We start from the raw sequence: 72,089 nt of genomic DNA, 5'->3' as shown, positions 1-72,089 counted from the left end.
ATTTTGATCCCAATACACATATTTATAGCCTGTGATCAAGGCATCCCTTAAGCTTTTTTTTTGTTAAGCTAAATAGATAGACTCAAGGAACCCAATCTCTAAGCCATGTTTTCCAATCCTTTAATCATTCCTGTGGCTCTTCTCTGAATCCTCTCCAATTTATCAACATCCGTCCAGTATCGCTACACCAGAACTAGATACGGTGTTCCAGTGGTGGTTACACACTGCCAAATACAGAGGTAAAATAACCTCTCTACTCCTACTCAAGATTCCCCTGTTTATACATCCAAGGTTCCCATTAGCCCTTTTGGCCACAATGTCGCATTGGGAGCTCATGTGCTGCTGATTATCCAGCTGATGATTCTCCAAGTCTCTTTAGAGACATTACTTCCCAGATAGAGTCCTTCATCCTGTAAAGAAGGCCTACATTCTTTGATCCTGGATGTATAACTTTACATTTAGCTGTATTAAAACACATTGTTTTCTTGCACTCAGTTTACTATGTAATCCAGATTACAAGTCAATGATACAAAGCATTTTTCATTATTTACTAATCCCCCAATCTGTGGGTCATCCGCAGACTTTCACTGATGTTTTTATGTTTTCTTTCAAGTACACTTCTTTCAAGTACATTTTATCAAAAAAATTAAAGGGAGGTAAAGTCTCAAACACCCAAATGGTCCAATGGATCCTTATTTTAGTAATAAAGGGGTAACCACAAAAACAGTGTCCAAGCTAATTAAAAAAGGGAATCAACATAAATGTCCAGAGGTCACTCTAAAGCAAAAAATTGCATTGGTAAAAGCACTGCCACTAAAAGAATTAAATACTGTGGGTCAAGAAAAGCACATCTGGTTTACTAACAAAAGTGCAATGATAGTATTTAAAAAAAAGTGTAAAATACACAGCCATTAAGTTAAAAAAAAAAAAAAAGTAATTCAGGGACATTTAGACCATGAATCGGTTCAGCATGCCGAGCTCCATTCAATTTATCAGGTTTTAAGGCAATACAAAAATTCCTCACGGCCCGTGTATATTTATGCTAACAGTAATTTTTGTGTAAAAAATACAGTTTTAAATATATAATTGGTATAAAAATGGGTAAAAAGCAGCAAATAAAAAATATTGCATATTCAAAAAAATAAAAATTAATTTACCAATGGGTAACAAAAAACCCTAAACAGTTAAAGGTGTGACATGTAAAAGCACACAGTAAAGGAATGGGTATAAAAGCCATCTAAAATAATCAGGTAAATACAATAGCCCAACAGCATAACGTAACAGTTATAACCAAAACTAAAAAAAAAAAAGTCTATGCTAACACATCTGAGCCAACAAATGGCACTACAAACCGCCCTACAAATGGCACTACAAACCACCACAAAAAAACCCCCCACCACAAAAGTTCCTTTAATGTAGCCCATCAGTTTATGCATAAAATAGTAAAAAAAAAAAAAAAAAAAAACACTTGAAAAAGGCTGAAACAAGTAGCAAAATAAAAGTATCTAAAAATGTTAAAACATGGGTGCAAAATTGTTAAAAATTGTTAAAAAAAAAAAAAAATGTTAAAACATGGGTGTGCGGTGTGCTCAGGACAAGGCTTGTCCGCCGCACTAGCTACCCAGAATGAACCAACAAAGGCCTGGGCCGTGGCACAAGGTTCAAATTAATTTTATTAATAAATTGCCAAACAAAAATTAAAAATCCAATATTTATTGGTAATAATTCATTTTCAGGATGGGTAAAGGCATTTCCTACTAAAAATAATAGTACCAGGGTAATGTTAATAAAATTGTATGTAAATATGGCACCCCCAAAATAATAAATTCTAACAATAAAAAAGCCTTTGTAAAAAATTTTTTTACAACAATAATACAAGCCTTAAATATTAAACAAAAGCTCGGTATACCATACCCACCTCAGGCCAAGTAGAGTGCATGAATCACACTATTAAGGAAGCGCTCCAAAAAATAGTAAATCACACAAAAAAACCCTGGCCAAATAAACTGCCTCTAATTTTGGCTGCCATCTGCAGCAGTAATAAACTAAAAACAAAAATTCAACCCTTTCAGATTCTGTTTAAACATCCAATGTGCCTAATAATTAATCCTAGTTACCTAATACAAAATCATAAAAAGCAGCTCTAATATAACCCATCATAATTATTTTCATTAGCTCTAACAATTACAAAAAAATAAAACCACCATCCAGTATAAAATTAATCAGGCCATCAAACACAAATAACAAAATTTAAAAACAAAGGGCCACAAAAACAGCCCTATAAAAAACAAAAAAACAAATCATATACCTTAAAATAAAAAAAAATAAACTCAAATAAATACATATTTCACAAATTAAATTATTTACATAAATAATAATGTTTAAATTCTTGCAAAAAAATAAATAAATCCCAACACCCAAACACAAAGCACTGCTTAACCATCACAATTTTAATCCACAAAAAATAAAACTCCAATGTAAGGTATGGCTTTACCTGCTTCTAAAAACTTTTAGTAAAAATGCAGCCCTCCTTATAAAACCTAAAAGTAATTAAAAATAAGTTCAGTTCCTTTTCATAATTGAAAAATAGTCTCATTCAAAAGCAAGCAAATAATACTATAAATTTAATACAAATAATTCTAAAAAACGTAAAAGCAACATAAAATATGTGGCGGTGGCTAACCACCATCTCCTAGCTGCTATATAAACAACAAATAAAAAAAAACCAAAAACTGCCTTGGCCATAAAATGTAGTAAAATGCAACTTCTTAGTTTAGCATCACTTAAACATAAAATGTTTTGGGTAATATCTAAAAATGTTCAAGTATTAATGCATCTTTTAAAACAACAAAAAAAGGTCCTTGTTCAATACCTACAAATATAAATAAATTCAATATATTTCCAGCATAATTAAGCCTAATTTGTTATTAGGTAAAATTATTGTTAAAATTGCTCACCAACAATCTATAAAAACAAAAATATAAAAAATAAGCTCACTCCCAAATTTTATCATAAAATCCTTTTGGCTACCCCAGGTTATAAAGCAATATATTACTATAAAACAACTAAATAAAATATAACCCACTCAAGTATTGTTCTTAAGGGGTCAAGAGGGACATGTAGTAGTAGGATTTTATGTTTGTATTTTGTATAATAAAAATTTATTTTGTATAATTTAAAATAAATAAGATAATAATGTCGCATGTATTAAATGTATTGATGTATGATTTGACCATATCCTGCCAGCCACCCTTTTTGAGTAGCAGAAAGGAATGGCCTAATGTGCCATTGGTAGAGATGCATCAGCCACAATTTCTTTGCGTCTGGACTGATTACAAGGCAGTAACAGACCTTTGAGGGTCACCACTTTGTTGTAGGTTTAGCATTTTAAAATAAGTAAAAGAATGCCGTGATTGTTTTTCTTCTGCATTGCAATTTGATGTTCCTGTTCAAAATGTTCTGTGTAAATTAATTCTGCTTTGTGTGTAAATAAAAAATAAATAATTGTAAAGGCCATCACTGAACCAGATGTTCTAAACTCCCCCCAAAACAAACACAAGGGCGCCAAAAGGCTGCAACATGCCCCTATTAACATATATTAAAAAAAAGCAAATTATCAATAAAAACAAAATAACTATAATCAAAACCAGCATAAAATAACTCCCTAAAAAACTTAATTTAAAAAAAAAATTAAAAAAAACAAGCACTCATCAAACAACAACTAATTACAGCATGATGGTGAAAAACTCATTGGTCCCAATAAAAAAAAATCACTTTATAAACAAAATGCCTTGCCATTAAACTTTAGGTTCGTCCTGCCAAAACTTTCCCAAAGCATTGTGTCGCGACCAACAAAACCCGGCTCCTACCTACCCATAATCAACCTAGCTAGCCACTAAATTAATCCAAAGTCTAAACTATAACATCAACCAACAAAACTCTCTCTCTCTCTCTCTATATGATTAAATGCATATGCTAATTATTATATCTTCAATAAACGTGGCGTATTGCCTTTTCTGCTAAAAAAAAATCCCATATGCTTCTTATAAACATAACATCGGTATCTCATGCTATAAGGCAATACCTAAGTGTTTGCTCTATAACTGTAAAAGGTTTGTTCTGAAATTTTGTAACTCACCAAACAGGAACAAATCTTCACCTAATGCAATCTACTGGATTCCTACAGAAGGAATTATCTCCTGCCCATCAGGAAGGACTACTGAATCCAAATGGGTCATTGTGGAACAAAGACTTTGTTGAGTGCTCCCCTACCCATCCATGAAGAGGTTATATGCAGAAGCACTTGTCCCATTTGCTTGGACTTCAGGAAGGGTGGGTGGGGAAGAATCCCTGACCAGAAGGACCTGGAGTCTGTTTATGCTGTTTGGACTCTAAGGGGCAAAGCTTTCTAAACATAAGCAAGAGATCCCAAAGCTGCTTGGCTTGGGTTAGCTCCAAAGGACATAGAAGCTTGCTTATGATAGATGCTTCTATTACCTTTTGAATTTAAGCTTGCATCTCATTTGCGTGTATATGCTTACCTGCTTTAACCTTATAAATAATGCTCTCATTTCTTTTTCCTAGTTAATAAACCTTTAGTTAGGGCTTGTCTACACTAGTGGTTCACAACCAAGGGTATGCGTACCCCTGGGGGTATGCAGAGGTCTTCCGGGGGTACATCAGCTCATCTAGAACAGTGTTTCTCAACTGGGGGATCATGGGATGGGATTAGTGGGGCTGCAAGTGCAGGGTTGGCATTAGGGGGTGGCAAGAAGAGCAATTCCCCGGGGCCCCAAGCCACAGGGAGCGCCACAAAGCTAAGTTACATACTTCAATATTTATTTTCTATGGCTATTTCATTTGCTGTAATGGAATAATTTTAGAAGGAAAACACGTTCTCAAAAGCCTTACTTTGTCTCAGTACAGATTCCCTTTATTTTTTTTTGTAACAATGCTGACTAATGTAGATGTATTTGGAATGAGTTTTCCATACATGTTCAGCATGGCCAAAAATAAATATCTGAATAATCCACACCCCTGAGCGACGCAAGTCACACTGATCTAAGTGCTGGTGTAGACAGAGCTTCTCTTGTGGAGGTGGAGTAATTAAGTTGATGGGAGAGCTCGCTCCTGTCGGCTTAGAGTGTTTTCACCAGACGTGCTACAGTGGCACAGCTGCATTGGTAAAACTGCATCGCTGTAGCACGTCTAGTATGGACTACCCCTTAGTTTGTTATAGAACTGATTACAAGCATTGTCTTTGAGGTGAGCTCTACAGTGCAAATTGACCTGAGGAAAGTAACTGGTCCTTTGGGACTGGGAGTAACCTGAATATTTTCTGATCTTTGGTGTAAAGTGACCATCTGTCACAGAGTCAAGCTTGCCTGTGTGGCAAGATAGATTGGAATGGCCAAGAGGACTGTCTGTAACTCCATGTTAAGGCTGCACGGTGCCTGCCCAGTGTTTGCACTTGTTACTTGGTTGGTGAAATCTAAGTATAGAACTCACAGCCAGTTTGGGGTTTGTGTTCTGCTTCTTAACAGTCTGCCCTGAGGTTGATATTCTTGCTCTTGAGCCACTCCAGACAGTGTGACATACATAGACCCTATGATCAAGGCATACAGGCCCCTCTAAGTACATCAAATCTAACAAGTAAATGAGATTTTAGAAATAAATTGCAGTGAAGTCATAGAACACACAAATTGCCATACTGCATCAGATCATAGGTCTGTCTACTCAAGTATCCTCTCTCCAACTGTGGCCAGTACTAAATGCTTCTCAGGAAACTGCATAAAGCCCACAAATGTTCTTCATCATGTATTCCACTTCTGGACACCTGCAGTTATCATCAGCCCCTCCATAATAACAATTACCATTACATAATTAAATCAGCATCCTTGGGCAAGCCTTTTGGTAGCACTGCCTCTATTCTCCCATTTTTTCTGGAGAAATAAGGATGAACTCTCTTGTCCACTATGTGATGTTGCCATCTGGAGAGATCATGTTGCATTACTTTGTTCAAAACAATATTTATTTTCTATGGCTATTTAATTGCTGTAATGAAACTATTTTAGAAGGAAAACGCTTCCTAAAAGCCTTACTTTGTCTCAGTACAGATTCCATTTATTATTTTTGTAACAATGCTGACTAATGTAAATATATCTGGAATGTTTTCCATGCATGTTCAGCATTGCCAAAAATAAATATTTTTAGGTACAGCCACATTTTCAAAAATGTGTCTTTTTAAGGGTTGCATCTGTGCTAAGCCCCAACAAGCTGAACAATTTATTTCTAGAAGAAAGCACCTTAACTTAAACCTTATTTCTGTAATCTTTCAGAACATCTGAGATTTTCCCTCCTCTGCATCTTTCTCAGTTATCAGTGTCACCCAAATAAGAGATGACACCATTTAACTCTCTAAGACATTTGGGTTGCAATCTTTTCCCTTTGAAAAAAAGTGGTAAAACTATCAGTGACTTCAGGAGGCCAAAATGTGACTCCTCATCCATCACTACTACTTCTTATGCTATCTCTTCATATCTGAACAACTGTTTGTGTATTTTCAGAGGTGATCCTTTTTAAAAATCTGGCTCTTGGAGCAGGTTTAGTTTTGTATCCTTAGTAAATTAATCTTGTGGTTTTGTAACTAATGGCATACTGGGCCACCTAAAACCTGTAGTCCATAGTAACTTTGTAGGACCAAACAAATTCTACTACACATGCACACCATGTGCAGTCTATTCACTGAACTCCAAAGGTGGAAATTATTCTCTTCTCTTGTATTTCTTCTAACTGTGTTTCTATGGGGTCCTGCAAATTGTAAGGTTAAAGGATAAGCCTTTAGAAATTGCACTTTCAACCATGTGCAGCTTTGCCATTACCCCCTTATTAACTACATGTCTGTATTAAATTTACATTTCACTTTTTAATTTCCCTTCTGGAATCACAGTGTTCCAATGTGAGCTCATTCAGCCAATTTCCTCCAGTCAAAGGTAAGAGACATGGTGAGAAATTACCTTTGTAATGTACAGTGACCTGCAGGCATTCTAATACTTGTCTTTCTCCCTAACTATAGTTTTTCAAAGCTGCATCAATTTCTCTTGATTTATGATTAATCAACATTTATTTGCATATTTCTGGTGTCCACGTATCTATTTCCATTCTCATTTTCACATCATTTCTATTTAACCCAATATGGAGTATTTGAGTCCTGTTTGCACATTGCATATAGTTCTATTAAATAAGTAATATAGAAAAGTCACTTTATTCTAAGATGAGCTCCTCAAAATGTAGAGCTAGTGAGGGAGTTCATGATTGTAGGTATTATGGATTTCCTTTTCTGGGTGTGCAACAGGCCCTGACAGTCTGTCCCCATTTCCAACAGGTCAGAGTTTCTGTTCTGCAGCTTATTGAATAAATCCTGCTCTGACCATTGCAATGTCTGTGAGCAACAGAAATATGGATCCATCTAGTTTGCTGATATTATCTGGGTTGTGGCAAATCTTGTTGTCTTAGGCTCTGTCCACTTACTTTTTTTTTTTTTTTTTTTTGCACATGGCATACTGCCAGAGGTGCCTTCATATATTGTCAAGTAAGCCTGAGATTTTTCAAAGCTGCAGTGAGCATCTGGACATGCACTTTTAGAGGGAATTGGGCATCTGGATCAAATCCATTAGTTGACTTTGAAAATCTTAGTCTAAACTCCTTCCTGAACAAAGCATCCCTCTTAAAGCCTTAGAGCAGTGGTGGGCAACCTGCGGCCTGTCAGGGTAATCCGCTGGTGGGCCACGAGACAATTTGTTTACATTTGAATGGCCACCCACAACTCCCAGTGGCTTTGGTTGGCTGTTTCCAGCCAATGGGGGCTGTGGGAAGCGGTGGCCAGCATGTCCCTGCGGCCTGTGCCACTTCCTGCAGCTCCCATTGGCTGGGATCTGCGGGCGGCTGTGCAAATGTAAACAAACTGTCTGGCAGCCCACCAGCGGATTACCCTGATGGTCCACAGGTTGCCCACCACTGCCTTAGGCTCCTTCTCATTCATTAGAGAATGTTTTTAAGCACTGCAAATGTCATCTTCCTCCACACTGGTATCAGAAACACTTTTTTCCTGTGCCACAATTATAAATAGTATTTGCATAAACCGTTCGTTTTTCTGAACATGTGTTCCCGTTTCTTGAACCTCTCTATTAAATGGAAGCTTCATATTTTCAAAGTGGATATTTTGTTGTTTTTAAACAAAAAAAAATCTCTTTGCCGTTGCTTCCCTTTCTCTGTACTTTTGGTTTTAGGTACATCCATGTTGCTAGTGCTAGTACATCCATGTTCTTTGTTTTCCTTACCCAGAGAGCAGTTGTACAAAGAACTCTTCTTTTTTCTTCTCAAGCTAAAAAATGCAAAAGTAAGGTCTCCATGAGAGAGGCTAATGTGTCTGTTCTGTAAGATGCTGCATCTGAACTAAACAGAAAGCAGCAGCTGTGTCTAGCAAAGAGACCACTAGATATTTAAAGGTGCTGTGCAAAGAAAACACAATCTTTACACCACTGGCACCAGTGGAACTTTCAAGAACCATGTCCCTTTCCTGCTGCTGCTTTGGAAAAGCTATCAGCAGCAGAAACAGGCACAGGAATCACGAGAGAAGGACTCCAAAAGGAGGATGGGTGAGGAGTGGAATAGTGGAAAACTTTCACTGCCTCCATAACAGGAGACTTGGGGGAGTGGAAGAAGAGGAGACATCCTTCCTACTAGGCTGGAGGAAGCAAAGACAAAGATCTTTCTTTCCTTTAGTCAGTGTGGAGTAGAGCTTCAAATTTATCAGCTACTTACTTGCCAGAGGTTGAGGGCAAAAGATGAGACCCATGAGTAACGTCCAGAGACAATAGTTTGGTGGACATCCTGGCATTCTTCCCCTTACCAGTAACTGCAGGTTGTTCTTGGACCTCTTACCCTAGCATGAAGCCCTTACCCTAGTCTTTCATATCTACTTCTGGCAGTGTGGTAAACTTTCCAAGCTCTGAGGTAAAGGTGAGTACATAGTATGTATCTGGAAGGCAGGATCTCTGGGGCATATTGGAAGGGTTATATATTTGTTTCACCTTAAAGTTAACTAGCAACTTTAATGTAGAGATAACAAAGTGCTGTTACTTTTCTTTGCTTGCTAGTTTCCCAAGTTTGTTTCATCAACACATTTTGCCCATTAATGACAGCTGGTCTGCTAGTTGTGGCCATTTACATATATTAACAGCTGAAGGCCAAGCACTCACTGGGATGTTTTAGAATGCTATCTCTGAGTTAGACAAAATGTCTGTTACAAGAAGTGACAGTGACAAATAGTCTCATATTTTAAATAGTTTCCTTACACTTAATGCCTGTTGCCTCATCCAACAGCTTAGTACTTAAACAGGTGCCTGGGGTTTTGAGTTCTGCCAAATCATCTTGAAATTCAAATTATAAAGCATATGGTGGGTGGCAAGACTTTTTAGGTACACATTATATTATAATGACAGGTTTCAGAGTAGCAGCCGTGTTAGTCTGTATTTGCAAAAAGAAAAGGAGTACTTGTGGCACCTTAGAGACTAACAAATTTAGTCATTAGTCATCCGATGAAGTGAGCTGTAGCTCACGAAAGATTATGCTCAAATAAATTTGTTAGTCTCTAAGGTGCCACAAGTACTCCTTTTCTTTTTATTATATTATAAGGAGCTTATAAAAGAATAAATTATATTTGTCCTTTCACAGTCAGCATCAAGTAGAAAACAAGTTCACATTTATGGCAGATATTATTGTTAGAGGCATCATTACAACAACAGATAGGGAGAGAGGATGGTGTGGCAGGCATGATGCTAGCATGGGACTCTGGAGACAGGGGTTTAATACACTATTCTGTGACAGACTTCCTATATGACTTTGGGCAAATCACTTAGTCTCTCTCTCTGCCTTGGTTCCCAGCTTTAAAATAGAGATAATAGCACTTTCCTACCTCATAGAAGTGTTGTGAGGATAAAAACACTAACAATTGTGATGGTATTCAAATACTACGGTGATTGGAGGCCATATAAGTACCAAAGCTAGATACTATAAAGCTTAGGGTCTCTTCATTTAGTCAAGGTAGTTCTGAGACACTCCACAAGGATGAGTGAAAGTGCTACCCTTGGATCTTTCCCAAGAGCATGAGTTTGGCATGAAATTACATGAATTAATGAGTTTGGCATGGAATTACTTTTGTAAAGCACTTTGAGATCTACAGATGGAACGTGTTTTATATAAGACCTAAGTATTATTATTATCTTCCTCACCAAAACAGCACTCTAAACAGGGAGCTAAGCTTCTCATATGAACAAGAATAATATACCAAGTACTAGTTTGAGGTGTACTGCAAATAAACAGTTGAATTGACCCACGAAACATGGTGAGAGTCCTGCTTTTCGATTGAACAAATCTGTTCAAAATCTATCTGCAGGAACTGTCCATGTGTAAGTAAAAATTCAATGGGATAAACTATTATTCCTGTGTCTGCTGTCCCCTCATGTCTTCTCATAGAAATAACTCATTGCTTACTGCCTGACCCTGATAGTGCTAACAACTGGAAGTGCCGTTATGTTACAATAGAAGACCAATACCTTTAAGAAGTTGGTGCTTGGATTTTTTTTTAAAGGCAGCATTTTGTGGCTGTACGAAAAAGGAAATCCTACTTTACTGCATTATCCACCTTCTCCGCAACCCACTCAAAAATGTCAAGTAAAATGTTTGACAAGCTACTCCTCTTTCTCATCCATAATTGTATTGGATTATTTTTTTCTAATCTGTAGTGTATACTGTTCTGTTTTGCCCCTCAGCACAGTTCCTTTCCTTTGCATCTTGCACATTACATGGTGTGGATATCAAGCTGGTGAGACTGTGGCTTTTGTCAGACGGGTTTCTCTTTTTTTTAAATATAACTGCAGTGTTATCCTATACCTAATCTTGTGAAAAGAAATTAAACTACCAGAAGTGCATAGTGAGTTTTATGTATATGAAACTTCTAGCTTCTAAATTGCTAAAACCATTAAACTAAAACTATTAGTATTGTATCTAATGGAAAGGAGATGAAATGATTGGTTCTGAGACCCACTACCCATAAAGGAAGGTAAAGAGCTGAGGACCAGCCTCTCATCTGGTGTTAATCGGGGTAGCTCCATTGGACCCATAGTAGGATTTTATAATTTCCCCTTAATGTTCACTTTTGCATGTGGGACTTGTGCATGGCCCCATAGGTTACTGCTTTGAAATGGCTCCAGGACTCAAGAGTATGGTTCTCGAGTGGTAACTCTCAGAGAATTTAACCTATATGTTCCAGTATTATATAGTTAATTGTCTAACTTACTAAGAAGTTTTGATATTAAACCAGTACTGATGTAGTACTTAATACAACTAAACGTTCTTACATAGGGATTCCACATTGCTGGTGTCATAAATGATGGCTCTTTGCAGAGGTATGGCTACCACTACCATTAATAGGCTCAGCCATATTAATTATAATTAAAAAAAACAACGAGGAGTCCAGTGGCACCTTAAAGACTAACATATTTATTTGGGCATAAGCTTTCATGGGTAAAACTCCACTTCTTCAGATGTAAAAACCTATGCATCTGAAGAAGTGGGTTTTTTTACCCATGAAAGCTTATGCCCGAATAAATCTCTTAGTCTTTAAGATGCCACCAGACTCCTCATTGTTTTTGTAGATACAGACTAACACAGCTACCTCTCTGATAATTATAATTTAAAGTTAATCTTCAAATATAATGTATCATGAGAAATGATTTTCATACTCAACTTTCAGGTTACTGTGCTGAGTTTAATAGGAATAATTTTTCTTTAAGCTAATAAAATAGGCCATTATCAAAAATGCCAGCTATGGAATAAGCACTTTAAAGAAGCCCAAGTGCTGTTAAAGCATGGTTTATTCTCATCTTATATATACTTTTGACACTGATTGTGCTTTCTTTTATTTGGAAAACTTATTTAAAACTTATGGAAAACTTAAACATGTTCAGATGCACAATATTTTTGTGAGTGGGAGACTCCATTGAGAGTAAGCAAGCTATGTAACAGCTGAGAACAGCAATGTACAATAACTCTACTGTAATAATTATACATTAGATCCTGAAATCCAGTTTTTCAGTTGGTCAAATTAAAATAAATATTTAGTCTGTGATTAACATGTATGTTCTTTCTTCAAATTAAGCTTCAAGAAATTTCCGTATTGCATACCTGCAAAGTGTTTACATTTACAGAACTGCATTACTTGTGGTAGGAAGTAACCTAGGAACTTGGGCTAGATTCACAAGAGGACTTAGGCACCTAACTGCTACTTTAGGTGCCTAAATCCCAGTATCAGGCCCCACTGGAATTTACAAAGCTCCTGCTCATCTGATCCCAAATGCTGTAAGCACCTAAATCCTCATAGTAAAAGTTCTTAGATGCTTATGTTTCTGCCTCTCAGCACGTGCACTTCAGCCCCATGCCAGTGTCCAGATGCCTAAGCCCCAGAATGATGCATGAACCAGGGGAAAATAAGCATTCTTCTGCCTAACTCACCTGCAGGGCCCCATATGGTAAGTGTGCTCAGAGCTTGTCTACCAGATCAGACCCCTTAGGATAAGCTTACATAATGAGGGGGAAGGTAGTAGCTAACTTTTAGCCCAGTGGTTAGGGTACTCATCTGAGATATTGGAGACCCCTAGTTTAAGTCCCCCCTCACCCTTAGAGGAAGAAGAAATTTGGACTGGGCACTGCCACCTTTCAGGTGGGTGCCCTAACTATTGGGCTTTGGGATATTCTGAGGTAGGGAGTCTCTCAATCTCTCTTGTTGAAGCTGTTGCTCTATGGACAAATAATTAAACAACCACTGGGCCAGCGAGAGCGCACAAGCATTAAAATGACTCTATAGCCCGGTGATTAGAGCATTTGTCTGTGAGATCCAGTATCCAAACCTCCTACTCCAATGACTTTTTAAAATTATTTATCCACAGTGGAACATCATAGAGTGCTCTAACCACTGAGTTTTGGAATATTCTGGTGTAGGGCCCCCTTAATCTCTCCTTTTGAAGTTGCACTGTGGACAAATAATGACCGGTTGGAGCAGGGGGATGGGACCCAGCATCTCCCCACCTTGGTGCTCTAACCACTGAACTACAGACTTGTGTTCTCTCTCACTCACTCAGTTCCCAAAAAGACTATTCCACTGTGGATATATACTTAAACAGTCATTTGGCCAGAGTAGGGGTGGGCAAATTATGTCCCGTGGGCTGGATCCGGCCCCTCAGGGCTTTGGATCCGGCCAGCAGGATTGCCACCCCCATGGCGCCACGGGCCCCACACCGCTCCGGGAAGTGGCCAGCACCATGTCCCTGCCACCCCTGGGAGAGGGGGGGCGCAGAGCTCCTTGCGGCTTGCCTGTGGGTACTTCCCCCGAAGCTCCCATTGGCCAGAAATGGGGAACCATGGCCAATGGGAGCTTCTGGGGAGGTACCCACAGGCAAGTACAGCGTGCAGAGCCCTCTGCTTCCCCTCCCGCAAGGGCAGCAGGGACGTGATGCCGGCTACTTCCTGGAGCGGTGCGGGGCCGGGGTTAGGGCAGGCTGGGAGGGAGCCTGCCCTGGCCCCGGTGCGCACTGCTGCCACCCCGGAGCCGCCTGCCACACCCCGCACTCCTCCCTGCACTACTGCCCTGAGCCCCCTCCCATACTGTGCAGCCCCTCCTGCACCCCAACCCCCTTTCCTGAGCCCCTTCACACACCCCACACTCCCTCCTGCACCCTAATCACCTGCCCCAGCCCTACATTCATGATCCTGCAAGCAATTTCCCCACCCAGATGTGGCCCTCAGGCCAAAAAGTTTGCCCACCCCTGGACCAGAAAGAAAGAGGCAGAATTGAACCTGGGTCTCCTACATCCCAGGTGAGTGCTCTAACTACTGGGCTAAACATGATTAGGTGGACATCACCATCACCACCACCTCCTCCTCTTCAGGCTGTTTTGCATGTAGTGAGTCAGGTGCCTAAGTCATTCCCTCAAAAAGTGGCTTAGTGGCCTAAGCTGCCTGACTAGTCAGTGGATTCCCATTCATGGATCACTAAGGAGAGATAGGCATCTCCCTGCAGTCTGAACTTGCGCACCTATCTCTGTGAGAGGGGCTGTACTTAGCACACACCCCTCTTGTTGGTAGTGACCATTGGCTAGTTTAGGCAGGGAGCCATCTAGTGTGCTGGCTTTTGTGGATTGCATTCTAAAGCATCTGTCTCTCCCTATTCATTGTATAGGGAGTCTAGGCACCAAACTCGGCTTTGTGGATCTCAGTGTTGTTCCTCTGATTTTCTAGATGCCTAAAAATTAAGTGCCATAATTCTCAGCATTGTAACGCCTAAGTCCTTTTGTGGATCCTGCTTTGAATATTTTACAAAGTTAAATATGTCTTTATATGCAATCTGCATACATTTCAAGTGCTTCATTTCTGAATATGAACCTTGCATTAACATTAGTGTTTTTATAGGGGATTGATTATTGTGCTTATATAAACATACATATAACATACATGCAGAACTTAATTTTGTGTGTGTAACTTTAGTGCCCTCATGGCCAATATGGAGTCTGCACTGTAGGCATCTCCGGTCAAGAAAAGGCGTGTCCAGGAATTCAACAGGGAAAGTCCCTTTCACCCAAGACGCAACAGGGGGAAATATAGGGGGAGTGGTAAAACAGGGTTACATTCAACAAAAGGGTCCACAGACCCAATGGTACACAGTCTGAAAGGGCAGATGCCAAGCAGATTCAATGCGCTTTATGAGGATACTTTCCATCCACACTACCTGCTACAGCATATCTTCTAGCCGCTTGATGAAATCTGACAACCGTTCGTGGGGTTCCTGATAGGTGTGGTGGAAATGATAATACAGGTCTCCACCGCTATAAGTGGTGCCGAAGACACTCTCAAGACTGATTAAATAGTCTTGCACTGTTGCAACTGATTGGGAGTTTTTAGGGCTCGGACGATTCACAAAATCCCTCCGGGTCTCATGTGGGTGACATCCCTGAGAAAAAACATAACCGCTTGTATGGTGCACTTTTATACGCTGACTTCAATGTATCTTTGAGGGAGTTCCCCAGCTGTTTGGCCCACTCCACCAGGCTGGGTGCTGCAGCTGCTCCTAAGGTCAAAATTAATTCTTCTCTTAGCCACTTCTCATCCACCATCAGAGCTTGCAGTTTCTGTGCTAACGAATCCACCGCAAGTGACACAAGTACATTAGGAGAGGACTGCTCTGGCTGCAGATTTGTCCAGAGGGTACCTCCCAGTAGCACCTCTTTGGGCACCTTATCAAGATCTGCTTCCTTGGAGTGAATACATAGTGTTATCATGCCCTTCAATTTGTGGCTGTAAATACAGGTGTGGCGCTTCACTCTCCCCAATATTCCCACTGCATCTAGAATCTCCTCAATTTCATTGGGTTCCGTCTCTTCTGGGAACCTCACCACCAGCACCGCCTTGGTTACTGAGGTCTGTGTCCCTTGGCACAGGTCTTCTAGTAACCCCCTCTCCTTTTCTTTTCTTTTTTTTGATTGAGAGGAAAATCACTCAGGTGTCTCTTTGCTCTGTGAAGGAGTGTCCAGTGTGTGTGATGTAGGTGTGTGCATGTGTGTACTGGAATTTCCCATATGGGCCACCAAGTGAAAGTAGTGCCCTCATTCCCAAGATGAAGTCTGCACCGCAGGCAGCTCTGGCCAGGAAAACGCACATGCAGGAACGCAGTAGGGAAAGTCCCTTCTACTCCAGGGGACCTATTCCAACCCTCCTCCGCCCCCCGAGTGAACACACACACCCTGGAATAGTACAAGGAAAATAGGAAAGGGAAATATTTGTTCACAGAGGGATGAAAAACAACCAGGGAAAAGATACGGGGCACGGTAGAACAGGGTTACATTCAACACCAGGTCCCACAGGCCTGGTGGTACCACAGTTAAAGGGCAGACACCACACAATGTGCCTGCAATCAGAGTTCAGGAGTCCTGGGTTGGTTCCAGTCCAGTGGCGAGTCTGGATGTTCCTGGTCATCTTTCGTGCCAATAAACTTTCCCCAACAACCCCTCTGGTGCCCTCTTCTGCCGCTTTCTGCAAACCCACACAGAATGACAACCTCTCCACTTAGCTAGCTAATAGCCTTCCTCCTTATTCCCAATGCAAAGTCAAAAGTCCCAGTACTCACAGCCGCACACAGCTCTGGGCAGCAGTGATAATCCAGCTCTGGTTTGTCCTTTTCAGTGATTCCTTCTTGGCACAGTGTTCCTCTTGGCTCCTGTCCCAGGGCATCCCTGGTGGGCCACTCCGTCTCTTCCAGGCAGGTTCTCGGCTGCTTCACTATGGGAGGGCCTGCTTGCTGTATCCCTTCTGTCTGGAGCTCCCAACAAAAATCCTGTTGCTCTCCCTCTCTCCATGCTCTCCCTCTGTAACGTTCTGTGCCTCGGGGGAATACCCTGCACCCCCATGTTCATCCTTATAATATAATGGTGTGGTATCCAATGCAAAGTTTGTCATGTCGGATGTCTTCAGAAGGCTCATGATGCACTGAGAATTGTTATGGTAATGTTATAGGTTGTAATTTCATGTATATAGTTATGAGGCTGAAAATGTGTCCTCATGGCTTAAAACAAGCCCAGGCAAAAACTCTCCAAGAACAGAGAGGCAGTTGACATCTCATCAGGGCATGTATGGAACAAATCCAGCCCAGCCTCACAGAACAAAGGATACAGGCCTAGGCAGCAACCAAGGATTTGTTGGACTCTTGAGTGAGTCACCCCCCTTCCCTTGGTCAGTTTGGGACTGCAAAGAGGTAATGCGCACCTGACTCTGAAGGTGGGGGGGCAAAGCCAAGAGGGAAGAAAGAACATGATAAAAAGGGGGAGACATTTGCCATGCTCTTCCTCACTCTTCCACCTCCATCTACAGATATCACCACCAAGCAACTACAGCGCTGATCAAAGGGGAGAGCCTGGCTGAAGAGCAACCAGCCAGCCTGTGGTGAGAAGCATCTACGTTTGTAAGGACACTGAAAGTGTTAAGATCAACTTAGAATACCTTTTGCTTTTATTTCATTTGACAAAAATCCATCTTGTTGGGCTTAGATTTTAAGTGATTATAAGTCAATCTATTTTTGTAGTTAATAAATCTGTTTGTTTATTCTACCTGAAGCAGTGCATTTGGTTTAAAGCATGTCAGAGACTCCCCTTGGGATAACAAGCATGGCACATATCCATTTCTTTGTTAAATTGATGAACTCATATAAGCTTGCAGTGTCCAGCAGGCATAACTGGACACTGCAAGATGGAGGTTCCTAGCTGGGACTGGAGATATTGGCTAGTGTCATTCGGTTGAACAATCCAAGCAGCTTACATGCAAGAGGCTGTGCGTGAACAGCCCAGGAGTGGGGGTTCTCACAGCAGAGCAGGGTAAGGCTGGCTCTCTGAGATTTGGATTGGAGTGACGTAGCAGATCACCGGTCCAGATAACACCAGGGGAATGTCACACCCTCTGCCAAACGTCACTTACTCTTCCTGGAACAATCAGCACTTCCTCCCCTCAGGGCAAAGGTTTAAAGAGGCCATGTTCTCTAGAGCTCAAAGGGGTTACATTTAAAATTAGCAAAATATGGTTAATGATCATATTTGGCCACTAGCAACAGAATGGCATGCTTTCCCATTTATATGTACATATGATAAAATAGTACTGCACTGTAGTAGTGCTTGCATTTCCTTCAGACAAGATGCTCACTGATGATTTAGGTCCTGATTTTGTAAAGATTTATGTACATGAATAACTTTATGAAACTGATGAATTTCAGTGGGACTACTTAGGTATGTAAGCCTTTGCAGGATTGAGCCTTTAGATTGCTGGTGAGCAACAGACAGGTGTAATCTAGCAAATACAATAACCCATACCATAATGTTTGTGCTATATTACATAAGAAAATATGGAAGATATTAGATTACTCAAAGGCTGTTCATATATCTGTAGTTAAAACTTCAAAAATGGCTTTTTGAAGCTGGTAATATTAGTCTTATTGCCAAAATAATGAACACAGTTTTCTTTCCACTGTTATACTGACTTTGTTTACTGACACTATTTGTCTAACTAAGATAAATTGATAGGATTTTCTTGTCAAACTGGATTTCCATATTATATTAAACAGGTGATCTTGGAACTGAACATTTGCTAGCTAAGAAAATAGACTAATTATAGATAATTTAAAAAAATGAATATAAATTACCTTGCAAGAAACAAAGTACTGTTTTTTTTAAATACATGATCTTTGTCCTTAAATGAACCATCATAGCAAAAATATAAAAAAAGATGCAAGTAAGTATTTAATATCTATTTGCTTGTCTTAACATAAATCATGGTAACAGATAACAGATTCTTGCATGTGACTGGCAGCAACCCATAGTGTTAGTACCATTTATGGTGATGAAGAAACACAAATGTAGCAATTTACATATCCCCCCCTCCAACCTCCTGAGGTAACTTCTAAGAACTAGTTTTCTGTTTTATTTCTTCCAAAAATGCCTGCACATACAAAGCTGTTTATTTTAAAATCAGAGCACAAGAGATCTCAGATCTGATCAAAAACTGTCAAAGTCACGAAGTATTCAGAATACAATGTTACATTTTACACATTTCAGACAAAAACAGATAATTATGGAAACGGTAAAATGCATACACTCATATAAAAATAGAGGTAGCTATGCGTAGATATAGACAACGTAAGATCCCAATTCAGGATCACTTAAGCACATACTTAAATTCACTTCTACTTAGCAAAGCACTTAAGTGCACTTGCTCAATTTTAAGCAAATGTCTAAAAGTCCCTTCACATCACTGGCAATTAAGCACATGCTTATGTATAGTCCTAAATTGAGATGGTTTTTGGAATTGAGACCTAAATGATATAGTGGATTGGAACATCTTCCTTGAATTGTAAACACTTGAAAGTCTACAAGAGCACAAGAATGAACAACACAGATAGGCTGAGCTGCAATGTTCAATCTGGAGCTGAACTGTGCTTAGATTCAAGTGTGTTTTGATCTGAGATTTTGGTTCTGGCCCATCATTAGAGGATGGGAAGCCAGTGCAAGGAGGAGAAAGTGATATGAACCGAAGAAGGCTATTAGACTCAATATTGTTAACTGTTCCACATCTGAAGCAAGTGTTTCACACTACTAATACAGGGAAATTCTGTGTCCCTGTAGTGGTCACTCACTCTCAAGTGGAGAGGGAGGCCACTCTGTCTCACTATGGCAGGCAACAATAGTTGGGCTAAGGCCCCTCAGACTGCTTGTTGCTCTGCTCCAGCCAATGACCTGCAGCCTCCTGGCTGGGGCAGATAACATTTTAACAGGCTATGACTAGGTCTTTTGGCCTCAGGTGAGTAGACAGCCAGCCCCCAAGCATGAGGTGGCAGAATGAAGGGGGACCTGGATGCCACCCTACTCCACTGGGTCCCAGCCCAGGGCCATAACAGTGGCAGGTGGTCCCACCACTGGGTCAGCGGGGAAACCACTGAAACACATTGCCTTGCTTCCTGGCAATGCAACGGGATCAATGTCTGGTTCCCTGGGCTACTTTCTACCCCACTCAGGTGACGTTGTTCCATTGACACTAAGCTCAGTTTGGCTGCTTCATAGTGGAGCAGCATCCCCTCTGGTGCTCCTTGGGGCCTTCCACCTCTTCCATCAGCAGAGTGCTGCTCTGCTTAGGCACTGCTCCAGGATCCTGCAGAGGGCTCAGCCTTCTGGAAGAGACATCTGCTCCCTCTCTGGGTCCAGCACTAACTGAGCTCCAGGGCTCTCCTTTTATACTTCCTGTCCTGCTCTGATACTTCCAGCGAGGGGGGCAGGGTGGGCAGCACGTCCCTCAGCCTGTGCTACTTCCTGCAGCCCCCACTGGCCTGGAATGCCGAACCGTGGCCAGTGGGAGCTGCAATCTGCCAAACCTGCGGACGCTGCAGGTAAACAAACCATCCTGTCCTGCCAGCGGATTTCCCTGACGGGCCGCTTGCCAAAGGTTGCCGATCCTTGGGCTAGACTCTGAAAGTCCGTCCTTCACTTTACCAGAGAATTTGAATCCCAGTACTTTCTTTTGATGATGCTAGTGTGTGCACACATGCATATGTGTATTTTTATAATAGCGGTTTAGGGCTAAAAGACTGAGGGCCCAATCCAGCTCTTTCTAAAGTCAATGGATAGACTCCCACTGATTGCAATGGAAATTGGATTGGACCCTTAGTTATCAACTTGAGTTCTGTCAACTTAAAATTTGAGATACTACTGCAAACTATGATGGAAGACTAATTTGAGACAATTGGTGAAAGTAGCTGTAGTGGTTGGGTAGCAATCTTTCAGTGTTTCTATGTTTCTGAAGTTAAAATGAAAACCAGCCCATAGTGCTGAACTGGCAATCATAAGGATGACACATATTGAACTGGTGTCCTGGGTTTAACAAATTTAGAGGAGAACCACCTCTTAGTTATAGTTGTTACTAAGCTTAGGTTAATGGCAGCTGCTGCTGTTAGCTAATGGCTTTTTAGGAATGAGAAACCATTAGTTTCTTGAGCTATACATTTAGGAAGTGTCACTATGTGAATAATTAGCTCATACTGTAAAGCTGCAGATACCTGATATCACATTACTATTTTTCCCCTTCATTTTTATCTTCATTTTCCTTATCTACCCAAAACTGTCCAGTTGTTGTCAATGTTAGTTTACTATTTTGCATTACAAATACTTGGCAGATGAAGACATTTTATACTTAGCAAAACAGCCTTGATGTTCGCATTTCTTATGGCTGTGTCAAAATTATAATTGAAAACTTAAAAAGCTTTTGCTTCTTATTCTAATGCAAGTCAGGCCAAATAAAGAATTTTCACATTTCCTATATGGAAAAAATAGCTATTCAAGCCCTCCGTCTGTAGGAGAAAGGAAGTCTGCTATTAGAGACAATGTCTAGCTTCAGACTATTTTTTTTGTTGCAGCTGTTTTTTTCCCTAGCCTCAAACACTACACATCTGTAGATATCTTTGCTTTTCCATGTGGTGGATCAGCGTTGGTTAGCAATTGAAAGGGAACTGTAGTTCTCTCTCACAAGTCCATTACTAATGCAAAATTCTTTGTTCCATACTTTTATTAAGACTTCCTTTAATATTATATTAAAAAGTTTACTAAAACCCCTTTTGTACTGATTTCATTGGGCTGCTAGAACCTTTCTACTGATCTGGATGTCTTCATAGTATTCTTGCCAGCAAGTTAAAGAAGTATGGGCTGGATGAATGGACTGTAATGTGGATAGAAAGCTGGCTAGATTCTCGGGCTCAACGGGTAGTGATCAATGGCTCCATGTCTAGTTGGCAGCCGGTATCAAGCGGAGTGCCCCAAGGGTCGGTCCTGGGGCTGATTTTGTTCAATATCTTCATTAATGATCTGGAGGATGGTGTGGATTGCACCCTCAGCAAGTTTGCGGATGACACTAAACTGGGAGGAGAGGTAGATACGCTGGAGGGTAGGGATAGGATACAGAGGGACCTAGACAAATTGGAGGATTGGGCCAAAAGAAATCTGATGAGGTTCAACAAGGACAAGTGCAGAGTCCTGCACTTAGGATGGAGGAATCCCATGCACCGCTACAGACTAGGGACCAAATGGCTAGGCAGCAGTTCTGCAGAAAAGGACCTAGGGGTTACAGTGGATGAGAAGCTGGATATGAGTCAGTGTGCCCTTGTTGCCAAGAAGGCCAATGGTATTTTGGGATGTATAAGTAGGGGCATTGCCAGCCGATCAAGGGACGTGATCATTCCCCTCTATTCGGCATTGGTGAGGCCTCATCTGGAGTACTGTGTCCAGTTTTGGGCCCCACACTACAAGAAGGATGTGGAAAAATTGGAAAGAGTCCAGCGGAGGGCAACAAAAATGATTAGGGGACTGGAACACATGAGTTATGAGGAGAGGCTGAGGGAACTGGGATTGTTTAGTCTGTGGAAGAGAAGAATGAGGGCGGATTTGATAGCTGCTTTCAACTACCTGAAGGGGGTCCAAAGAAGATGGAACTAGATTCTCAGTGGTAGCAGATGACAGAACGAGGAGTAATGGTCTCAAGTTGCAGTGGGGGAGGTTTAGGTTGGATATTAGGAAAAACTTTCACTAGGAGGGTGGTGAAACACTGGAATGTGTTACCTAGTGAGGTGGTGGAATCTCCTTTCTTTGAAGTTTTTAAAGTCAGGCTTGATGAAGCCCTGGCTGGGATGATTTAGTTGGGGATTGGTCCTGCTTTGAGCAGGGGGTTGGGCTAGATGACCTCCTGAGGTCCCTTCCAATCCTGATATTCTATGATAAGATCTAATAGCACTTCCTATAGATAAACTGAACAATCTAATATCAAGTCATAAGACCCAAGAATGAAAATCATAGGGCTGATTTACATTAAGTATATTCTTTTCATATTGTTATATGATGCATTTAAGATGCATAAATATAGCAGTTTTCTATGTCTACTTTAAGTGACATTCAGATGTGGTTTTAATATTGAAATGATTTTTATTCATTCAGTTAGGGTTAGATCCACAGAGGGATTTAGGAACCTAACTGCCAGTTTAGGTGGCAAAGTCCAAAATTTAGATCCTCAAAACTCCTGCTCAACTGCTGCCTAATTCTGTAGGTGCCTAGAATCCTTAGGTGCCTAAATTTCTGCCACTAAATTCCCCATGGTGCCTAAAAATTTGAGTGAGTGAGATGGACATAGCTGCCTGTCACACCTAAGCCCTGGCATGATTGTTATTTAGGTGTCCCCTCACCTATTTTGTCTGCAGGGCTCAATCCAGTAAGTGGTCTCAGAGGCTGCCTAACAGATCTGCTTCACACAAAACAGCTGGAGAATGAGATAGTGCTGCCCTTACAACGTTTACCCCAGTGGTTAAAGCGCTCACCCAAAATATGGGAGACCCAGCTTCATATCCCCCGCCTCTGTCTGGTTAGGAGCAGGGACTTGAACCCACATCTCAGGAGAGTGCTCTAACCACTAAGTTATGGATTATTCTAAGGTGGGGCTTTCAATCTCTCCTGATGAAGATGATCCACTATGTATAATTACATAAACATTAGAACAGGGACTTGAACTTGGCAACCCTGCATCCTGGATGAGTGCTCTAACCACTGGGTAAAGGGCATAAGGGAGGCAGTAGTGGCACCCCTACCACCTTCTTTTCCTCCATTTTTGTAAGAATTCAAAGAGAGGGCTCCTGATTGGGAATCTCAGGGAGAGATAGGCACTTCCCTCCTCCAACCCAGACTTAGTCAGCCCCCAGCTAAGCATTTCTTATTGGCTAGTTTAGGCAGCTCCACACTCAGCTTGCTGGCTATTGTGGATCTGATTTGTAGGTGCCTAACTCTCCCCATCCATTTTAGAGGGCACCTGGGTGCCAAAGTCGGGACTGTGGCTTTCATTAGATGGCAGGGCACCAAAAGTTTGGCCTTGCAGTGCTGAGCCTAAGTCCCCTTTATGTATCTAGACCTAATGCAGATGACACTAAGCTGGGAGGAGAGGCAGATATGCTGGAGGGTAGGGATAGGGTCCACAGTGACCTAGACAAATGGGAGGATTGGGCTAAAAGAAATTTGATGAGGTTCAACAAGGACAAGTGCAGAGTCCTGCACTTAGGACAGAAGAATCCTATGAACTGTTACAGGCTGGGGACCGACTGGCTAAGCAGCAGTTCTGAAGAAAAGGACCTGGGGATTACAGTGGACGAGAAGCTGGATATGAGTCAACAGTGTGCCCTTGTTGCCAAGAAAGCTAACGGCATATTGGGCTGCATTAGTAGGAGCACTGTCAGCAGATTGAGGGAAGTGATTGTTCCCCTCTATTTGGCACTAGTGAGGCTACATCTGGAGCATTGCATCCAGTTTTGCGTCCCCCACTACAGAAAGGGTGTGGACAAATTGGAGAGAGTCCAGCGGAGGGCAAATGAATATGATTAGGGCAGGGATTGGCAACCTTTGGCACGCAACCCACCAGGGTAAGCCCCCTGGTGGGCCAGGCCGATTTGTTTACCTGCCGCGTCTGCGGGTTTGGCCAATTGCAGCTCCCACTGGCTGCAGTTCGCCACTGCAGGCCAATGGGGGCTGCGGGAAGCAGCGCGGGCCGAGGGATGTGCTGGCCACCACTTCCCGCAGCCCCCATTGGCCTGAAGTGGCAAACTGCAGCCAGTGGGAGCCGCGATTGGCCGAACCTGTGGACGCGGCAGGTAAACAAACCGGCCTGGCCTGCTGGGGGCGTACCCTGGCGGGCCACGTGCCAAAGGTTGCCGATCTCTGGATTAGGGGGCTGGAGCATACGATTTATGAGGAGAGGCTGGGGGAACTGGGTTTATTTAGTCTGCAGAAGAGAAGAGTGAGGGGGGAGTTGATAGCAGCCTTCCATTAACTGAAGGGGGATTCCAAAGAGGATGGTGCTAGGCTGTTCTCAGTGGTGGCAGATGACAGAACAGGAGCAATGGTCTCAAGTTGCGGTGTGGGAGGTCTAGGTTGGATATTAGGAAACACTATTTCACTAGAAGGGTGGTGAAGCACTGGAATGGGTTACCTAGGGAGGTGGAGGAATCGCCATCCTAAGAGTTTTTTGAGGCCCGGCTTGACAAAGCCTTGGCTGGGATGATTTAGTTGGGGTTGGTCCTGCTTTGAGCAGAGGGTTGGACTAGATGACCTCCTGAGGTCTATTCCAATCCTAATCTGCTATGAGTCTAATCTAAATAAAAAGACATAAGAAGATATTACTCTAGCCTGAAGAGAGGAAAATACTTAAAAAAAAATCAATCACAGAAGTTTTTTTGGTGAGTAGTTTTGAATGTTTATTTCCGCCCCCCCCCCTTTTTTTGCCATGCTATACTATAATGACATCCAGCCATAGAACATACAGAGCAATATGGTAAGTGTTAGCAAAAGCAATGATTATAAATCATACTGTTTCAGAATATTTTAAATGGAACATAAGGCCAGTGCTAGGTTATAGGAAAACATGCTACTGGAACTATTTTTTCATTTTAGGATGCTGGTGCTTAGCCAGTGAGAATATTAATAGGATTATTTCTGTTGTTAGTAAAGTGTTACCAAGTGTATAAAAATTACTGCTTCTCTTACTTGTACCTTGCCAGAACAATCCTGTCACATAGATAAACAAAGGGGAAACATTGTCCTCCACACTAACAGGCCTGGTTTCCCTCCTAGGATTCTCAGCCCACTCTCTACCCAATGATATTGATGAGATTAGGACTGAATTACCTTCTCTTCGCCTTCAAGCCTCACATCATCCATGGGACTCAGCATCTGTAGCAAATTCTCTCTTTCTTGAGGCTTGTTGCTACTGGATTATGCATGTTAGTGTTCTGTCCCCCAAAGCAATTTTTACTCACTGGTATTGGAGTGGCCAGTATGCCCCAGACATAAGGTGCAAAGGAAGGGCAGACATTAAGTAGAGGTGAGGGAGGCTGGCAATGGCCTAATTAAAAGTCATGGGGATGGAAGGAGCCCAGTTTGGTCACACCAGCATGAGGGCGAGGGCATCCTTCTCCAAACTTTTTCACATCTCCAAGAAATTTATTTTGATTTTATTTCAGTAACTGAAGCAACTACTGATGCTTGCGCACTTCGCTTCTGCACCCATCCTCACAACTTTGTAAAAGGGGAGTGTCATTACAGCCAGACTATAGCCCTTGATAAAATCCTTCGAAATCAGAGGTGATTTTTTAAGGGCATTCAGCCCGTTCTACCCTCTGAAATTCAAAACTGCACCCAAGGGACTTGTGTACTGCTTGACTGAATATGGAATTGAGGAGAGAAATAATGGCAATAGTTCTATGGAGAGGGATACAGATGGAAGGGGGATTATTTCTCACACATAATAATATGCATTTATTTAAGGGAGTCTAAGAATGGTGATTTTTTTCAGGATAGGTAGGTGAAGGCATCAGAGCCCAAGCATTGCTCTTTGACTACCTCAAAGAATAGGCCAAGCTGAGTTACTGATTGATATGCATCTAAAGCAATTGTGAAACTATTCATCAAATTAGTTGTTAGTTTATCTGCTGTCTTGTTGTTTGCAAAATAAAATATAGGGAACTCCTGGATGTGGTTATACTGATTCCTTCATCAGTGATGTCCAACCATCTGCAACGTACAATTATTCATGCTACATTTGAATCAGATATAGTGGAAAAATTTCTTCAGTATAATTCCACCCTATAATTTACAAATTGAATTTGTTTTTTTTAAATGAGTCATGGCTTAGGCTTGTCAAAAAATAACTTTTAAAATATGTCTCACTTACTGAACTACAGTAAAAAAATGGCTGAATATACTGATCCATCAGTATGTCCTATTTGTGGAGAAGCAAAAAATGGTTTTCCTATCAAGATATATTTCAATAATTTTTGTACTATCAAGTAAGTAAAGGATGCAAACCATTAACAAGTACTTGCTATAAGTGTAGGAATGTCTGTAGTAACAAGTAAACATAAAACATGACAGGAAGAAACAAACATAGTAGAGCTTGAACGGAAGACTAAAAATATCACATATGCGCTCAGGGTTGATGCTTCAGGTTATGATGCCCTAGGCAAAAGTCCATCCCCACAAGCTCTCCATCACTCAAGCAGTCACTGAACAGCATTCGCATGACCCAGGAAACTGGTCCTGTATAGGCTTAGTGGCTGTCTGAATTAAGTTTGAATGCATTACTTAAAATACAGTTAAGAATGGGTACTTCAGTAGCTATACATAATTTTAAAAAGTTAATTGGAAATAATTAGCTTCAGGATGATTTATTGCAGAGGTTTATCTTTCTGCAACATTTTTGGAAATTCATATGAGTTCTTCTGAAGTTGTAATGGGTACACAGCATGTGTCACATATAGTGGAACTTGGCTTTGCAATCACTGAGTAGAGGTATTGCCTCAGGACCTCATGAATTATGAGGTTTCTTATTATTGGCACATTTCTAACATTATCACACTTTAAAAACTGCCTCTACTTGATGCCTTTAAAAAAAAAAAGTGTTTCGCTCTATGCAGCTGCATAATACAAAACCATAAATTGATTGTTGGCTCACAACTTTCACTTTGAAAGCATACAATCACAGGAGGTTAAATGTCCAAGTATGGGCCCTACTGATTTCCAGCTCACAGTATGATTCTCTAGACACACTATTTTCATTTTTGTGTACTGAGAAACAGTGATTTGTTGACTCAGTTGAAATTATATTCACTTGTAAATATTTAGTTGCATTTATATCAAATAAAGGCTCCTGTTTCACTATGGCTACCAGATAAAAGCTAGAACAGCAGTTGATTCCAAGTGTATCATCAACAGGCGATGGGTCCGACACACTTATCTTTTCTAGGGCTTGAATATCACCAAGTGTAGTGAGGCGGCTGCCCCGCTCCAGGAAAGCAGGGGTTAAAAGCAGCCCTTGGAGAGGGCTGTGGCTGGGACCCAATGAGAAAAGGGATTAAGAGCAGCTGAGGAAGGCTGGCTGAGTAGCTGGCCACATGCTGGTCCTGATAAGAGGGCTCCGAGCCAGGGAGTCACATTCCAGCCTTGGAGTGGGAAGGACCTAGCTGCCTGGGAGCACAGGGTACCTGAAACAGAGCAGAGCAGAGCAGAGCTGAGCTGGGAAAGGAAAGAGCAAGAGGAGCTCCAGCCTGGCAACTCCCGAGGCTGAGGCCTTGTTAAGGGCCTAAGGAGGCACTGAGGCTGCAGAGATGCAGCCTGGGGATAGGCAGAGGCAGCTGGTCCAACCCCCTTGCCAATGATGAGTGGTCATTACAGACTGCAGTTTGCCCCAGGGAAAGAGGGCTAGATGAGGACTGGCAGTAGCCACTGAGGCAAGGTGGGTATCGGGGATTGGAGGTTCCCCTGGGAGGGGAGACCCAGAGTGTGGGGGTACTGCTATGAGCAGAACCCCAAGGTAAGGAGCATTGGGGTCCAGGAGGGACGGTGGCCCGAGGCAGGAGAGACACTGGCCAGCAGGAGGTGTTCTGAGGCTGGTGAGCTAATGCCGGATGACCAGCAGGAGGCGCCGCAGCAGTGAGTGCTCAATCTGCTACACCAAGTATGTCTGCTGCTTGCAGATCTAGATCAGCAGTTGAGTGAAGAACATGTTAAGGCTGTGACAGACCAAATGACTTATAGCAAACATCTTACAATATTCCATGAGGATTATAAGGCCTACAAGGTAATCTCTGCAAACATGGATAACTCATGGATCTGGTTATTTACATCATTTGCTACTATTTTTCACATTGACTCTTGTAGCTGTAAGTTGATGTCTTATACCCTGACTAGTATTTTGTCTCATAACCAACAGCTTAATTGATCAATACAGCCCTCGGGATGCAGATACTGTCAAATACTACAGTAATCAATTTGTACTTTGTTTTTCAAACATCATTTTTTAGAATAATAGAATGAGTAGAGGACTTGCCACTCCCTTACCCACAGCAGTGTTTTTTTTTTTTAAATTGAGTGTATTCTGCCCCTGATATTAACTGCTGGTACAGGTAGGGTAGCGTTATGTCATGAGGAGAGTGAATGTGCTTTCTACACCATTGCTTTGGACATACCTCTGCCAGAAGCTGAGGTGGTGAAATGATTGGGTATATCTTCCTGCTGGTGCATTAATTTGAGTATCGGGTCAAAGTAATCGTCAGGGAAAGAGGCTAACAGCAGCAAAGCAGGAGATGCCTTTGAATCCAGCAATTATTCTTTTGTTGGCCAACAACACACTAGCACAGATTATCACAGTCTAATACAGTAGCATTACACTCATGGTTAGTGTAGCACAGAGGTGGGCAAACTACGGCTCGCGGGCCACATCCGGCCCACGGGACCCTCCTGCCCGGCCCCTGAGCTCCTGGCCTGGGAGGCTAGCCCCCGGCCCCTCCCCCACAGCCTCAGCTCACTGCGCCACTGGCACAGTGCTCTGGGCGGTGGGGCTGCAGAGCGCGGCTGCCTCTCCTAGTGCTTTGTGCGGTGTGGCTGTATCGCCGCCAGCCACCGGTGCTCCAGGCAGTGTGGTAAGGGGGCAGGGGGGGTTTGATACAGGGCAGGGAAGTTCAGGGTGGTGGTCAGTGCTGTGGATAGGGGTCGGGACAGTCAGAGGGCAGGGAACAGGGGGGTTGAATGGGGGCAGGGGTTCCGGGGGGGCAGTCAGGAAAGAGGAGGGGTTGGGCAGCAGGGGGGGGGCAGTCAGGGGTGGGAGTTCCGGGGGCTGTCAGGGGACAGGGAGCGGGATGGGGTGGATGGGGCAGGAGTCCTGGGGGGGCTTTCAGGGGGCAAGAAGCAGGGGGAGGGTCAGATAGGGGGCAGGGGCCAGGCCATGCCTGGCTGTTTAGGAAGGCTCAGCCTCCCCCAACCGGCCCTCCCTACCATTTCCGAAACCCGATCCATCCCTCGTTTCCCGGGCGGCAGGGGGCTCTGTCTTCCTCCTGCTGCACTAGAGACTTCTGAACTGCAGGGCTCTCCAGAACCACAGCAGCGAAAGGAGCAGAATGTGGGGCCCCTAGCCAGCCCCATGCTGGCAGCTCCTCCGATGCGGCTGTACCACCCCCAGCCCTGTCCTCTGGCGGAGCTGCTGTATAGACCCCAGACAGGAGACGCAGCTGCATGGAAGGACTGGGGCAGGACTGGGGGTGGTACAGCCGTGCAGGAGGAGCTGCTGGCATGGGGCTGCCTGGCGGCCTCAGTTTTGCTCCTCCTGTGTCTTTCTGGTACAGAGTACTGGCTATAAATATCTTACTGGTATGGTGGACCAGACCCCCCTACTTGCACCATTGCTGCTACCACTGTCCCACTTGTGAAGCATCCCCTGGGTTGCACGAGGATAGGTCCTTGTAACTAGTGTTTTCAACTCTGTTGTCAGCATTGAAACTTGATTGGTATTAGTAAGTATTTGTCATGGTTACTGGGTGAGCTGTGCCTTGGGCCTCTTTTAGTCTCTTCAGTACTTCACTACCTTCTCCTTCTTTGGATGGAACCACACAGTCCAACCACATACAAACTGGATGTCTGGGGTGCAGCACCCCACCCCCCATTTCCCAACTGTGTTAACCTGACAGATCCTGCTGAGTTTGGCACCTATAAGTCTCTCTTCCTCTGGAAATCTTTGACTGGCTAATAGATAACAGGTGCATATAACTCATATGACTCAAACAGTTTTTTTCTAACACAAAGCATTATTTATTCTTTCACTCAAAGGTACATAGCACACAGAACAAAGGGTTAAAACAAAAAAGAATCCCATATATGTATTTTCCTTTATCTACCCCTTAATCCTTTCTTGCCAGAATTTTAGTCCCTTTCAGCCCAGCTAACCCCCCATCTCTGACTGCGAGAAGCAGACTGTTCTGCATGGATCAAGGAATTATGACGTGATTGGAATAACAGAGACTTGGTGGGATAACTCACATGACTGGAGTACTGTCATGGATGGTTATAAACTGTTCAGGAAGGACAGGCAGGGCAGAAAAGGTGGGGGATTAGCACTGTATGTAAGGGAGCAGTATGACTGCTCAGAGCTCTGGTATGAAACTGCAGAAAAACCTGAGTGTCTCTGGATTAAGTTTAGAAGTGTGAGCAGCAAGAGTGATGTAGTGGTGGGAGTCTACTATAGACCACCGGACCAGGGGGATGAGGTGGATGAGGCTTTCTTCCGGCAACTCGCAGAAGCTACTAGATCGCACACCCTGGTTCTCATGGGCGACTTTAATCATCCTGATATCTGCTGGGAGAGCACTACAGTGGTGCACAGACAATCCAGGAAGTTTTTGGAAAATGTAGGGGACAATTTCCTGGTGCAAGTGCTGGAGGAACCAACTAGGGGCAGAGCTTTTCTTGACCTGCTGCACACAAACCGGGAAGAATTAGTAGGGGAAGCAAAAGTGGATGGGAATCTGGGAGGCAGTGACCATGAGTTGGTCGAGTTCAGGATCCTGACACAGGGAAGAAAGGTAAGCAGCAGAATACGGACCCTGGACTTCAGGAAAGCAGACTTCGACTCCCTCAGGGAACTGATGGGTAAGATCCCCTGGGGGAATAACATGAGGGGGAAAGGAGTCCAGGAGAGCTGGCTGTATTTCAAAGAATCCCTATTGAGGTTACAGGGACAAACCATCCCGATGTGTCGAAAGAATAGTAAATATGGCAGGCGACCAGCTTGGCTTAACAGTGAAATCCTTGCAGATCTTAAACATAAAAAAGAAGCTTACAAGAAGTGGAAGATTGGACAAATGACCAGGGAAGAGTATAAAAATGTTGCTCGGGCATGTAGGAATGAAATCAGGAGGGCCAAATCGCACCTGGAGCTGCAGCTAGCAAGAGATGTTAAGAGTAACAAGAAGGGTTTCTTCAGGTATGTTGGCAACAAGAAGAAAGCCAAGGAAAGTGTGGGCCCCTTACTGAATGAGGGAGGCAACCTAGTGACAGAGGATGTGGAAAAAGCTAATGTACTCAATGCTTTTTTTGCCTCTGTCTTCACAAACAAGGTCAGCTCCCAGACTGCTGCGCTGGGCAACACAGCATGGGGAGCAGGTGGCCAGCCCTCTGGAGAAAGAAGTGGTTCGGTACTATTTAGAAAAGCTGGACGAGCACAGGTCCATGGGGCCGGATGTGCTGCATGGGAGAGTGCTAAAGGAGTTGGCGGATGTGATTGCAGAGCCATTGGCCATTATCTTTGAAAACTCCTGGCGATCGGGGGAAGTCCCGGACGACTGGAAAAAGGCTAATGTAGTGCCCATCTTTAAAAAAGGGAAGAAGGAGGATCCTGGGAACTACAGGCCAGTCAGCCACACCTCAGTCCCCGGAAAAATCATGGAGCAGGTCCTCAAGGAATCAATCCTGAAGCACTTACACGAGAGGAAAGTGATCAGGAACAGTCAGCATGGATTCACAAGGGAAGGTCATGCCTGACTAATCTAATCGCCTTCTGTGATGAGATAACTGGTTCTGTGGAGGAAGGGAAAGCAGTGGATGTATTGTTTCTTGACTTTAGCAAAGCTTTTGACACGGTCTCCCACAGTATTCTTGTCAGCAAATTAAAGAAGTATGGGCTGGATGAATGCACTATAAGGTGGGTAGAAAGCTGGCTAGATTGTCGGGCTCAACGGGTAGTGATCAATGGCTCCATGTCTGGATGGCAGCCGGTATGAAGTGGAGTGCCCCAAGGGTCGGTCCTGGGGCCGGTTTTGTTCAATATCTTCATAAATGATCTGGAGGATGGTGTGGATTGCACTCTCAGCAAATTTGCGGATGATACTAAACTAGCAGGAGTGGTAGATACGGTGGCAGGTAGGGATAGGATACAGAGGGACCTAGACAAATTGGAGGATTGGGCCAAAAGAAATCTGATGAGGTTCAACAAGGACAAGTGCAGAGTCCTGCACGTAGGACGGAAGAATCCAATGCACCGCTATAGACTAGGGACCGAATGGCTAGGCAGCAGTTCTGCAGAAAAGGACCTAGGGGTGACAGTGGACGAGAAGCTGGATATGAGTCAACAGTGTGCCCTTATTGCCAAGAAGGCCAATGGCATTTTGGGATGTATAAGTAGGGGCATAGCCAGCAGATCGAGGGACGTGATCGTTCCCCTCTATTCGACATTGGTGACTCCTCATCTGGAGTACTGTGTCCAGTTTTGGGCCCCACACTACAAGAAGGATGTGGAAAAATTGGAGAGAGTCCAGCGAAGGGCAACAAAAATGATTAGAGGTCTGGAACGCATGAGTTATGAGGAGAGGCTGAGGGAACTGGGATTGTTTAGTCTGCAGAAGAGAAGAATGAGGGGGGATTAGATAGCTGCTTTCAACTACCTGAGAGGTGGTTCCAAAGAGGATGGTTCTAGACTATTCTCAGTGGTAGAAGATGACAGGACAAAGAGTAGTGGTCTCAAGTTACAGTGAGGGAGGTTTAGGTTGGATATTAGGAAAAACTTTTTCACTAGGAGGGTGGTGAAACACTGGAATGCATTACCTAGGGAGGTGGTAGAATCTCCTTCCTTAGAAGTTTTTTAGGTCAGGCTTGATGAAGCCCTGGCTGGGATGATTTAATTGGGGATTGGTCCTGCTTTGAGCAGGGGGTTGGACTAGATGACCTCCTGAGGTCCCTTCCAACCCTGATATTCTGTGATTCTATGATTCTATGATCATGCTCTCTGGTTGTGTCTTCATTCTCAAGCTTCTGACAACCTTATTCCTCTCCTTCTCTAGGCCAGCATCTTTAAGGTTAGGATCCCCTTTGATCCTAGGCTTTCAGCCTTGGGAAGAGTAAGTTATTCCAGCCTGCTGGGAGTCAAGCAGGAGCATTCCCCAATTAATAGCTGGGGAATGCTCCTGCACTGTTGCCTGAAGGAGACTTATCGTTGCCATTTTTTCATCTCCTATTTACTGCCCTCTTGGATTTAACGCCTGACAGTCAGGCAGGCTAACAGATAAGACGTGCATATAATACTTATAAAAATATACACAACTTCCTCATTCTCCACAGTCTTGACTGACAAGTGCTTCCTTGGAAATCACATCCATCTCCAGCAGTCCCTGTTTTCATTTGTATGTTACTCATACATCAGACAAATATCTTTATGACAATGGGTGCCAGATGATGTTACATCTGCTGTGGGAGATGTAGTTCTTAGACCACTGATGGCTGGATCACTTTCAGAAAGGTCAGTTTTGTTGACTGCAGTCATTTTTAGTGTCTTCTCACAAATATCTAAAACTGTAAAAATCCTGACTTAACCCAGTGAGGTTAAGCATTGGCATGAGACATCAATAGCAAAATGACCAAGTGAAGTGGTTAACATAGCTATTTGTGAAAATGAAACCAAACTTAGTCTAAACCAGGGAATAATTATAGGGTACTTATAATACAAGCTTCCTTCAGTTACTCTAATGCAGTAGCATTATTGCACTTTTATCTGCAAAGTTCCCCAACTTCCTCCTGCTCACAACATACTTTGCTTAAAAGATCACTTCTAATTCTGGCTCTGCTATTAGCCAAAAAGTCCTGAGCAGAGTTTAACTGCAGGGAAGTTGCTGTAACCACCAGTGCATTCCCTAGTTTGGGGTTTGGATTTAAAATGTTGAATAATTTGAAGTTTAAAATTACTGCTTCTTTTTAAAGTTTGTAGTGTTTCTTTCCATTTATCTGCAGGAAGGACCTTGCTGTAACAGGAAGGAGTAACCAGTGTGGTAATGAGATTACAAAAGCAGCTAAAATAATCCATGTCGGTGAAGGAGAAAGAAGGGGAAGGATGTCAGCAATGGGAAATTGAACAAGAATGTAAGACATTTACAAGCCTTGACAACCCCTTCAGTGCCATGGTGGCCTTTTTCCTCCCCTCAGGTCCAGACTGCAGCAAGAAGACCAATGTGAGACAAAGGACTTCACAAAACCATAACCACGCTTGATTGTTTCTTTCATAGAATGGCTTCTTTGTCTTGTATGATGGGCAGGAGATCAAAAGAAGCAGGCATGATGGAACAATTTGCATAGCGGGGGTGCTGAGAGCCTTTGAACTAAACTGTAAATCCTGTATATAACTGAAATCACTTCAATCCAGGGAGTGCAGCAGCACCCCCAACACGCCTAGTTCCAGCACCTATGAAAAGAAGTGACCCCCATCTCACAGTGAAAGCTGTTCCCTATGCCACCCTCCTGTGATGTCACTCTAGAGGAGCAGTGTGCTCTTTGCCCCTGGTGATCTCACCTGTACCACTGTTAGAATCAGGCAACCAGGGTTTTCTTCTTAACCTGACCACTGCCTTCTGTTTTGACCTTGAACACTTAACCTCTCATTCTCAGCTTCCCCATCTGTAAAATAGGGATAAGGCTGAACTACCTTTATTAAGTACTTTGGAGGACATTGAATGAATGGTGCTATATAAATACAATGTATTATTATAGATTGCCTGGGACTTCTTCAAGGAGAGATCAGCCTTCTTTTAATATATAATTGTGGACACTAATTACAGAGCTAGCTAACTTAATATGGTCACATGACTTTAAGTGCAGTCTAACCAAAGGCTCTAAAAATCACTCGCTTCACAACATTTAATCTATGGTAGAGTATTTAATCAATCTGTGGTATCTGTGTGAAATACACAGCTTCTAAACATCATTGTCAGACAAAGTTTTATGCCATTAATGTGACATTCTACTGTCTCTTGAATGTGTGGCCTTTGACAGTCCCCTCTTGGAAACCATGTCTGAACACAACAGACAATAAGAGAGATCCAAAGTTCTTCAGGAGGAGTCCACCTAGAATCCTTCTCTTTTTTTTTTTTTTTTTTTTTTTTTTTTTTGGGACTCCTCCTGAAGGTCGAAACAGCAGACTGGACTTCTACATAGAGTGCTTCCGCCGACGTGCACGGGCTGAAATTGTGGAAAAGCAGCATCACTTGCCCCATAACCTCAGCCGTGCAGAACACAATGCCATCCACAGCCTCAGAAACAACTCTGACATCATAATCAAAAAGGCTGACAAAGGAGGTGCTGTTGTCATCATGAATAGGTCGGAATATGAACAAGAGGCTGCTCGGCAGCTCTCCAACACCACTTTCTACAAGCCATTACCCTCTGATCCCACTGAGAGTTACCAAAAGCATCTACAGCATTTGCTCAAGAAACTTCCTGAAAAAGCACAAGATCAAATCCGCACAGACACACCCCTGGAACCCCGACCTGGGATATTCTATCTACTACCCAAGATCCATAAACCTGGAAATCCTGGGCGCCCCATCATCTCAGGCATTGGCACCCTGACAGCAGGAATGTCCGGGTATGTAGACTCACTCCTCAGGCCCTACCAGCACTCCCAGCTACCTTCGAGACACCACTGACTTCCTGAGGAAACTACAATCCATTGGTGATCTTCCTGATAACACCATCCTGGCCACTATGGATGTAGAAGCCCTCTACACCAACATTCCACACAAAGATGGACTACAAGCCATCAAGAACACTATCCCCGATAATGTCACGGCTAACCTGGTGGCTGAACTTTGTGACTTTGTCCTTACCCATAACTATTTTACATTTGGGGACAATGTATACCTTCAGATCAGCGGCACTGCTATGGGTACCCGCATGGCCCCACAGTATGCCAACATTTTTATGGCTGATTTAGAACAACGCTTCCTCAGCTCTCGTCCCCTAACGCCCCTACTTTACTTGCGCTATATTGATGACATCTTCATCATCTGGACCCATGGAAAAGAAGCCCTTGAGGAATTCCACCATGATTTCAACAATTTCCATCCCACCATCAACCTCAGCCTGGTCCAGTCCACACAAGAGATCCACTTCCTGGACACTACAGTGCTAATAAACGATGGTCACATCAACACCACCCTATACCGGAAACCTACTGACCGCTATTCCTACCTACATGCCTCCAGCTTTCACCCTGACCACACCACACGATCCATCGTCTACAGCCAAGCTCTGCGATACAACCGCATTTGCTCCAACCCCTCAGACAGAGACAAACACCTACAAGATCTCTATCAAGCATTCTTACAACTACAATACCCACCTGCGGAAGTGAAGAAACAGATTGATAGAGCCAGAAGAGTTCCCAGAAGTCACCTACTACAGGACAGGCCTAACAAAGAAAATAACAGAACGCCACTAGCCGTCACCTTCAGCCCCCAACTAAAACCCCTCCAACGCATTATTAAGGATCTACAACCTATCCTGAAGGATGACCCAACACTCTCACAAATCTTGGGTGAAAGGCCAGTCCTTGCCTACAGACAGCCCCCCAACCTGAAGCGAATACTCACCAACAACCACATACCACACAACAGAACCACTAACCCAGGAACCTATCCTTGCAACAAAGCCCGTTGCCAACTGTGCCCACATATCTATTCAGGGAACACCATCACAGGGCCTAATAACATCAGCCACACTATCAGAGGCTCGTTCACCTGCACATCCACCAATGTGATATATGCCATCATGTGCCAGCAATGCCCCTCTGCCATGTACATTGGTCAAACTGGACAGTCTCTACGTAAAAGAATAAATGGACACAAATCAGATGTTAAGAATTATAACATTCATAAACCAGTCGGAGAACACTTCAATCTCTCTGGTCACGCAATCACAGACATGAGGGTCGCTATCTTAAAGCAAAAAAACTTCAAATCCAGACTCCAGCGAGAAACTGCTGAATTGGAATTCATTTGCAAATTGGATACTATTAATTTGGGCTTGAATAGAGACTGGGAGTGGCTAAGTCATTATGCAAGGTAGCCTAACCCCCCCCCCCAAGACGTTCTGGTTAAACTTGGATTATTGCTGTGCACATTGTAAGATGAGCTATTGCCAGCAGGAGAGTGAGTTTGTGTGTGTGGTTTTTGGAAGGGGGGTGTGTGTGTGGGGGGGTGGCGGTGGTGAGAAAACCTGGATTAGTGCTGGAAATGACCCACCTTGATTATCATGCGCATTATAAAGAGAGGTTTCAAAGAGGGATGGGCTATTACCAGCAGGAGAGTGAGTTTGTATGTGTGTCTGTGGGGGGGGCGGGGGGAAGGGTGAGAAAACCTGGATTTGTGCTGGAAATGGCCCTCCCTTGATGATCACTTTAGATAAGCTGTTACGAGCAGGACAGTGGGGTGGGAGGAAGTTTTGTTTCATGGTCTCTGTGTGTATATAATGTCTTCTGCAGTTTCCACAATATGCTATGCATCCGATGAAGTGAGCTGTAGCTCACGAAAGCTCATGCTCAAATAAACTGGTTAGTCTCTAAGGTGCCACAAGTACTCCTTTTCTTTTTTCTTGATACTTCATACATCGCCGTATTAATGCTGATGTAGATCGCATTCTACAAATATCAAGATATCTCTTAGGCCCTGAAGATTCCAATTTTAATTTTGTTTAAAACACAAGAACTGGGGGTCACCAAATGAAATTAATAGGCAGGAGGTTTAAAACAAACAAAAGGAAGTATTTCTTCACACAACGCACAGTCAACCTGTGGAACTCTTTGCCAGAGGATCTTGTGAAGGCCAAGACTATAACAGGGTTCAAAAAAGAACTAGATAAATTCATGGAGGATAAGTCCATCAATGGCTATTAGCTAGGATGGGCAGGGATGGTGTCCCTAACTTCTGTTTGCCAGAAGCTGGGAATGGGCGACAAGGAATGGATCACTTGATGATTACCTATTCTGTTCATTCCCTCTGGGGCACCTGGCATTGGCCACTGTTGGAAGACAGGATACTGGGCAAGTTGGACCTTTGGTCTGACCCAGTATGGCCTTTCTTATGTTCTTAATGATTACACCTGTCATGTAGTAGCAGCATATAGACCAAAATACCCATGAAAGGAATGGATGCTGACATTCTAGTTTTAATGGTTTTTTTTTCTGTATAAGAGAGAGAATACATGACACTGTGTTGTTGTGACATAAAGATTTTAATTCTTTCATTAGGAATAACGTTGTACTTGTACCTTTGTGATGTGTATAATGTAACCATTTCAAATTCATGCTGTTAAAACCTTTATACAACAAAACCCTGTGCCCCATCAGGCATACACACGCTCTCTCTCTCTCGCTCTCTCTTTGTGTTTGCAAAATCTCCTTTCAAAATCTGACATTAGCTTACAGACATTTTGCATTGTGTTTGACTTGTACTTGTTTGACTTAAACCTAGAATATCAGCATCCGTTCCTTTCATCAGCATTTTGCCATACATGCTAATACATGACAGGTATAATCCTTCCATGATCAGCATTGTATTCCTATGTTGAATTTCTACCTACAATGAAACAAAGACTTTGTTTTAACAGGGTAGAGAGGTTTACTTTTAGTGCCTGAGAACTATCATGTTTGTATCTAGTGTGTTTTATCTTTTTCTCTCGTTTTTGTTGCATACTCTTCTACTCTATATAGCTCAAGACAGCATAATTAAAATTCGGAATTCTGATATTTAAGAAGTGTCTTTTTCTTCTGGAGAAGTTTCAAATGTGTTCAGAGAGGTGTTTTACTGACCCTGATCTCTTTGATATTCTCAATTCTCTAAGATTCAGTGACTCAGTCACTGAGCACTAGACATCATCTGTATCTTTTTCTTATTTCCAAGATCAAATGGTATAAAGGGCAGAATAGAGAAAAATAAAATGATGTGAGTGGTAACATGGCAAATGAATACCAGGAAACTGATAGATGTCACACTCATCTTTATTTTGTTAGTGATGCAGCACAAGGTAAATTGAACCAGTTAGTTCATCCCATTTTTCACTCTGTCCTTATGGGATGCTTAGAGCAATGAGGTCAGCTGAGAGATGGACATAAAACTTACCAGAGCGGGCCCAAAATAACACTTATCTTTATACTGTTTTTATGCCTCTAAACATTCACTTCACTTGTTTGCAGTGATGTGCTGCCAGTATGTTAACAAAGGATTCCAAACAAAAGTTTTCCCTCTTAGCCAGTGACAAACCTGGTGTATGTTTGTAAACATATTAAACAGCACTTTTCTAAAAATACTTATACTCTCTTCCTGCAAAAATATGTGGAGTTTATTAACAGTATAGCATAGAGTTCAATTTGTATAATCTGAATAGTCTGCAGACTTTATAAGTGTGCCAAGCAGAATCCTCTCCTGGATTTTTTTTCTTCAAAGTAATTGCAATCTGGTCTATTCTAAAGGCAAAACACTTGTAAGTAATTTACTAAGAAGTAATTTATATGTCATCTCTGGAAGGGATGAATTCACAGTATTCAGAGATTTGGTTAGCCTTCATAGGCAGGCTAAACATCCCAACCTTCATTAAACTGGTTAGCAGAATTTTAACAAGGGAACCCCCTGAACCCCAAATACTCCTTCCATCATATCAGTGTGTAATCACTAAGGAGAAAATAATATACAGACATTGTAATGTGTGTCTATATATTTATTTATAGCTCGCTTTTTATAACAATGAATCTGTGTAGGATGGGGTTGAGAAAGGAAAAAAAATAGAAACAGCTGCATTTTTAAATCTTGACTGGCATAATTTGAGAGACGCTTCTTACAAAGGTATTACTAACATAAATTCTGTATATGGCTATGATTAGAAAGTTGAACCTCCTGCCTTGATTTTGAATGTGATGAACTGTTTAGGCTGCACTTAGCTAGGGACAGAACCACAGGCTGGTGTGTAATGGACACCATCTTATGATTGAAGTCATTTTATAATGTTGTACAGTCATAGCACTGCCAATTCCTTCAGATCCACTAGTCTGAAGAAAGCCAGTTTGAGTATTAGAAAAAGTAGTGAAATTTACCATTCACTGGGCTATAATCCAGTTGTAAATACTAGAAGTATTAGGGAAATACAAATATGATGATATAAACCGAGGTAAACAAAACTTAAATTCCAATTAAAAGCAAATCAAGGAAAACCTGGTAAGAACTTAGTTGATTGTGGGTGTTCAGTTTTGGGTAATAAATACTATTTATCATAGCTGTAGTTCTATTACACTGTAGAACAGACAGACATTCTGGTTAATTTGCATTAAAATAAGGAAACATTAATTTGTTGAGTGGGATCACTCACACATAGTTTGAATGATGTCTTCAGTGTTTTTACCAGTTGCGCTCAAATAATAAAGACTTTGACCCTTTGGGTCTGATTCTCTACTCATACCAGTTTTACACGGGTGTAACTCTATTGACTTTAATGGAGTTATTCCTGATATACATTGATATAAGAATAAGTCCTCAGTTAAGGCGATGATGGACACAGTTAAAAACCTAAATAGAAGATTTAGATGGAAGGTTAGTATTTTGCTAAAAAACCAACCTTAGTCACAGGAAATATCCTCTGATTTTACACAGAAGTGATGCTCTTGGAAATATTTTTATTTAAATATACCACATTGCTTTAAATCTTCCGGATTTCTTTGTCTTGTGGTTTTGTTTCCTTCTCATATTTGCCATCAGCTAAAGGATCAGAACTGATGAACTGCATGGAAACATGTGATGTTGTATATAAATTTCTTACTTTCTAACAATTGTTTTTTACATTTAACTTGTACTCCTTTGGAGAGGAGATGATTATTTACTGTTATACTTACATACTACTTGCCCATCAAAAATGCTTTGCAGATGAACCTTTCTAATAGGGCTTCCAAACACTGCACTGTTGAAGTTTGCACTGGCAACTCACCAGTGTCTGTGGGCTGCCTTTAATATGCACAGTCATTTTCATTGGTTCTGACTTTGGACAGACAGTGTTCCTCCTTGATCTCAGCAAAACTGTCTGGATTGTCTGGAAGAGTGCATCCCAGGGCACAGAGGTGCAGTGTAAGGAGACTACCTGTTATGTAGGAGGATGGCTGAGGACCTCATTTCAGATCGATACGGGCCTCATTTTTAAATGTATTTGTTGATTTATTCACATTTATAAAAGCACCAGTGCAAAGCTCCTGTTTCATGGCAATAGTTATATACACATTCATACAAGTATTTGACTGTCAGGCTGTAATTCCTATGACTAGCCAACTCCCTTCCCCTCTAGAGAGTGACTGCACACCGCCTTCCTGCTCTCACTTGCTGGTTTATAATCCTATCACAGGTCCACCTGAAGCTGGACTTCATCTACCATTAGGTTTTATCTATCCATGGTTTCCTTCTGGGTGCAGCATAAGATTTAATTGGCCCCTTTTGGCCCACATTAACCCACTCAGCACTTGTGTGGGGTGGACACCTCAGCACAATATTCCTTCCACAAAAATTGGTATGTTTAATTATAATTTTGGATTGTCCTTATCCATATAAATGTCCAACTCCTTTATGAATCTGATTAAGTTCTTGACCTCAGCAACTTCCTGTGGCAGTTTTTCCCCACCATTTAACTACATGTTGTGGTTAAAAGTATTTTCTTTTATTGCTTTTGAATTTCCCACCCTCTAACTTAATGGAATGTCCCCGTGTTCTGCTGTTATGAGAAAGGGAGAATAGAAGTTTTTGATCTACCCATTATCAGGTCTCTTCTTATTCATCTTCTTTCTAAGGTAAATGATCCCAGTCCCTTCAATTTCTTTTCATATGAGAAATTTTCAGTGCTCTTGTTCATTCTCATCACCTTTCTCTGAACCAACTCCAATTCTGTAATACTCTTTTTGAAATGAAATGACCAGTAATGCACATAGTATTCTGGATGAGGCCGCACTATTGCTTTATATAAAGGCATAATATTCTCTGTATTATTCACCATCCTATTCCTTATGCAAAGGTAAATTATTGTTTGCTTTTTACAATGCAGCTGTACCTTGAGCAAAAGTCTTCATTGAGCAGTCTACAATGATACTTCTTCTTGAGCTGATGCAGTTAATTTAGAACCCAGTAAGGTCTATGAATAGTTTAAATTTTTCCCTCCAATATGCATTACTTTTCATTTATTTGCATTGAATTTGCAATGTAATGTATGTTGGAGGTTAAAGTTTAAGCTACTCATACACCTTATGGGGTTCTAAATTAACTGTATCAGTTCAAGAAAGGGACCTAGGCATCGTGAAATTACTATCTCATGACTATTCAACGTCTAAGGCATTTGATGGTCTCAGTCCAGTTCCTGAGGTCATGTGTCCACACAGCAAGAAACCCCCACATTTGGCACTAATCTGTATAGTTGGTGGCAGTTTCAGCTGAAAGGCCACAAACTGAATGGATATGAAGACTGAACAACACTCCCATTTGTAAAGGTGATACCTCCAGGTCAGGCTTTAGGCACATTGCCAGGAGAATGTGGGGACGCTGCCATTGTCCCTGCATGTGCTGTACCTGTTCTGCGGAAACAGGAATTTTGTCTTCCTTCTCTTACTCTGATCTTTGTCTCATGATCACCTAAGATAGTTTTCTACATGTCTGTTAGTTGACAACATTCAAATGCCTCCTGAAGAGACTTTTTCCCTAATGTCTTTCACAGACAGTCTACCAGAGAAAGATATTTAAATGATGGGGTGAAATTTTCAAAAACACGTAAGGGATTTAGGAGCACAAGTCCCATTTATTTTCAATGGCACTTGTCCTCCTAACTCCTATATGTGTTTTTCAAAATGTCTCCCTATACAGGTATTTAATAAAAGTGAAGAAAATCAACACGAATTTTGGTAAATAATCTACGTACAAAGTTGGATTTCTGTGGGCAAACTGCTCTCACTGAGTAGCATTCTCCTCTTATGGCTTTCCACTATCACCCCATTTCCCAGTTTCTTTCTCACCGTGATCTGTCATGTTTGTTGTGCCCTTGATTTCATGCTGAATGTAAGTTCCTCTAAATTGGGACTTTGCCTTTTTCAATTTTATTTTACCTATTAAGTGGCATGCACACTTCTGCATCATATATATCAGTGCTGTGCCATGTGTGTTCTGGGCCTGGTTTGAATACTCAAATCTGGACACCCCTCCACCCGCCCACAACAAAAACTGAAAAACAATGCCCCCAAAACAAACCCTGAAATCACCACAAAGTAATTTTACAAAGGGATCTGGTTTCAGAGCAGGCTAGGAATCTCATTAATTAGCTCATCCCAACCTGCCATGTTTCCGAGTTCCCTATAGAAATAACAGCTAGATTGCTTAACCTCTTTTACCCCATAGGCATTCTTAGATAGGGCTTGATTAATTTTAGCTTTTCAGTAACAGCCCCAGTTAGAGGAAGACAGCAAAAAGTATGCAGTACTATTTCTGTATATGGAAACTTAAATCTAAAAGCCCTTTTATGAATGTAGCCAAGAAGATCAATGGGCGACTTCATTTCTAAGTCACCCTTACAGATTTCTCACAAAAAACTGTCAAAGAGCTCAATGCTATTCTCAAAGCTCTAGTTTAGTCTAAAGCAACAAAAACACCCTCAACCTGATTGTGTAGTAGACAGTTGGTCAGCCAAGGTAGAGGTAATCTCGGCATGCTTTGGCATTTTAATGTAACACTAATGTAATTTTTCAGCAAATCCCAATGAACGTGGAAAACAAGGTATACAATCTTTGAACAATTAAAAAAAAAAATAGAACAGCTTGGGGAAAACCATTGCAGCAGTTCTCCAATAAGATTCAGTGAGTGGACAGTACATGGGATGAAAGACACGTAGTGATTTATGTCAGAAACTATGATGTGGTTAATCATGCCTAGTGATCGGAACAGTGGCAGTTGGGTCTAGTTGTGGGAGCAAGGGGTCAGAGCTGGAATCAGGAGTCCAAAGCAGTGCTGGAACAAGATTAGAACAGGACTAGGGCTGGAGCAGGAGTCAGTTACCAATATCTGACAGAGGAGAGGTCCAATCCATGAAACACTCTTGTGGGAGACTGAGTGGCTGTTTCTCTGAGTCTGAAATACCTGAATTGAGTCAACAGACCGGCTTGTGGATTAGCTGGAGCCTAGCACAGGAATGACTCATTACTGGATGTGACTTAATCAGTGTCTACTTCAGAGATGACTCATCACCTTACAATTTACCTGAGAATTTGATTTTGAACACCTATTGCAGCCATATTAATTCCATTGTCATAGCTTTGTCCTCTGCAATCAGCAATATCTAAACCATCTTTTTTCAGCTTCTCTAAAATAATCTCCATAACACCCTCCCCTGTTTTGGTGTGGATAGCTATGAAATCTACAAAGCATTAAACAGGGCCCTGAATGGTCCTTGGGGGCTGAAGATGGAAAAGGTTAGGGCCCCCACAAAGGAAGAAAAAAAAAAGAGAAGTTGAAAAACAAAACAACTCCCGTCACCAAACCAGGGCCCTTTATGGACCCCTAACTTGCTCAGGTCCACTGGAATCATTTGAATCCCCCTTCCAACAGCAGTGAGATATATAATAAATAAATAAAAATGGTTAGTCTAGTACCTTTCATGAGTACCAAATTCACACACACAAAACTCAGAAGAGTAGAATAAAAGCACTTTTTTATGAAACCTGGTAGTTGCCAAATGGAAGAGTGAAAAATATTTCAAAATGTTAAGGAATTTGAGATTGGTGTATGATATTAAATACATTGTTTCAGTATTAAAATGTTTGGGTTGTTCTGTTTAAGGATGCAAATAAATAGCTCTACAAATTACTGTAAACTGCCCATAATGCTGCTCACATTTGAGACCTTATTAATCTTTTCAAAATTTATAGGAGACTAAGGATTTCTAATATATTTCATAACCAATTAGAAAAGTCTTTTACTGGGGCTTAGGATATAGGACTAATATGCATACCAGTTTTAATGCACAATCTCTCCATATGTCTGTGTTTTTGATGCATTGAAAAATAGTTTGTGCTCCATTTGGAATTCGGTTTTACTGAACATATTGCTGTGTTCAATTCAGCCACTGAGCAAACCGTTTAGAGGCCCACTCTTCTCCAACATGAGTATATTTAAAGTGACCTAGACAGAGCTATTAATGATGGAAGCCACTTTTACATTCATCTAGTCATGGCAGTATATATTGATATGTTAATCTGGTTAGCCATGTTCCAAATAGAAGCATTATTGCATATTGGCTGGTTACCTATTTATTGATATCTGGATCCTTCAAATAATTCACTCTGCAAACATATAGGCTTTATACCCTGTGACTGGGTGGAGTCTCCATTCTACTCCAGCTAAGGTTTGTGTGCGCTACATAAGGTCAAGTTCACCTCTTTTCCGGGATCTGGTTTACTTAATACAGAACATATGCCTGTCTTTCTAAGCCTGGCTGCTTATGGGGATTTCTACAGGATCTTTTGTCTCTGCCCCAAACAACACTTGCAAATGAACTTTCCGAAGCCCCTCATATTTTTGCTGTTGTGAGTGGTGGAATAATGTTTCAAAGCTATATTGAAAACTTAATAGTTCAGCTGATTCAAAGGCTTTAAACTAGGTTCACCGGGGGAAGGAGACCAAAGCTCTGAGGTAAGTGGGGAAGTGGGATACCAGGAGGAAGCAGGAGCAGGAGCGCGTGAGAGGGGAGGGCTCCTACCTCATACGGAGAAAGAGGGGCGATCAGCAGGTTATCTCAAGTGCCTATACACAAATCCAAGAAGCCTGGGAAACAAGCAGGGAGAACTGGAAGTCCTGGCAAAGTCAAGGAATTATGATGTGATTGGAATAACAGAGACTTGGTGGGATAACTCACATGACTGGAGTACTGTCATGGATGGAGATAAGCTGTTCAGGAAGGACAGACAGGGCAGAAAAGGTGGGGGAGTTGCACTATATATAAGAGAGCAGTATGACTGCTCAGAGCTCAAGTATGAAACTGCAGAAAAACCTGAGAGTCTCTGGATTAAGTTTAGAAGCGTGAGCAACAAGGGTGATGTCGTGGTGGGAGTCTACTATAGACCACCGGACCAGGGGGATGAGGTGGACGAGGCTTTCTTCCGGCAACTCGCAGAAGTTACTAGATCGCACAAACTGGTTCTCATGGGAGACTTCAGTCACCCTGATATCTGCTGGGAGAGCAATACAGCGGTGCACAGACAATCCAGGAAGTTTTTGGAAAATGTAGGGGACAATTTCCTGGTGCAAGTGCTGGAGGAACCAACTAGGGGCAGAGCTCTTCTTGACTTGCTGCTCACAAACCGGGAAGAATTAGTAGGGGAAGCAAAAGTGGATGGGAACCTGGGAGGCAGTGACCATGAGATGGTCAAGTTCAGGATCCTGACACAAGGAAGAAAGGAAAGCCGCAGAATATGGACCCTGGACTTCAGAAAAGCAGACTTTGACTCCCTCAGGGAACTGATGGGCAAGATCCCCTGGGAGAATAACATGAGGGGGAAAGGAGTCTAGGAGAGCTGGCTGTATTTTAAAGAATCCTTATTGAGGTTACAGGGACAAACCATCCCGATGTGTAGAAAGAACAGTAAATATGGCAGGCGACCACTTAACAGAAATTCTTGCTGATCTTAAATACAAAAAAGAAGCTTACAAGAAGTGGAAGATTGGACAAATGACCAGGGATGAGTGTAAAAATATTGCTCGGGCATGCAGGAGTGAAATCAGGAAGGCCAAATCACACCTGGAGTTGCAGCTAGCAAGAGATGTTAAGAGTAACAAGAAGGGTTTCTTCAGGTATGTTAGCAACAAGCAGAAAGTCAAGGAAAGTGTGGAGGCACTGAATGAGGGAGGCAAACTGGTGACAGAGGATGTGGAAAAAGCTAATGTACTCAACGCTTTTTTTTGCCTCTGTCTTCACGAACAAGTTCAGCTCCCAGACTACTGCATTGGGCAGCACAGCATGGGGAGGAGGTGACCAGCCCTCCGTGGAAAAAGAAGTGGTTTGGGACTATTTAGAAAAGCTGGACGAGCACAGGTCTATGGGGCCGGATGTGCTGCATGGGAGAGTGCTAAAGGAGTTGGCGGATGTGATTGCAGAGCCATTGGCCATTATCTTTGAAAACTCATGGCGATCGGGGGAGGTCCCGGATGACTGGAAAAAGGCTAATGTAGTGCCCATCTTTAAAAAAGGGAAGAAGGAGGATCCTGGGAACTACAGGCCAGTCAGCCTCACCTCAGTCCCTGGAAAAATCATGGAGCAGCTCCTCAAGGAATCAATTCTGAAGCACTTAGAGGAAAGTGATCAGGAACAGTCAGCATGGATTCACCAAGGGCAAGTCATGCCTAACTAATCTAATTGCCTTCTATGATGAGATAACTGGTTTTGTGGATGAAGGGAAAGCAGTGGACGTGTTATTCTTTGACTTTAGCAAAGCTTTTGACACGGTCTCCCACAGTATTCTTGCCAGCAAGTTAAAGTAGTATGGGCTGGATGAATGGACTATAAGGTGGATAGAAAGCTGGCTAGATTGTTGGGCTCAATGGGTAGTGATCAATGGCTCCATGTCTGGATGGCAGCCGGTATGAAGTGGAGTGCCCCAAGGGTCGGTCCTGGGGCCGGTTTTGTTCAATATCTTCATAAATGATCTGGAGGATGGTGTGGATTGCACCCTCAGCAAGTTTGCAGATGACACTAAACTGGGAGGAGAGGTAGATGCGCTGGAGAGTAGGGATAGGATACAGAGGGACCTAGACAAATTGGAGGATTGGGCCAAAAGAAATCTGATGAGGTTCAACAAGGACAAGTGCAGAGTCCTGCACTTAGGACGGAAGAATCCAATGCACCGCTACAGACTAGGGATTGAATGGCTCGGCAGCAGTTCTGCAGAAAAGGACCTAGTGGTTACAGTGGACAAGAAGCTGGATATGAGTCAACAGTGTGCCCTTGTTGCCAAGAAGGCCAATGGTATTTTGGGATGTATAAGTAGGGGCATAGCCAGCAGATCGAGGGACGTGATCGTTCCCCTCTATTCGACACTGGTGAGGCCTCATCTGGAGTACTGTGTCCAGTTTTGGGCCCCACACTACAAGAAGGATGTGGAAAAATTGGAAAGCATCCAGTGGAGGGCAACAAAAATGATTAGGGGACTGGAACACACAAGTTATGAGGAGAGGCTGAGGGAACTGGGGATGTTTAGTCTACGGAAGTGAAGAATGAGGGGGGATTTGATAGCTGCTTTCAACTACCTGAAAGGGGGTTCCAAAGAGGATGGCTCTAGACTGTTCTCAGTGATAGCAGATGACAGAACAAGGAGTAATGGTCTCAAGTTGCAGTGGGAGAGGTTTAGGTTGGATATTAGGAAAAACTTTTTCACTAGGAGGGTGGTGAAACACTGGAATGCGTTACCTAGGGAGGTGGTGGAATCTCCTTCCTTAGAAGTTTTTAAGGTCAGGCTTGACAAAGCCCTGGCTGGGATGATTTAACTGGGGATCGGTCCTGCTTTGAGCAGGGGGTTGGACTAGATGACCTCCTGAGGTCCCTTCCAACCCTGATAGTCTATGATTCTATGATTCTATGAAAATTAAAATTTGTAAGCAATTTTCATGTTGGAATGAATAATATAATTATATCAGATTTACATCGGTTTTCATTTTGCTGACTTTCTTCTCTTGTTTAAAACATGTGACCTAGAGAACAAAATGCTTCATTACCCGCCTTTGACTTGCCTCTCAATGTTTTTTCTCCCTTTCCCTCAACAATTAAACGTTACTCCCACATACAGGAGAAAATGTCCCTTTTTGGCCCAAAATTTTCAGTTTTCAATTTTTTTCATGTAATAGTCAAAGTTTTCTGTGGGAACCCCTCCTCCCATTTTCCATCCAGCTCTATTCTACACACAAAAGCAAACAGACTATTCATAGGTATAGAGGGCAAGCTGAAAATTTAGGTGACTGATGATGTCCCCATAACTTTAAATGTTAAGGGGATTAAGGGGAACATTCAGCCTTAGCATAAGCATATGCAACTCCATTGACTTCACTGAATTAGAACTCTGCCTGCTTATGCCCTGAATATGGCCCTACATTGGGTAAAGTCCTACCTTATGAAGTTATTACTCTGAATTTTGAGAACTTTCCTGTTTCCCTAATGGCTGAACTCCAGTAGCAATTTGTCTAATTGCCTATTCACAGTAACAATGGATAACTCATCAGTAATACTGGTCACTGATTCAACTTCATACATAATATTATAAGACAACCAGTTCTAAAATTGTAGAAAACTAAATATTTTCAAACTTCTATGTAAGGTTCTGATCAGGTTCAGTTTGCATTTTGAATCCAAGTTTGGGTATATAGGTATTTTCTCAAGTTTTTGGTTATTAATTTAATCTGTTAATAATTGGTTGACCTAGGAAGTACATCTTTCTCCCTCAAATGATTTTAAAGATTGTTTTTGGTGTCAGACACTGTAGCACCTTTGGTGGAACATTATAAACATCATATCTGCAAGACAGGCTAGAGTATTTTCAAAGTGTCTTGCTAAGGATAATAAAGTAAGAATGCCTTTTACTGATATGTGCTACAGCCATTCCTTTATTTGTAATTTCTATTCACAGCACATACTTCTACTCTTTGGCTGGTTAACATCTTTCACTTTAGATCATGTTTTGTGGTAAGCGGAGGAATTTGGTTTTGTGAGGTTTATTGCAGCTTAATATGCTGTAGCAATAGTATAAATTTATCTACAAAAACACTTGCATAACTGCAGAAGAAAATGAAGACATAGTGAAAAATAAAGTGCATGTTACATTTTCAAAGCAGTAAATTAAAATTCACACTGTGATGATGCTTCGGCTCTGTATAAGCTCTTTACCTCCAGAAGCCACTGTAGCCTTACATTACCTTTCTTTCTTTTTCTTTAGAAATTATCAAGCAAATTTTAAATCTCTTAAACCTCGCACACTGAATATCCTGCATAGTAATTAATGTTTAGCTTCTAAAACTGTGTGTAGAAGGGCACACACAAAAGTCATTTGCCAGCCGGGGTTTCTGTATGCTTCTCCCATGTATTTGAAATGTTTAATCTTGTATGGTAAAGACCTTTACTGTAGCATTGCAATTATCGGTCATTGCAGATCTCATTTTCATTATCTTTGTTGCAGTCTATTTCAAAATAGAGTGGAAACCTATTATCGGGAACTAGAATTCTGTCTAGTCATCTGCAGTTTCAGTCACAACAAGCCACAGGATTAATTTTAGTTGCTTAGATATACTCGAAGTGACTATCACATGGCGATTTGCTGAAGCAACTGAAGCACACTTATAGAAAAGTTGTTTTTACAACAGGAAAAGATAAGTGATTAAGTTATTTGTATAGTACCTTTCTTGAATACTTTTGTTTAAATGTAGCTGCTACCAAGGTATCTTCATGGAGATTTACACATGCAGCTCCCATTAGTGTCAATGGGAGTTATCCATACAGTTATTCAGACTTACCGAGTCAAGTGGTTTGACTCATAGCTCTCTACCAGTCCTTTCAAGCTCTTTGTGGTAAGCATTAATCCTGATTTTTCAATTTAGCAATGGGCATGCTTCAAGCTTTTGTTCTGGGTCTGTTTTCTTTATATTTAGAGTCTACTGCGGCTTTAAGTTATGTAATAGTTCTAGTACTGTTTCTGTGCTGGTGACATTATATATATATATATATATATAAAAATAACGCTCATTTTCCAGATGTGTGTGTGTCTCTGTGTAAATATTATACACACACACACACACACACACCTGGAAAATGAGCACATATCTATATAAGTGTGCTCAGAGCTCGCCTACCAGATTGGCCCTTATAGATGAGCTTACACAAAACAGATGAGGGGAGGGAAGAACCTCCCTCATAACCTTTAGCTCAGTGGTTAGGGTACTCACATGGGATGAGGGGAGACCTCCAGGTTTTGAAGGGATTTGAAGAGAGCCCTGCCAGTTCTAGAACGCATGCTTTAACCTCTGAACTATATGATAGTCTGAGGTGGGGCTGCTCAGTTTCTCCTGTTGAAGCTGGTCTAATGTGAATAAATAATTTTTTAAAAGAAGTCACCAGAGCAGGGCACTGAATCCAGCTTTAACAGGAGAGCCTGAGATACCCACCACACTATCCAATAACTCAGGGCACACACCTGTGCGGTTGGAGACACAAGTTCAAGTCCCTCCTTGTACTCAGGCAGAGTGCGAGTTTGAACCTGAATCTCCTATGTTATGGTTGAGTGGTCCAACCACTGGGTTATTGGGTATGGGAGTGGGGGCACCTCCTCAGCTTTCTGAGACAAACAGCTGACCTGGATTAGGTGACTAATTCCAGGAGAAGATTCATGGCTATGAATCCTGAGTGAAGGGAGGTGCCTCCCCCTGCCCTGGAGTTAGGCACCTAGGGCCAGATTCACAAAGAAACTCTTAGGTGTCTAGAAAAAAAAAAAATCACTGGAGTCACAAAGCCTGAATTTGGCACCTAGGCTCCTCATACCATGAATGGGGAGAGAGAGGTGCCTCGAATGGGATTCACGAAAGCCAGGATGTTACGCAGCTTGTTGCCTAAAATAGGTGATGCCAAGCTGAGAGGTGTGTACTAAACCCTGCCCCTCTCTTGCAGATAAGTGCCTAAGTCCTGGCTGCAAGGAGGCACCTATGCCATTTTAGCAAGAAGTCAGTGTAGGAAGGGAAGGAGCACCCGCATAACTTTTAGCCCTGTGGTTTGGATACTCACCTTGGATGTGGTTGACATCTGGTTCAAATCCTCCCTTGGCCTGAGGGGGAGAAGAGATTTGTATAAATTCACTAGGCCAGAGAAAAAATTACAATGACTCATTAGCCCATTGGTGAGGGCACTCACCTGGAAGGTTGGATACCAATTCCCTGTTCTAATAAATGTGTTTATTAATACAAAGTGGAACAGCTTCAAATGGAAAGATTGCAAAAGAGTGCCTTAGAGCTGGATTGGATGCCACAGGAGAGGTGGGGGAACATAGTTTGTGAATCCTGCTGGGGCTTAGGCACCAGGCACCTCCGCAAAGTTAGGATTTATGTAGCAGTGCACATGTGCACCACCAGAAATTTAGGCACGAAGGGAATCTTAGCTATCTATGGACTTTGTGCGTACAGGGTTAGGTGGCTGCTAAGCAGGGGTTTTGAGGATCTAAATTTTGGACATAGGTACCTCAAATGGTAGTTAGAGGTCTAAATGTGGATTTAGCTCATGGTTTTTTCCCAGTTGTCTAACTTTAAAGTTCTAGTCTTCCTACATGACATCATCCAATTTGTGACAATGTTCATATATTTTTTATGCTGACCTATCATTTGCCACTCATATTAGTAACAATTGCCAGATTTTGTATCCTCCATAAGTCTAACATCAAATATTACCTGTTTGTTTCTCACTGTAATTTTTTCTCTCACCTTTATTATTATAATGATCATCTTGCTAGCCTTTCAGATTTTTCTGTTCCTCCCAGGAGCCACTAAAAATGCTGCTGCTTGTTTAACTTGTTACAGCCTCCCCAATTTCCATATTAGCCTTCCATTCAGGAGTTTACATGGTTACCTCTGAAGCTGACAATTAAGTTCAAAATCTTATTCACATTTAAGGCTCTTAAAACCTCAGATGCTTTGGTACTTATGGAATCTGATTCATGTTTAAATTCCCTTTTGAAGTTTGCATTCAGCTTCTGATTTATCTCAACTTCCTCCCTTGCCATTTGTTTTGACGAGCTATCTTACCTTTGCTAACACTATCCTGATTTGGTGGACATCTCTCCCTTTATTTGACCTCTACTCTTTTTTTAGTATGTTTTATGTGAGTTTAAATGACAGATTAGCAAACCTTTTTTAATCCATAGAACGGATACAGTACAGATGGAAGCAGTGTGCCTCTGTCCTGACCTGGAGGAACCAGCACAACAAGCAAGAGGGCAATTATCTGCCCATATTCATTCAGTTCCTGGAGTATCTGCTGCAATTGTCAGGAAGGATGTCAGATGTGATGGAGACTTTTTGTGGACTCACCTCTGCTAGAATCACCAACTCATTTCCAGTGGACTCCAAAACAGCTTTGCCACATACTCACAAAGCAAGCTTGCTTTAATTTTAGAGTAATAAACTGATACTTAATTCAAGATGGACCCCTCAACTTTAAATTCCATAACACTAACCCACAATCCTTCATTGGTATAATCAAAATGTGCAGTCAGTGTTAAGTCCTGATTGGTCCGGGCATCTTGGATGAAGAGAGGGAAGATCCTTTCTTCATGTCCCAGTTCCACCTAGAACTGGTCCTTGGTAGAAGCCACCAGCCCCTTTTTATCTCACCTGCTGGGCCCAGGTAGGCCCTCCCACAGGGGCAGCATAAGCCTGTCACAAGCTAATTTCCATTCATGCTGTCAAACTGATCAAAATTGAAATGGGCAATATACAGTTTAAAAATACTGTTTAACCCTTTAACCCATTCTTGAACTCGCCTATTTTCAATATTTCCAGTCTGACGGAAATAAGAACTATCTAGACTCTCTACCCATTACCTGAAATGGGCATTTTGTACAGGTTTTAGCAGTCCCCCCACACTTCTGTCACTTAAAGTGTAACAGGCAGGAAGCTTTCTGTCTACAGGGAGAAGTCCAGCAGCTCTCATACCCAATCCAGTAGTGGCATGAGCAAGGTCTCCCACGCTAAGCTAGACCACTTTTCTTCAAATTAAAGCTGCAGTCTGGTGCTTCCTGGGAACAAGCAACTCAGATTGCATCATGACTTCTGAAAATGCAGAACCATTTAAACATTCAGGGGGAGGGATAGCTCAGTGGTTTGAGCATTGGCCTGCTAAACCCAGGGCTGTGAGTTCAATCCTTGAGGGGGCCATTTAGGGATCTGGGGCAAAACTTGGGGATGGCCCTGCTTTGAGCAGGGGGTTGGACTAGATGACCTCCTGAGGTCCCTTCCAACCCTGATATTCTATGATCATGTACTATAGAGTTTCATCAGCTGTGGTGTGCTTTGAGGCATGAGTTATGGGAAAGAATACATCTAAATTTAGAAAGAACTATTCAAAGGGGCCCTGCAGGAGGAGATACTGGGTCCTGCCCCTCAGTTGGGTGGACAGCAAGAAGCACATCTTCCTCCTTCCCCCACAAAACCAAAACATGCCCAACCACCCATTTGACAATGGTAATGAATCCCAATCACTTTCTCGTAGTACTGAGTATGAAACATAATAATGTTATCCCTGAAATTTACATGCTTCTTCATAACATTTCCCAGGCTCCTCCTGCTTGGAGTCTCACTACAGATTTAACCTCTGCCCCCTCCTCCTTTTTTCTGCATAAACAAAATTACTATTTAACAATAGTTATAGGTAAGGCTGTGATTTAGTACGGACGTCATGGAAGTCATGGATTCTGTGACTTCAGCCAGCGCCGGCTGGGAGCTGCATGGTTCCCTGCCACCTGAGGAGCCCCAAGCAAGAGGAGCCCCCCGCAGCTCCCAGGGGGATCCCCATAGCTTCAAGGTGCCAGCAGAAGGGGTCTTTGGAGCTCTGAACCCCCATGGGTGGTGGAGGTCCCTGGAGCTCCCAACCCTACCCGCAGCTGCCCAGGATCCTCATTTAATCATGAATATTTTTAGTAAAAGTCAGGGACAAGTCACGGGCTTCTGTGAATTCTTCATTATTGTCCATGACCTGTCTGTGACTTTTGCTAAAAATATCCGTGACAAAATCTTAGCCTTAGTTATAGGTCAAGATGAGTCATTGGTTTCACCACCTGTCCACATTTATTTAGATTTAACATTAAAAACAAAACTGTGCCAGGTGCCACTCACCTCTTGAGCGCCTCCTACTGCTGCATCTGATACTGCAGACCTTTTCTTGCTCCTGATGCCCCCCCGTAGGCAGTCAGCCTCATTAGGGAGGTCTTCAGTGGCTCAGCCTTCTGGCGAAATTTTACAGTCAATACGAATGAATGAACAAACGAACCAACCCCTTCCGGGATTAGAAAGGTCCAGCAAGGACAATTGGTGTGCCCTTGTTAGTGTCTTCAGCCCTGTACCTGGGCCCTCGGGAGTCTAGCCCCTTTCTTGGGCTTTTTGTAAAAAGTCGAGTCAGAATGGGTTGTTTGCCCTCACCAGGGTCTTCAACCCTGTCTCTGGGCCCTTTTATCTAGCCCCTTTTCTTGGGCTTTGAAACTAGCCATGTCCCCTTTCCAGGGCTTCAGCCACTCCAGCACTGTCTGGCAGGGGGACCAAGGCCTGCCCACTACTCTGGGTACCAACCTAGGGACCCTATACACTGCAGCCACCTATTTCTCCCTCCAGTTTGCTGCTGCTACTACTATTTCCTGGGCCTTTTCCTACATAGCCCCCTTTTCTTCACCTTCCCCTCACGGCTAAAGTTCTTAGAGTCTCTTCCTCCTCGCTGAATGCCAAAATACCACGAGAACTCTTTTTCTGGTTTTATCTCAAGCTCATGTGATTTGCAAGGAGCACCCTTGATAGATCCTCTAGTCCCAGCAAGGGACTGACTTGCTCAGGCCCTGCAGCTCCTTTTATCTGAGCCCGCTGGGCTCTGATTGGCTGCTTCCATACAGCTTTTCTAGGCAGACCTGGAGGACCCACTTTCACTGCTCTTTTTCTGGGGCATTGTAGGACCACAGGGACTCTAGCAGGAGTTCACAACAGCCTGGTACACCCCGTCACAACACATACAGTCATAATGCAAAGGCACTGAAAACCCTGCCTACTGACTTACAATAACCATCCAGCAGAATAAATATTAATATAAAATAAATTAACTCTGCCAGCCAACAACAGAATAATCACATGGAGATAACAGATTGTCAGCTGGGGCTGAGGTAAATAATACTTGAAAAACTCCAGAAAATCCTCTCACCCAAAATCATACCCAGTAACATCCTCATCTCCTTCTCCATGAACAGCTGGTTATCTTATGACCTTGAGGAGGATTTGTCCAATTGATTCATTTGGATTCTGAAATCCTAAAGGTTTAAACTCTTGTTCAATAGATTTAGGACGTTCCTGAACAGTCTTTCGCCTTTCACTCATGCTGTGGTGAGTACCATTTTTTCTAGGTTCACACGGCTATTCTGATGTGAATTCTCTGGTGACTCAGTTCCTCAGCGATAATATGGTGTTTTTTGTTCTACAATTTTCTTAGAAATATCTATTTCTCTCTCTGCCATTCCCATGTCTTATGCATGATGGGGTCTGGAAGGAATAGGTTTGAAATCATACAATATCCCAAAAGTTTGGAAATCAGAGCTAGAAAACAATGACTCATTGTCAGTGTGTATTTCTTGGAATCCTAGAAGCATAGGGTTAGAAGGGACTGCAAGGGTCATTTGGTCTAACCCCCTGCCAAGATGCAGGATTTGTTGTGTCTAAACCATCCAAGACAGATGGCTATCCAGCCTCCTTTTGAAAACCTCCAGTGAAGAAGCTTCCACAACCTCCCTAGGCAGTTTGTTCCATTGTCCAACTGTTCTTACAGCTGGGAAGTTTTTCCTGAGATTTAATCTAATCTGCTATGCTGTAGTTTGAATCCATTGCCTCTTGTCCTGTCCTCTGTGGAGAAAGAGAACAACCTTTCTCCATCTTTTTTATGGCAGCCTTTCAAGTATCTGAAGTCTGCTATCATATCCCCCCTTAATCTCCACTTTTCCAAACTAAACATACTCAGTTCCTTCAGCCTTTGCTTATATGGCTTGTGTTCTATCCCACTGATCATCTTTGTCGCTTGCCTCTGGATCCTTTCCAGTTTCTCTACATCCTTTCTATACATTGGTGACCCAAACTGGACACAGTACTCCAGCTGAGGCCTAACCAGTGCTGAGTAGAAATGTACTATCACCTCCCGTGACTTGCATGCTATGCCTCTGTTAATGCAACCTAAAATTGCATTTGCTTTTTTTGCAACAACATCTCATGCTGACTCATGTTGAAGTTGTGATTCACCACAACTCCCAGATCCTTCTCAACAGTGCTGCTAGCAAGCCAGTTTTCCCCATTCTGTATTTATGATTTGGTTTTTCTTCCTTAAGTGTAGCACCTCATCTATTTTTGTTGAATTTAATTTTGTTTCTGTAGCTCAGTTCTCCAATTTATTGAGATCCCTCTGAATTTTAGTTCTATCCTCCAACTTACTGGCAACCTCCACTCCCACCCCCCAGCTCTGTGTCATCTGCAAACTTGATCAGTGTGCTCTCTATACTTACATCCAGGTCATTAATTAAGATGTTAAACAACACCGGACCAGAACAGATTCCTGTGAAACCCCACTTGAGATCTCCCTCCAATCCGACATAATTCCATTAATAGTTACTCTTTGTTAGTGGTTGTTTAACCAATTATGTAAGCACGTAAGGGTAGTTCTTCCAAGCCCACATTTCTGCAGCTTATTTATCAGAATGTCATATGGGACTGTGTCAAAAGCCTTGCTGAAGTCCAGTATATTATGTCCACTGTATTCCCCCTATCCACCAAATTAGTTACCCTACGAAAAAAGGACATCAAGCTGGTTTGGCATGATTTGTTCTTGGTGTAAGCAGAGTCAGGATGAGCTCCACCCTGACATCTGGTGGTGAGGTGTGGCAAGTTGTGGAAAAGAACTTCAGGGGCCAATCTCATTTGCATAGGCACACCCATCCCGCCTAGAATGAGGCCATAGCTGCCCAAATGGTCACTTTGGCTGCTGTGGGATCCCCAGTGTCTCTGTTATTGGGGCAGGAAGAATAAATTGTTATTACCCTGATTATGGGAACTGTGCTTGGAACTGTACTTGGCCTTTTGTTATGATGGAGGGACTCATCATCAACTAAGTAGCACTCGCTAGGCAAGGGTCATGGGTTCCAAAACTCTGTGAATTGAGAGACTAGGGACAAGTATTAATACTTGGTGGTATAGGCCTCTTGGTGAGGGCCTTACATGCTAATTGTACTTCCTCCTCTCTCCACTGTGGAATATCAGAGCTAATTTTGATTCTATTAGGAGTCTAGTTACAGGCTGCTGAGCTCACTTTGGGCTAATGGTGCACCAGCACTGAGGCTCCCCTACTACAAGCTGAATTCACCAAAGAGCTGAACTGACTAAGAGCTGAAATCACTGAGTGTTGTGTTAAGTAGTGGAGGAAGCTGAAGATATATTGTGGAGCAGTTTGCGGGATGGCTGGAGTGCCTTGTGGACAGGCTGGCGGAGCAGTTCATAGGATGGTGGGAGCTGCTTGTGAGACGCGGAGCGGATCAGTTCATGGGACGGCGGGAGCTGCTTGTGGGACGCGGAGCTAGTGGAGCGGAGCCCTATGGAGCTGCGGGGCAGTCAGCTTCAGATCATGTAAGGTGCCCCTTACCTCTCTTCCACCCAGGTTGGGAGGTAAAGCTCTGCAGATAAACTTTTGAACTCTGGGGCTGCCTTGACCAGGGACAGAGACTTTTGGGTCATTGGACTTTTGGGACTTTGGGTGATTTTGGGTTGCTGGACTCAAGAACCAAAGGGAAAGGACATGACCCAATTTGCTTGGGGGGGGGGGGGTTTGCTCATGGGTTGAGTTATGAATCCTGTTGGTGGTGTTTCCCCAACATAATGCCACATTGTTTCTCTCTGTTATTAAAAGGCTTTTTGCCACACGCAGACTCTGTGCTTGCGAGAGGGGAAGTATTGCCTCTTGGAGGCGCCCAGCGAGGGTGGTATATATTTGTCCCAGGTCACTGGGTGGGGGCTCAAGCCGGTTTTGCATTGTGTTATTGGAATGGATCCCCTAGATATTGAACCCGGCCCTTGTTGCTGCCAACTCTGACGGGCAGAAGGGTTACATTGGTAAATCCATGCTGGCTGCTAGTGATTACCCCTTCATCCTCCGGTATTCGCAAATTGAGTGTTTTATACATTGCTAGAGTAGCTTTCCAGGTATCGAAGTCAGGCTGATTGGTCGATAGTTCCCAGGCTCCTCCTTTTCCCCTTGTTTAAAGATGGGCAGTGTGTTACAGTCTTATGTGAATTCTCCTGTCATCCATGAGTTTGTAAATATTATTGCCAGTGGCTCTGAGATGTCTTCAGCTAATTCTTCAGCATCCTGGGGTGAATAGCATCTGGACCCACTGATTTGAATTCATTCAAATTGGACAGACGATCTCTTATGTGTTCTTTACTTACCCTGATCTGCATCCCTTCCCCTTTATTGTCTATAGTAACTTCACTAGTCATCTAGTCACATGTTATTTTTTGCAAGAAGACTGAAGTAAAGTAGGCATTGAGGCAGCTCTGCCTTCTTATCCTCTCTGTTACCAACTCATCTTCTCTATTAAGCAGTGGACGATACTGTCCTTGATCTTTCTTTTTGCCTGACATATTTGAAGAATTCCTTCTTGTTGTCTCTCACATTTCTTGCCAGCTGTAACTCATTCTTTGTCTTGGCTCTCCTGATTTTGTCCCTACATACACGTGCTATTCCTATGTATACTTCCTTGGTGACATACCCCTCCTTACATTTCCTGTACGTATCCCTTTTGGTTTCTAGATAGCCAAAAAGCTTCTTGTGCAGCCACATTGGCCTCTTGTGACTCTTCTTATCTTTCCTCTTCATCGGAATAGCTTGATGTTGAACTTCTAGTATTACATCTTTTAAGAACTGCCAGCCCCCTTCCGCTCCTTTTCTTCCTAATTGGTCTTTCCATGAGACCTTGCCTGCTATTTCTCTGAGTCAGCTGAAATCCTCCTTTTTGAAGTCCAGTATCCTTCTTTTGCTGTTCTCATGTCCTCCTTTTCAAAGGATCTTGAATTCAATCAGATCATGATCACTTTCTCTCAAGTTCCTGACCACCTTCACTAATGCAACTAATTCATCCCAGTTGGTCAAAACAGAGCCCAAATGGATGACCCCCTAGTTGTTTCCTCAACTTCTTGAATCAGAAAGCTGTCCCTACACACAGTACGAATTTGCATGACGTATTGTGTTTTGCTGCAATAGTCTTCCAACAGATATCTGGGAATTTAAAATCCCCCAGTAATACTACCTCATGTGTGTGTTTCTTCTGGAATGTCAAATAAAAAAAGAGATGCCTTGAAACTGTGATGACCTTTTGTGGGTCTATTGAAAAATAGAATTTTGACAAATCCAGAAATATATTTCAATAGCTACCAGATATGTATGTCTTTTCTCCACACCAGGTTCTAAAAAATGTTTACACAGCCATGCCCACCCACTCTCCCCCAAGATACCCAGCTCTTTTAATCAAAACAACAATTCTTGAAATCAAGTATCAGAGGGGTAGCTGTATTAGTCTGGATCTGTAAAAGCGGCAAAGAGTCCTGTGGCACCTTATAGACTAACAAACACATTGGAGCATAAGCTTTCATGTGTGAATACCCACTTTGTCAGATGTCTGTTACAATTCTTGAAATGTAATTCAAAATTTGAAAATTAAATCTGTATATTATTTTGTGAATCACAAAAAGGTAGGGCTGGAAGGGACCTCAAGAATTCATTTAGTCCATCCCCTTAATGATATATTAATTGTCCATATAAGAAAGTTTTTCCTAATATCTAACCTAAATTTCCCTTGCAGCAGATTAAGCTGATTACTTTTTGTGCCCTGGGTGGACAGGGAGAACAACTGATCACCATTCTCTTTATAATAGCCCTTTATGTATTTGAAGACTGTTGTCAGGGCCTACCTCAGGCTTCTTTTTCCAAGACTAAGCATACCCACTTTTTCAAACCTTTCCTCATATAATATTTTTACTAATGCAAAAATGTCTTGCTTTAAAATTATAAATATTTAGGGATCTTTATGGTATATAGACTTTGTATGTGAAAGGTGATATCGAAACTGATATATAATCACTAATAATAAAATGTGCTGAAACTTCATGTTTATTGAGGTGAGACTATATCCCTGAGGTGATTAAAACGTTGTGTCTTATGCTCAGACCAGTTCTAGCCTACTTTACATGCTGAGTGAAAAAGCTTTTGAGAGAGTCTCCACTACTGTATGTCTCCAGTGAACATCACACCTTATATTATGCTTTGTAACATGATTGTCAAATATTTTCTTTGGACTGATCATGCATGAAAGACTGAAATCTTTTACATCAGCAAGTGTGTTCTCTTCAGAATTTTCATGTCCTAGCACTGCCTCTTTCTCAAGCGTAAATGTGACCTTCCTGTCTCCCTCACCAACAGATTCCCTTGAATAAAGCAAGGAGGAAGGGAGAAAAAAAATGCCTTGTGATTTCCTGTTTTGGCGTGGGGAGGGGTTATGCTGCTTTCCCCCCCTCTTGTGCAACCAGCCAATTCCGTCTTCATCTTTAATGCTGATTTCTGTAGCTAGTTTTTGTTCTGTTTGATACATTCTGACAAGGTCAGCATATTAAGTTACTAAGCTTCTCATTAACAGTATGTAGCAAAACATGGAAAAAGAGAGGGCAGTTACTTCCCTAGTAACTACAGAGGCTCAGCTTTGTCTGGAGATCTCTATTACTATTTGAGTAATCCAGGGAACAAAGGCTAGGGACGCTAATCTAATTTCTGCAGTGACACTGGTAAATCATTTAAAAGTCTTCAAGTATAATTGTCTTGCTTAGGAACATATATATTATATATAAAAAAAATAAATAAAATGTATGAAAGAATGTAGCCCAATTTTATTTTGCTGCTATATAAAATTGTTTGTATTTCAGGTGCAGAACATTTTCTATCCAAACAACACAGAATCTAAAAACACTGTTACCACTATTGCTACATGTAAATCTGATGCAAATGACAGAACACAGAATGTACTGTGGATTTTCCCTTCTTACTTCTGCTTTTTGTTTCCTTTATCATTTGTCTATGAAAATATATTAGAGATCTCCATTTTCAGACAGTTACTCTAACTATGGCCATAATAGGAAGAAAGACCAATACTTTAATTTTATTTTCTTCTAGAACTTTTTCAAACAGTGTTACACAGATAGTTCCTAAACTGCACCAAATCTGACCTGGCAAAACATATTCTTACAAACTGCACAAACTCTATTTTGTTCCATTTGAACAGAGCAAGCAGAATGAAAAGCCAATGTCTGGCACCTCCCCAGTCTTTGACAAAGGCTCAAATACTGGCTTTTTGTTCTCTATTGCTGTTCTATAGTAATAGAATAAAATATCAATCATGCATTTCTATAAATATAACTTGATTGAGCTCATTTAATATTTCAGCTTTGGTGAATGGTAGTCTGAATTTTCATTTTCCTCTATAGCTTAAATTATGTAACTTTTCATGGGCCCCTCACTACTGGAGTCTCCTTAAGAATCTTTGAAGGGTATTGAGCTCTATGAAGATCTTACTTTTTAATATTGTGAAAAAAACCCACAGGCATTTCTGAAGACTCCATAGACAATAGTTGCTTGTGTGCTGGCAGGCCATATGGGCCATATTTAGACTAGGGAAAATCATAGTTTGAAACAATTGTGTTAGCTAATCTCATTTGCAATATCACTTAAGTCCTGGTATAGCTGCAGTTTAGTACCTTGAAACCCATATTTGCTGGTCAGGTTTGAACCTAGTGGGGAGCCAAGTGTCAATGCTGACCAGCTAAACTAGGTTTAAACATGTTAAATTGCACGCAACGCTGAGTCCTCAGTGGATGCCACTTAATAGCAGACCTGATATTAACAATTTATGGTTAATAGCAACATTTTGCTGTGAACTAATCCTGTCCCATTGACTTTAATGTTAATGGGATTTGGAAACTAGCAACAGAAATGTGGATTATTTGCAATGTTTTGATGTGCTTTCCTTGGCTGCAGCCTGGCCTGAGGCTGGGAGGGGAGGCTGCAGCCTGGATGCCAGGGCGTCCCAGGGGGATCTGGGTGCAGGGGGCTAGTTGACTTCACAGTACCTCTCTCTCTCTGCTCTCCAGGTTGCTCCCTGCCTTGGCACTGAGGGCCAGGCTTGGCACAGCCCAGTGCTCCATTCCCAGGCTACAGCCCCGCAAACCTGCCAGAGGTTCTGCAGCCAGGGAAGGAGGTGCTGAGATGTGCAGAGGAAACGCTGGGACATGGCAAGCACCAGCCACAGGCAGGTTTGTGGGGATGCAGCCAGGGAAGGAAGTGCTGGGAGATGGCTTCCCTGGCTGAAGCATTACAAACCTCCCTATTTGTACCCTGCCTGCGGCCTCCCCTCTCCACCTCTTCTCCCAGTTGCAGGCAGTTTTGCAGAGCTGTAGGCAGAGATACCATGCATGTCCCAGCACTTTCTTCCCTGGCTGCAGTCTGGAAGCTTGCCATCTGCTTATTGGGAACCTGTGGATAATAAGCAACATTTTTCTGGGAACTGAGAGGCTGCTAGTAGGTGGAATTTACTTATTTCAAATGGGGGTTAGAGAACATAATTTTAAAAAGGTTTCAGAGTGGTAGCTGTGTTTGTTATTTTTGCTGATACAGGCTATGAGTCCTTGTGGCACCTTACAGACTAACATTTATTTGGGCATGAGCTTTCATGGGCTAAAACCCACTTCGTCAGATGCATGGAGTAGAACATACAGAAGGGAGGTATAAATACACAGCATATGAAAAGATGGGAGTTGTCTTACCAAGTGGGGGGTCAGTGCTAATGAGCCAACTCAATTAAGGTGGAAGTGGGCTATTCTCAACAGTTGACAAGAAGGGGTGGAAATCACATTTGTAGTGCTAATGAGGCCAATGTAAACAAGGTGGCCCATTTCAAAACAGTTGACAAGATTTGAAATGGGCCGCCTTGTTTACAGTGGCCTCATTAGCACTACAAACGTGATTTCCACCCCTTCTTGTCAACTGTTGAGAATAGCCCTCTTCCACCTTAATTGAATTGGCTCATTAGCCCTGACCCCCCACTTGGTAAGGCAACTCCCATCTTTCATATGCTGTGTATTTATACCTCCCTTCCGTATGTTCCACTCCATGCATCTGACGAAGTGGGTTTTAGCCCATGAAAGCTCATGCCCAAATATATTTGTTAGTCTCTAAGGTGCCACGAGGACTCCCCATAATTTTAAAAAGTACTCATCACTTTTTAAAAAAAAACAAAAACAAACTTCTGGCACTTGTGGGTGCTGAGGACTTTTGAAAATCTGGACCTTAAGTGTTAATAGCATGAATACCCCTGTATTATAGGTCAGTTATTGACTTTGTAGCTCTGAAGAAAGTGGACATTTTCTAGAGCCTTCCTCCCCCCCCCCCCCCCATCATGGATATTTCAAAAAAGACTTCCTTATAAAAATCTATTTTGTTTTTGAACACAGACCAAATATTCTTTCAAGCTTGTTTATCCCTTTTAGTTAAGTGGCTCCACTGTATCCATGACACAAAATGCCTGAAAAAGGAAAAGGAAAAACATCTTAAAGTTATAATCCAAGCTGATCAAATTCTTAAATGTGGCTAGCAAGTTTATCCCTTAAAAATCTATGTTTTACTGTGCTGTTATTTACTATGTCATATAAAGTAGAATGTACTGGAGGCAAAGAGTACAAAAACGAGAAGCCAGAAATTTAAGTACAAATCTCCAAATTATCTTCATTAAAGCTCATACTTAAGCCCTAGCAGAATTCACAAGATACAATGTAATTTGAGTGTAAAAATTAGATAGGTGCTCGTTTCAGATTTTTGTGCACACAGCTTCATGCTTGGGCCTAGCTTGCCTGCATCTGATTTACATGAAAAACCTCTCACTTTAGCTCCAAATTCCCTTCCATTTTCTGTCGCTAACAGCAGCGACTCAAAAAAGGAATCAAATACCATTTCTTTACTTACTTTAAAAATTCCTAATAAAGCAAACTACATTTTGTTCAAAATTAAATTTAATGGTGCTTGAGTTGAGATCTTTCCTTATATTTTTGGCCTCATCCAAGCTTTCCCCTTACAGATGAAAAGTACATATAGTACTATGTATACAAGGAAGCACAAAATAAATACAGCTTAGCTCTTTTTGTTCAAAATCATCCCCACTGAGACATTGGAATCTGGAAAACTCCCAGCAGAGATGACTGACTGAAACAGATTTATATATTTTAATAGAGATGGATAACACTTTCTGCTTGGCTAGGAAGCCAGAACAATTGTACATAGTCCAGCTGCCCTTTCTAAATGCCAGCAGTATATCTGTTTGTGACAGGATGTAATTTTATTCTCTTTCTTCTAATCTGGTTTACATGTATCTGTTACTTCGGTAATATTTCTGTGCCACCCAGGGCAATAGTAGTTTAGAGCTGTTTTAATTTGCCTTTAGCAGATAATGGCCTTGATGACCAGGATTAGTGGCACTTATTGTGCCGCAGCCCCACTCTCCTGCCATTCTTGATACACCTTCACTGCAATGGGTGGGCATACAGGGTCTGGTTAAGTTACCACCTCAAGGAGCAGAGCAAAGGAGACTTAAGCGGGGCTAAGGATATGGCCCTCATTCTTTATAATCATCATCTAGTATCCTTCATTAGGAAAGAAAACACTGGAGTTTTCCTTTTGGGTCTGGAATAATTTCTTCCAAGTAACTCAAATTACTGCATATGAGTCAAAGTCAATTATGTAAATCAAAGACAAAGTCTCCAATGTTTTAAGGCTACAAAAGTCAAATTTTCAGTGCCTTTTGCAATTGCAAAAAATTTGAAAAGATAGGCTTTTACTCAAGATTGTGGAGATTCTTATGCATAAAGGACTAAATTTGGAGGCAGATTAAGTGATGTAAGTTAAACAATGTGGAGTCACTTCAAGTTGATATAGTTTACACACTGGAAGGACAGAAAGGAGGGGTAGACCATTTAATGGTGATGGGTACATTAGAGATACAGAACCCGATTCTGTCAGCCTCAGTTGCATCTTGCTCAGTGAGTAATCATAGTGTAGTCAACATGTATAAGACTGGAAAAATTAGGTACATTATAATAGTAGCTAGAAGAGCAACCACCGGGATAGTGTCAGATGGTGTAAGGTAAACAAATATGATGGGTGACCTTATCATAACCTAGATAGAAAAGTAAGCAAGAGTAAAAAGGTATAAGATAAAGTAGGAGAACTGTTTTCTTTCTCCAGCCTTGTTCTGCTACCCATTTGGGATGTAAGTTACACCATCACTTTTTACATTTACTTAGGATGTTAATTTGATCCCAAGTTTTGTATTTGTTTATATCAATATACAAATTATATAAAATTTTCTGATGAAAACCTTGAACTGACAGTGGCTTTGCCAGCCTTTTAAAACCATCAATCCTTGACCAATGCAAATTATCCTGTTCCTCTGAAAAATTGTGTACATTTATTGGACTGTGGATGTGGAGAAGAAAGAAGCTCAATGTGTGCTAGATGACCTTTTGGTTCTTTTCTTCTCTTTACTTGCAGCTGTTGTTGATTCAGGAAAGGGAGCTTTTCTAATGGTTTTGCCAAAACTTAGCATGAGACATTTGTTCATTTTTCACCCTGCTTTTCCAATTTACCAAATGATTCCCTAGGGCATAGCTATATAATAATATTTGCCCATAAATCTCACAGCTCTTTACATAATGTCATTATACCCATTTGACAGATGTGGAAATTGAGACATTGAGGTTTGAAGCATCTTGCCCATAGTCACATGGTCAGTGGCCTCTAAGGTCCCGATATATATTCCACACCAAAAAATTAGTAAGCTTAGAGTGATGGGGCCAGATCTTTGGCTATGTCTGAGAAGCATACAGTGCAGGTCAATGTAAGGAATGGAAAGATGGCATAAGTCTAACCTTTACAATTCACTGACCTTAGACCTGTTATGTGCCAGCACTGTCCCTAGATGTGAGTTACTGCTGTAAGTTAAGCATTTTCCAACAACTCCAAAATGGTAGCCAGAGATCTGTGGAGTATAGGGAAGTCCTGGCCATACCCCTACACTAACAGGAGAGTGGGCGATGGTGTAGGAGACCTCCACTGCTTGTACACCAATAGAGCACCCCCCTACTTTTAGGCAGTACCACATTAGAGTATCTGGGCCATGCTGCTACATTGTGCATCCCACCAACACAAACTATAAAAACCAAGGAAAAAAGTAGTTAAGTCACCAAACACCCCAGCAGGTTTAAATAGGAATAGCTCCATTGATTTCATCACTAGCTGAGGATCTGTTTCTCATGTTTTCCCCTCCACCCCACTGATACTGCACTCATCAATTCCCCTTCTCAAGGTCAGCTATTTTTTCTTCCACCACCCACAGCTTTCATATTTCCACCTTCATTCTGAGGAACTAATGGGCACCCTTGAACAACAACCATGGCTATTTGTTTTGGTGACGAACATAGGGTTGCTATAGCTTTCAGAAGTTACATTGTATTTAGTTCTGTACATGATCTTGTACTGGTATGTGTACGTAAATGAAGTACGGTGACCACTGCTCAGTATGCTCCCCGCATATTCCTGATTTCTAATTATGCCCCCCCTTTCTTTCCTAGGCTCAATTTCTGGGTCAAACACAGACTTCCTATGTGAACTTGGATAAGTCATTTTATTTAAACCATATCTCAGTTTCCCATCTGTAAAATGGGAAGGATTCTTCTGTAACTCACAGTAGTGTTAGGATAAAATCCCAGTTGTGTGGCATTCTGAGGTGATGTGGGCATATAAGTACCTAGGCAGATAAATGTCCCACAGGAAGTTAATCAGATGGAGAATTGGCTTGTGTAGCAGAGTTTCAAGCTCTTGGTGCCTCTTGCTATTTGTAGGGGTTGAGATAGAGTTGGAGGAGGAGGAGAGAGAGTTGCAGCCCAGGTTGTGTGGGACTAGGGTCTAGCTCCACAAAGGAAACTCAGCCTCAGCATTACAATGCCTAACATTGAAGTGCCCTGCCATCTAGTGGAATCCACCACCCTGAGTAGGCACCCAGGATCCCTAGACAATCCATGGGGAGAGTTAGGCCCCTAAGAGCAGGGGGACTCACAAAAGCCAGTAAGCTGAGTGGAGAGCTGTCCAAGCTAGCCAAGAGGAAATGCTGAGGAGAGGGGTGAGACCTAAGCCTTGCCACTCAAAGGGAATTAGGCACCTAATAGGAAGCATCTTGGTCCATTTGGGATTCATACTTGTGAATCCTCTACCAGACTTAGGTGTCTAACCTAAATCAGTCCTTTCTTGCACAAAACCAAGGAAAAGGAAGTGCTCTGCTTCTACCCAATAGCTCAGTGGTTAGAGCACTCAGTGAAGATGTGGGAGACCCGAGTTCAATTTTCTCCTCTTCCTGATGTGAGGTCTCCCCTATATCAAGAGTTCTCTAATGACAGGGCTATAGCACTGGCTCCAGTTGCCTGGAGTCCCTGGCCGTAGGCTGGCCCCGGCCCCAGCCCCAGCCTGGGGCTCCGGCCATGGGGGAAGAGCTGCAGAGTGCCAGTGGGAAGCAGGCAGGATCTGGGGGTAGGCGGGACCACACAGGGCTGTTTGGGGAGGCATAGCCTCCCCTGACCTTTGATACCCATCGCCCATGCTATAGAGCAGTGGTTCCCAGACTTGTTCCCCGCACAAGCGGCGGCCTAACGGCTTTCGGCTGAAAGCGGCAGCCACTACGTCCCTCGGCCCGCGCTGCTTCCAGCAGCTCCCATTGGCCTGGAGCAGCGAACTGTGGCCACTGGGAGCCGCGATCGGCCTAACCTGTGGACGCGGCAGGTAAACAAACCGGCCCAGCCCACCTGGGGCTTTCCCTGCACAAGCGGCAGAACAAGTTTGGGAACCACTGCTATAGAGTTATTCTTGCTCTCTCTGGCTCAATGACGATTTAAGTGGTTATACAAAATGGAACAACTTCAACATGAGGCATTGAGAAGCACATGCACCAGACTCTCCTTTATCCCAGTGGTTTAAGTCACTCTGCTTGGATATGGGAGACTTGGGTTCAAATCCCCACTCCAAATCAGGCAGAGGAGGGATTTGAACCTAGGCTTCCCAAATCATGGGTGTATACACCAACTGCTGGGCTATTGGATAAAATGGTACACTACCACTCATTTCCTGTGGGGTCGGGTTCAGTAGGTGGCCTCTGAGCCTGCCTACTGGATCAGGCCCAGCAGATGAGATAGGCAGGGGAACACCTAGCTTGTGAATTCTGCTGGGACTTAAGTGTGAGCTGGGTGTCAGGACAGAGGTGGCTTTGTGCATGCCCACCAGCAGAAACTTAATCACCAACAGAGGTAGGCAGCAGCTGGGTGGGATTTTGAGAATCTGTATTTTGTATTCAGGCACCTAAATCCCATTGTGGATCTAGCTCTAGGAGCTTGTATCTCTGCTTACAGACAGCTGCTCTCTGTAACATTGGGAAAGGGAGATAGATAACAGATCTGAAGAGTTAGTTGATTTTTCTTGGGCAGACATTAGTTAAGTTATTATTACTAAGAGGAATAGCCTCCTTTTGTATTTAATTTTAAAAGTAGCTTGTGTCCGAGATGTTATGATAAAGGGTGCATGTGGTTCTGAACATTGGTGTTTGTGGTGATTGTTTAGGAAAACAGAGTGAGCCTGTCAGGGCAAAAGGGAATATTTAAAAATGTGTCAGCTACAAAAATGCATACATACTTTTCTTAAGAAAATGTGGAAAATTCAATCATCCCCAAGTCTGCCAGATTTGGAGATTAAGTTCAAGAGGGACTTTATTCCTATTTTAAATTCAAGTTTCCCGGCAACCTGAACTATGGTGTTGCTACATTGCCTATGTAGTTCAATGTGAATATAAATTCTGGTCATTCTCATCATTCCTCCAGTTGACATTTCTGTTGTTTACAAGTTAAATAACTTGTAACCTATATTCTCATTTGCTGTTTCACTTTCCACTTAGAGGAATAGTGAGATAACAATGGATATTTCAGACTCTTGTAGACACAAGCCACTTGTGAAATGAATGGGAACACATGATGGAAAGAGGAGAACTATCACTGAGTTTGTACAGTTAAACATGAAAAAATAAGTAATCCAAATACTCTCTGAATGTGCAACCTGTGACCTAAGCAGATTGCTTACATACACAAACCAAAGTGGATTATATTTGAACAAATTGTACATTTAAAGACTGGCTGCTCCCCTTTACCCAGCCCCAACACCACCTTGTCTTTCCCAGCAAAAATACTCTTAAGCTCAAAGTTGACTGTTTTACCAACTGTGTGCTGGTTAATAACCAGAATTCCTTTTTAACTAAACTAGCTCTCTGTTAAAGCAAGTATTTACAGGGCTGCTCCAGCCACAGCTTAGCTTTCCTAGCCATATGCACACAGACTGACTTCTTGATGCTTCCTCCATACTCTTTCCCCCTGTAATCAGTGCTCCTCCATCTCAAGTGCCAGGCCAGTTCCTATACTGGCCACTTCTAGAAAGAGCTGCAAGATGTACCTTTTAACCCAGGCTTTTCCAATGAATTAAGTTATTAATTCCAAGGCTTCTAGCTGAATGGTCCAATCAAAAGCTATGCTGGCATGTAAACATGCTGTTTTACTTCTCTTTTTTGGATCCCGGCTCCAACTCTCATGATTTCATCAGCTGAAGCCAATCTCACCATGACAGAAAAGCACCAGCTGTCAGTAAATGGGAGAATGCCTCCGATTAGCTGCCTTCCCCACTTACTCTGGTGAAGAGCAGCAAATCAGGGCTGCATCAGAGGCAGGTCTCTCATACCTCCTGTGGGGCTGGGAAGAAAGCCCCTCCCTTTCTTCCCCCCTTTCAATCCTGCCTGCTATGCTGAACAAACCTGATGGGGGGAGAAGTGCCACTCAGAAAGAAGGACATACAATTAACTCTGACCATCTGGGAGGGTTTGAGTGAACGAATAGACCAGGCAGAGCAAGACAGTACACCCACCACCGTGAAGGAACAAAGAAGCAGCAAGGCAGCAAGCAGCAGCTTGAGTTGCGGCAGGGAAAGAAGCAGAACTGGGAACTGCTTGGAGAGCCAGCTGCTCGCAAAAAGAGGATCTTATAAATGCACAACCTGGAGCAGACATGAGAGCTGAGACCAAACTAGGGTTACCACCTGGCTGGTATTTGACTGGACTGGCCGGTATTTTTATGGATTTTCCAGTTGCCAGAAAAATAATTTAATCTGCCTTTTTTTGCATGGGTATAAAGATGTGCATTATTACCACAATACATTGGAATACCTAATGTTAAAAGTCTGTGTCCAGCTAAAGATTCTGCAATGTTCCCAATTCCACAATTTAAGTGATAACAGATCAAAACTGTTGAAAATACAGTAGCTGTCTGCCCACCAACACATAAGTACACTGTGCATGTGTGTGAGAGGGTACTCTCTAGATCAGGGTTGGGGAAATTATGGCCCTTGCTCATTTTCATCTGGCCTGCAGGCCACATGTTCAACTCACCTGCTGGAGGGGCGGAGTCTTAGTGCTCCCCCACGGGTCTGGAGCCACAAGTGCTGGCTTGCCCCACTGCAGGGGGAAGCCCTGAGCCTCTGTGCCCCCTGGGCAGGTGAGTTGAACATGTGTGGCCCGCCTTTGATTTCAGTAAATCAATGGCCCCTGATACAAAAAAAAGATTCCCCACCCCTTCTTTAGATACTATAAATGGCTGAAGGGGGAGGGTGGCTTGCAGATTTGCTTTGTGGTTGCAGCAGTGTGTGGGGGGTGCGGTTTTTTTTTTTGCATTTCAAATGTGGTAACCCTAAATAGAATCCACCATTCTGAGCTCATATCAAACATCAGCATCAGCATGCACAGACAGC

General features: G+C 42.5%; 1 long non-coding RNA gene across 1 annotated transcript; it reads right to left on the bottom strand.

Annotated features, from left to right (window-relative positions):
• Nucleotides 1-41,011: 41,011 nt before the first annotated feature.
• On the bottom strand, nucleotides 41,012-55,368 carry LOC141982290 (uncharacterized). Its single transcript, XR_012638015.1, has 3 exons — nucleotides 55,220-55,368; nucleotides 52,122-52,161; nucleotides 41,012-41,075 (listed from the first exon to the last, which is right to left on the bottom strand). It is a non-coding gene; the product is annotated as an uncharacterized LOC141982290 (long non-coding RNA).
• Nucleotides 55,369-72,089: the final 16,721 nt, after the last annotated feature.

Source organism: Natator depressus, chromosome 1, assembly GCF_965152275.1.
Source record: "Natator depressus isolate rNatDep1 chromosome 1, rNatDep2.hap1, whole genome shotgun sequence".
NCBI lineage: Eukaryota > Metazoa > Chordata > Testudines > Cheloniidae > Natator > Natator depressus.
Note: the sequence above shows the minus strand (reverse complement) of the source record. Positions and strands in the feature narration are given on the sequence as shown.